At 39.5% G+C, this 72,089-nt stretch overlaps 3 protein-coding genes across 5 annotated transcripts; all 3 read right to left on the bottom strand.

Annotated features, from left to right (window-relative positions):
* Nucleotides 1–318: 318 nt before the first annotated feature.
* Nucleotides 319–7,664, bottom strand: prlhr2a (prolactin releasing hormone receptor 2a). 2 transcript variants are annotated; one of them, XM_084945560.1, is made up of 4 exons: nucleotides 7,033–7,126; nucleotides 6,119–6,202; nucleotides 5,020–5,500; nucleotides 319–3,298 (listed from the first exon to the last, which is right to left on the bottom strand). In XM_084945560.1, exons 3-4 carry the CDS (start codon nucleotides 5,478–5,480, stop codon nucleotides 2,662–2,664), a joined length of 1,098 nt encoding a protein of 365 aa, XP_084801686.1. In that variant the 5' UTR covers nucleotides 5,481–5,500; nucleotides 6,119–6,202; nucleotides 7,033–7,126; the 3' UTR covers nucleotides 319–2,661. The 2 variants fall into 2 exon arrangements, with proteins under 2 accessions (XP_084801686.1, XP_084801685.1); XM_084945559.1 differs by lacking the exon at nucleotides 6,119–6,202 and having other exon boundaries at nucleotides 7,033–7,664.
* Nucleotides 7,665–15,661: 7,997 nt separating this feature from the next.
* Nucleotides 15,662–26,433, bottom strand: got1l1 (glutamic-oxaloacetic transaminase 1 like 1). 2 transcript variants are annotated; one of them, XM_084945558.1, is made up of 9 exons: nucleotides 23,702–26,433; nucleotides 21,796–21,977; nucleotides 21,451–21,574; nucleotides 20,249–20,293; nucleotides 20,076–20,146; nucleotides 19,810–19,960; nucleotides 18,473–18,638; nucleotides 18,147–18,289; nucleotides 15,662–17,642 (listed from the first exon to the last, which is right to left on the bottom strand). In XM_084945558.1, the coding sequence occupies exons 1-9, from the start codon at nucleotides 23,874–23,876 to the stop codon at nucleotides 17,503–17,505; spliced, it is 1,197 nt and encodes a 398-aa protein (XP_084801684.1). In that variant the 5' UTR covers nucleotides 23,877–26,433; the 3' UTR covers nucleotides 15,662–17,502. The 2 variants fall into 2 exon arrangements, with proteins under 2 accessions (XP_084801684.1, XP_084801683.1); XM_084945557.1 differs by having other exon boundaries at nucleotides 20,076–20,293.
* A 217-nt stretch (nucleotides 26,434–26,650) lies between these two features.
* On the bottom strand, nucleotides 26,651–37,415 carry adrb3a (adrenoceptor beta 3a). Its single transcript, XM_084946651.1, has 2 exons — nucleotides 35,550–37,415; nucleotides 26,651–27,686 (listed from the first exon to the last, which is right to left on the bottom strand). The coding sequence occupies exons 1-2, from the start codon at nucleotides 36,842–36,844 to the stop codon at nucleotides 27,659–27,661; spliced, it is 1,323 nt and encodes a 440-aa protein (XP_084802777.1). The 5' UTR covers nucleotides 36,845–37,415; the 3' UTR covers nucleotides 26,651–27,658.
* Between the last annotated feature and the right edge of the window lie 34,674 nt (nucleotides 37,416–72,089).

The raw sequence follows: 72,089 nt of genomic DNA on the forward strand, positions 1-72,089 counted from the left end.
CTGCATGTACAGCCTGATCTATCCAGTGTTTGTAATATTACAGCTGATGTAAATGTCTGAAACCGCTGTGTTTATTTTCAAATAAAGACACTAATTATGCCTCTGGACTGTGCATGTGGTCGTTTACCACCATTGTGTGTTTGCAAGTAATATACAACACAACTAAATGAAATATTTACATAATAATTATTTAGCTTTCGGCGAATGTTCTAATTGCACTAACAATTCCAGATGTTCGGTGTCTTCCAACTTCTGGCAGGTTTATTTTATGCTTCTTATCTCCATACCCACGAGGATGAAAAAGCAATGTAGCCATGGTAACATACATAGCATGTTTTATTGTACACGCTGCCTGACTTTTATCCAGAACAATAACATTGCATTTGAGCGTGTTTACTTTTTCACAATATTCTCAGTCTTTTGCGTTGTTCTCGGCAGTTAAAGCATTGTAAATGAGTCTGCAGCCATAGCTGCGCTGCAAAGCTGATCGGGAAAGGAAGTGTACATATATTTCGAGGCTTTACAGTTTAAATGGCAGAAAATCACCTCAAGCTGTAGCGATCAGAGTTCAGGCATATGGTAGCACTCAAACAATCAGCAGCTGTTGATAAATAATAAGCACGTGAACACGTACGAATTGCTGTGAATATGTCAAGTAAGAGTTGGGCACGTGGGGATTCAAAACTGAGACGGAGAAAGCTGGGATGCCACGAAAGCTGAGGGCAAAGCCATCACGCGCAAAACTGGAGAATATATATATATATATATATATATATATATATATATATATATATATATGTATATATATATATATATATATATGTATGAAATATCTTCAAATGTATTTGCATGCCATTGCAAACAATCATACTCACTTTTTAGGAACTGACTGTTATGACCCTAGATCACACAAACTGCAGCCAATTGAACTTTTCACATATGTGGCGCCCTCTAGAGGTGAAGCACTCTTATTAAGCATTAAGCACTCTTAAATATGTTTCAAATCCTTCATAACTTATTGGAAACGTGATCTATTTGACATTATTTCATTAAAGACTGTAGATGTTCCTCACCCAGTACCAAGTCTAGTAACTTTACGTTTCATACTTTCCAGGTGTCATAATTTATTTTATTTTATTTACATATAATGCTGAACAACAATAATCTTATGCTTACAGCCTCTTCTCTTGCATGGATGATAAATAAATGAGTTGGGACTGAGCTCCTTAAAATTCAAATTTATAATATTTGCATTTTACTGTATTTTTGTGAAGAGGACATGTTTGGGATTCTATTTTTATATTATTTTCATAAAATCCTAGATTTTAAAAAGATGCTAAAAGTAAATCTTTCTCTTCTTCTTTTGGATGCTCCCTTTAGGGTCGCCACAGCAGATCTCCCTCCATCTCATCCCCAGCATCCTCTGCCACACTACTTTTCTCTTGTCTCTTTCCTCCTGTCTTACAGCTCCATCTTTAATATCCTTTGTCCAATATATCCACCAACCCTTTTTTGCACATGTCAAACCCTCTCAAGCCCTCTCGAGCTTGTCTCTCTCTAACTCTGTCTCCAAACTGCTCAACCTGAGCTGTCCCTCTAGCATGCTCATTTCTAATCCTGTCCCTCTTGGTAATTCTTTTCTTAGCATCTTCAATTCTACCACCAGCTCAGCCTCCTGTCTTTTTGTCACCAGCACGTCTTCAAACCACACATCATAGCAGGTCTCACTGCCATCTTGCAAACTTTCCTTTTCACTCTTGCTGTTATCCTTCTGTCACGAATCTTCCACCTGCTCCTTACTCTCACTACATATCACAATATCATCTGCAAGCATCACAGACACCACAGAGACTCCTCTGACCTGACCTCCTCTGCCAGACTGCCCATCACCAGTACAAACAAGAAGGGGCTCACACTTGATCCCTTATGTAATCTCACCCCCAAACTTGGAACCATTACTCCTATCTCACACCTCACCACTGTCTTGCTGTTCTCTTACATGTCCTGCACCACCCTCACATGCTTCTCTGCCACTCCTCATTCCATCATGCAGTACCACACCGCCTCTCTTGGCACCTTTTCATATGCTTTCTTTAGATCCACAAAGACACAGTGCAACTCTATCTGACCCTCTCTACACTTCTCCAACAACACAAAGAAAACATCACATCTGTAGTGCTCTTTCTCTACATGAAGTCATGTTGCTGCTCGCTTATCATCACCTTTTTTCTCAGCCTAGCTTCAACCAGTCTTTCCCATCTCTTCATGGTGTGGCTCATGAGCTTTATTCCTCTACAGCTCTGCACATCACCCTTGTTCTTGAAAATCAGTACCAGTAAACTTATTTCCTGTTCCTAAAGCATCGTATTGTGTTAAACAATCCTGGAGAGTTTGAAAAGAGGAGTGATGGAGCATATCTCTGGATTGTAATGCTATATCTCTGTCTGATCAACAACACAGGGACATGTTTGACAGTATCCTACTAATTTAGTTTGTATATCATATGGATGCCGGGTAAGAGCTGGATCATCATACATTAGACTCCTACCCTATCCCATCTATGCCTAGGCTGCTCTAATTCTGACTGCCTTAAATGTTATCACTGCTTTACCAAAATGAGATGAGTGTGGGTACCCAGTTTCAGCTTAAAACACAAAAGCTTCACAATACCACACTGGCTGTGGCGCAGTTGTTGGCCGAGATGCCAATGCGACGGCGGCACGTGAACATTTTGCGAAGCTCAGCTCGAAAGCGGTCGTGCAGCCAGGCGTAGAGGAAAGGGTTACAGCAGGATGAGCTCATTGCGCACAGATGGCAAAGCAGCTGAATGAGTAGAAAGTACTGTTTGTCGATCAGATCGATGTCAATGTCACGCAGGACATTGAACACGCTGATGGGCATCCAGCAGATGCCAAATGCCGCCACCACCAGGGACACCAGACGGAAGGTCTTGCGTTTGCGAACGCGTTGAGCCTCTGCCTGGCTCTCTGTGTGGTGGCCGGGTATGACGCAGTTCCGCAGTTTGACGGAGATGCACAGGTAAGAGATGCAGAGGGCCGACAGAGGCAGGACATAGGTGATGAAGAGAGTGCTGTAGGCGTAGGCCAACCGCTCCCTCTCCTGGCCCATCCAGAACTCCTCGCAGATGGTGAAGCCTTCGTTTTTAAATTCCACGTGGTAGGTATGAGCCACAGCCGGGGCCACCAGACAACAGGACAACAGCCAGATCCCAGACAGGAGGTAGGTGCACGCCAAGACCGAGATCCGCTTTTTCAAAGGGTGCACCGTGGCATAGTATCTGCGGAGTCCATGAGTAAAAAGGAGCAAAGGAAAGGTGGATAGAAAATGATGGAATCAGTAATTGGCAGGGGTAAAGACGAACAACATTTACCAGTCAATATGAGCGACAGCAATCAGCGCACAAATTACCATATGCCGTTAAGGACAACGGATAATACAGGCTGAAAAATGGCAGCAGCACAACATCATTACTAAATTGTCTGTTACCAGGAAAGTAACATCATGTTTTAAGCTTCACAAATAATAAATCTAATTCAGCTCTGCCACTGCAACCAAGGTGAATGGATAAGACTAGATGTGTGCTGGGTTACTGAAACAGACACACGAGTCCGACAGAGCTTCACTTAACAATAATGTCCTCATTCAGACAGACTTACATTTAGATAGCACTAAACTGATTGAATTAGTGCAGAATATTTAGACTAGTAGAGTAGCTTCAAATGTCTTTCCTTATTTTCTGTCATATGGGCAACAACAGCAGATGTTGATAATAAATAAACAAGCTCAAAGCTCAAGCTTGGATCCCTCAGTTTTACACAGAGTTATATTCAGTTTTTCTACTCGTGCTCTGTAAGACATTAGTGAAAGTACAGTCATCGTAGGCAGACAGCTCTGTCTGTGAGCGCAGAAGCCCCGCCCACCTGCCTTTCAAATCTGGTGTTTAAGAGCCAGATCAGAAGTTCCACAGTTGCACCTCAATGTAGTCGTTTTTTGTGTTAGCTGTAAAATCAATAAAGATTGTTTTTCTCCTTGATTGTGAATACGACCCAGTTTTGAGGGCAGATGACTCAAAATGAATACAGGTTGAAACAAGGTGTGGTATAGGTCAATTAAGGATTATTTTGAACTGTGAATCATGCAGAGCTGCTTAAGAGCATGATAGGTCGACTTTACAAAGCAGTGAAGTTGTACATCAATAGTAGGTGATGCGCACTTTAGCTAAAACCAAATAATTTAATACTGTATTGCATTTAGGGAGATACCACTGTGTTCTTTGTAAGTTCTTGTCATGAATGACCTTCACCTGTTTTAAATTTGAGGGTCTGCCTTTTTGTCGCAGTGACCACCTGCTTGATTTAAAGTCTCAGGTTTTGGACTTTCACCCTTTTCTGGTGTTTCTGGTCCTCTGTCTTTTGAGCCATTATGCACATTCATGTCATGTTTGCACTTAAGAAAAAAAACAATCTTTGTTGGTTTTACAGATGACATAAAAACTCACGACATCAAGGTGAATTTGCATCTGAAGCTGGAAACTTGTTCACTAGGTCCTTCACACAGCAGCTAGACTGATGCGTGGCGTAGCATGGCAAGGTAGACACAGGTGTTATTGATAACAATCAGTTAGTGCGCTATGCTATTTAGTGTTTCACAGTCATTCAAGCAAGCAAGCAAGCAAGTAGCAGGGGGTCCTGGACCATCAAAATGGCAATTACAATTACCGTTTATCCTGCCACTGCATGTCAAAACAGCGGCTGCTGAAAGTGTCTATTTTCTTTGAGTTAGTGAGTCATTGTTAGGTGTTGTGTGCAAAATGAATGCTATATTTAGCTTTGTTTTTGAGGGATAACTAGAGCTTGTTTACAAACGCTTCATGATGAAAAGTTTTTTGTCCTTGTTTGTACATTGTTTCTCACAGACACACAGCATGCTGCATGCCAGCGAGATGCTGGAGGTTTACTTACAGTTTTTCACACTGCATTCTGACTCATTGTGACTTACCTGTCTACACCAATGGCAGTGAGGGTGAACACTGACACGTACACCGTCACCGGCTGTATGAGGTACACCAGGTAGCACATGAAGCGACCAAACACCCAACCGTGTGGGTTGAAGGCGTAGGCCAGCGTGAAGGGGACACACGTAGCACACATCAGCATGTCAGAGAAAGCCAGGTTTCCAATGAAAAAGTTGGTGACGTTGTGCATCTTGCGAGTGCGGCAGATGACGTAGAGGAGCAGGTAGTTGCCAAAGACGCCCACCAGAGCCACGAGGGTGTAGCAGGGAATGATAAGCAGCTTGAAGGACTGCAGCAGCTCCACGCCCGCAAACTGGGGGCTGCGCTTGGAGGAGCTGTTCTGCAGCGCCACCTCAAACACCTGACCAGAGTCGTTTCCATTTGCAGCTTGTGTCACACACGGAGGGGTGAGCTCAGCTGCCCACCCACTGCCCGAAACCTCCATCCTGAAAGGATGGTGTGAACCTACAGAGATGACATCATAAACAGAGTCAAGTACAGTTCAACATGCACAGTGAAATGTCAAATTTGGCCAAGGGAGACATGTGCAAACAAGAACAGGCAAAGTGATTGAGAACGCTTTTCCTTTTATTACAGGCCTGCAGACAGGCTGAGCAGCTTCATGAGCCTTTGTCCAATTATTTTTCTTGTCCTTGAAGTAAATGATTTTTTTCCTCCTGTGTAGCTACAAAAAACAAAAAACCCACTATGCTGAAAGCGAATTCCTTTTATTAGACTACGGTGACAATTCACTGACTAACTACATGCAGAAACCAAAATGAACTGGGGTTATTACTTCAGTGTAACTCAGACGAGTAGGCTCTCGTGGAGCCACATGCCTTTCAGTCATTTCCACAAAACTTCCATGCAAACACTCAATATCAAAGCAAATGCTGCCGGATGACTCATGCCATTATCGCCCCATGCACCATGTATGTGCAGTGTTTATGTGGTCAGCACAGGAGGTGTTGGTCCCTGTTAAATCAGTTCAGCATAGATATTAATCAAGTGAGGAAATTTAAATGATTCATGCCAAAAAAAAAACAACAACGCAGGATAATATAAGCACTATAATAAACTCACCCAGCAAGGACACATTTGGCCAAGACTGTGTAAGAATTTTATGTTGATGAAGAAAAAACCAGCAGTGGAGGCTGAATATTTGAACTGCCAGGAAATATTACAGGGGAAAAAATGGCCAGAAGGTGCAGTGTAAGGACAGCAGTCAATCACAATATCTCAACTGTTGTGTCTCTAAGAAAGATTAAAAATTTGGGTTGGTCTTTCTCGATTTTAGAGAATTTGCCCGATATTTTTGCCTTTGTGCTTGCTTTTGTGATCCTTAGTTAATTGTTTATATATCTGAACACCGTAGATTGCAGCAATTTATGTGCTGAAGTCACGCCACACTGTGAACAGTGGACAGAGAAAACTCACATATGAGTCGAACAGTGAATCACGCTGTTCATCAATGGACGAGAGTGAGAGTAAATGAATGTAACACGTTTGTCCACAGGAAAAATGTTACAGGAAAAATAGGTCAGAGATTTTTGGCACACACCCGATATTTCTTTTTTATTAGTTTGTTTTAACACTCCCATATTCCTTATGGCAAGAAAAAAGGAGAGAAAACAATAATAACGCACGCTGGTACCAGTAGCGTGATCTCATACATTTTAAAGAACATATCACCATTTAAAGGCATTGGAAATATTTACAGTTTCTGCAGACTCGCGGACAGGGTCAGCTCTGGAATACCTCGACGCAGATAAAGCGAGTGGACTGACAGCTATAAAACTGTCGGACATACCGATGACAAAACGCAAGTAATTAAAAATCCTCTAAATAACTTTTAAATGTCTCCAAGGAGAAAAAGCACGTTGCATCCTGCCTGCATCATTTCCGCTCTTCTCACACTCGACGTGCTGACTTTAGGTGCAGTTAGACTTTGTCAATTTAAATTTGCACAACATTACAAGCCAAAGCAGCACACCTACCGTCTACAGATGTCTCAGTGTTCCAGCGCACGGAATATCCAGCTCGGAGCTTCTGTGCGTCTGTGGAGAGATGCGCGCTTCTCACACAAATCCACGCTTATAGGTTTACGGACACCAAACACAGCCATGCATTCCGAACCCTTCATTAACGTGCACTGTAACAACTTCAATATTTTTAATTAATCAAGTGTGTGTGTGAGTGTGGGTGTGTGTGGCGATCAGCAGGTGCAGTCCGGCTGACTGGGGAAGGAAGTCTCGCTTATATATCTGCCCCAAACTTGAGTGACAGCCGTGATGACTGGACGGCGTTTCCGACGCGTCTCCTCGGAAGATGGTGTGGCCTGAAAAGCCCGAATAAAACCCTGCAGACTGTACACCTGATTTCAAAAGCAAGGACAGAGTAGGTGGTTAAAGAGACTTTGCAGCTCCATTCGTGCATGTTCTCCTGCTCCTGTAGTTTCAGGTTGCTGTGGCAGATTCTATAGCAAACATTCTCCACGGTATTTGTTGATCATTTCTATTAATGGATAATTAAAAAAATGAATAACGGTTTTATTTCCATACAATCTGTAGCATTCAGTCAAGAATGATTTATGCCCACGCCAAGACGGCTCAATATTCTGTGGAATAAGAGAAGGTTACTGCTATTATGGCGCTTGTGCTTGAACTATCCTCCTTTGTTATAAATATTTGTAAAAGGAACAGAGGGGCAGACTGATAAAGAGGTGACGTAATGTGATGTCTCAGTTTTTCGTGGCCTTTGTGTGGAGAACAGTCAGAGGTGGAGGTTCTGCAAGCACGACGTTTGATTTGTGCAAACTCACTCTCAGGGGCAGAGGCGAAACGATCCGAGCTTTTTTGTTGTCATTAGCAAATTGATTGGGAATCAACAACCTGAAGCCAGCTGATCAGGGGGATCCTGGTGTGACGTCCACGGCAGATGCTGTGCTCAGTGTGTCTGGGGTTTCAAACCGTCCATTTAAAGCTAGAGAGTTTCGAGTGAGTGCGATCAATTCAGGTTAACTCTCCTCACTTTTCATTCTGCATGGAAAAATCACCATGCAGTTCCCACTCAGCCACCTGTGAGTAGTATCTGCAAAGTTAGCGTTAAGCTAGGATTTATCCTTGAGGGTCCTCAAAGTAGTCAAAACACAGCACTGAGCACCGGTATCAGAGGAATTGTGGCACTAAAGTGGAATCATCGGCAACTTCAGTTTTGGCTTCAGCACTGCTTCAATTCTTGGTGGCATGGATTTAACAAGATGCTGGAAACATTCTTCACAGATTTGAAATAGTCAGCATCAGCACTCAGACAGGCTGTGGCATTTAAACAATCCTCATTTGCTACAAAAGGGGCCCAAAGTGTGCCAAGAAAGCAGCAGCCTGAACTGTTGTTGAAGTCATTAACTGGCAAAGCACCACTGCAGGAAAATAACAAGTTGTTTTTTGGCCTTTAAAACTAAATAGGGGGGACCGGGGATAGTTGTAACATTTTTGACATTTCTGTCTGTAAATTAGAGCTCTTTTAAGGTAGTGGATTCAAAATGTAATGCAAAGTATTTACATGTCTTTGCTATTAAATAGTGCAGCTATTTTCTCTGCAGCACAATTACCCATTGCATGGTATGGTCTCAAACACAAAGAGTGAAATGTTACAATTAACCCCGTAGTCTGGGTTAGTTGTAAATGTAACACAATGAAATAAGGGTACTGACAAAACATTAACATGTAATCTTTTTTATTCAACACATGAATACACTTAGAGCCATTTATGTAGCTATGTGTGTGTGTGACAGAATGCAGATATCTAGCTTTTGAACCTATTCCAACCCCCCAAAAAAGACAAATTATGGAATTTTCTGCAACTGAATATTTCATTAATTTTGGTTGGTCTTCCTTGAGTTTGGCCTCATTGGCTCAGTGGGAATTATAACCTACAACTCTTGCACCAACTTTTGAACATAACAATGAAGCTGAAAAAATGTAGTTGTGCACCAGCATTGCAATTCCATTACTTTTTATCATGGCTTACCTTGGTGTGGTTTGCAAAGTGCTTCAGAAAGATGAGGAAATCTGTTTCTTGCACCCATCCTGATTTATTTCCACTACCAATACTTCCTACTGGTCCATCTCTGACACAGTGGTCTGCATAATGTATGTGTGGGAACACAAACAGTGGAGGATATGTGTTGCCAATGGCATTAACCGCATATACAAAAGCAACCAGTGAACCTCTCTCTGCTGATGTCATATCCCCAACTTGTTTAATATAAGTTAAAGTAATAGTGCGGTAAGTTGTAACATCTGCATTATTGTTACAACTAACCCAGACTGTTGCTGTTACAACTGACCCAGACTCCTATAGCCATGAACTAGCTAACATTACAGCCAACGGCTAAAACATTAGCACTAAAGACCTACACAGAATATATCCCCATAGACATACAAATAACATAATTTAAGTTTGATGAGTTTAACTGCAAAGCAGATAATGCTATTAGAAATTGAAATAAAGTAGAAATACTTACTTTTTGGCATACAAATTACTTTTTTTCGTGTTAAATTGTCTGTGTTTGACAAAATGTGCTTATTTTTCACATGTGATAGCAGAACTGAATTGGGCATGTACAGGATGAATCACATCATTTGAAACTTAGCCCTGATTGGAGAAATTGGAAGTGTTACAACTGACCCACGTTACAACTATCCCCGGTCTCCCCTACCTCTTTAGGAAACTATAGGGCAGCCTTTTTTTTTGGTTCGGGATAGGAAAATACTATAAGCTAAAGGAGAATATTGCAGCCGCCTTTGCCATCATTTAACAATAACTGAGACTTTCAGAGCTGTTCAGACTGAACACTGCTTTAGTTTGATCATGTCAGATTCTAACACTTGCTTGGATTTATTAAAAGGCTTTACTGTGTCTTTTCATTTAATCAAAAATGAACAGATGCTGTTTAGTCAAGCGCTATAGAGTGCACCATCCCAGAAGATTGTTTCTTGTGAGAGAAGAACAACTTAACATGCATGAATTTTTTTCTTTCTTTAATTTTTTTTCTGTCACATACTAAAACTTGCTGATGAGTGACAACCATGTGACCTTTTTTGCACTAGCAGGAATGAGCAGCATTCGAATCTGTCACTGTGTTCTGAGCTTCATGGGGACTGTGTAATTTTTAGACTACTTGTCTCCACGACCACTGCCGGTGTGAAGAAAACAAAACTTCAGACCCTGAGCAATGAATAAGAAGAAGGTATGATGAGTCACTGTGGTGTTTCACCTACCTGCAGAACTATCAAATACTTTAACCTTCAAGTTCTTTGAACTATTGCTAGGACATTTGAAATGCAAATGCAGTTAGCATGCACTCATCATGGGCACAAATGTGATGGTAATTTGGGGCTTTTACGGATTTCTGTTCATTTTCCAGGTTGGAATGATTGTTTAGTAGACATCTTTAATTAATTTATTTTGGATTTTTACTTTTGAACCTTGCGGGTCAAAAGTTTACATACAGGCTCAAATTTATACAGACATCCCCACTAACATGTAGTTAAATGTCTTTTGGCAAGTTGCACTTCGCCCAGGCATTTTTGGAAGTCAACAAAATTCTAGTATAATTCTGGCTTGTTGGCAGAATTAATAGAGTCCATGTAAACTGGCTGGCTTCCTGGCACAGACCTGGCTTTTAAGTATAGTCCACAAATCTTCAGTAGAGTTGAGGTTGGGGCTTTGGAGATGCAATTCCAGACACTAAATGGTCTTAATGGGTTTTATAAACAACTGCAGCTTCCCAGATCCTCGGTTTAAACAATTGCACTTAACTGCAGTTTATTCAGATTTGACATCATTTGGCCAAAGTTTGGAAAAAACAAAACAAATTGTCACCCTGAAATAAGAAATTGGTTAGGATGTTCAGGAACACCCGGGAACCACCAAGGCGCAAGCCAGCCACTAACTGGAAACTGCTGGAACACCGATGTCACTGTCCACAGTGAAGTGAGATAAAGCACGCACAAAAATAACGTTTCTGGAATAGCTCAACCCTTTTGAGAATTTGTGGACTATGCTTAAAGGCTTATATTAAACAATACAATTTCACAAATACCAGCTTGAAACTTAATTAATAATAAACTTTGAAAGAAAATGATAGCATCTGGCACCTGGCAGCTTTCATCTTAGATGAATCTAGTTCATAGGCAGTGGTTTTTGTCTGTGAATTAAGGTGATCTGACCTCATTGAGTTTCAGTTGTCTTATGCAAGCAGGCTGCATGATGAGTGTTTTTTACTGATAGACTCACTGATGCAGACACAATGAGGCTTTTACAGATCAGGTCACAACTAAACAGTAACACATGAGTCGGTGCTCAGTGATGATGTTTTTTAATTTACTCCAGCCCATTGAGTGTTTTAGAGCGACACTGTTAAAATATTTCTGATAACATGCTAAAAACCTCCAGTTCACCTTTACAAATATCATCGGCTGAAATTTCCTGATTTTAAAAAGCACCCAAATTAGATAATAATAAATATATAATGAACTGAAGAATACCAAAATTGAAAAGAAGCAAAAAGAGCAGGAAGGAAAACTAGAACAAGATGCATGACAAAACTAAACTTTAAAAAAACAACAACAAAGTAGCAAACTACCGTACATGAAAGCAGAGACAGAGGAACACGAGCACAGAAGGCACAAGAAAATGAAGATGCTGAAAGCACTAAGAACACAACAAAACGAGCAAAACAACAGGACCATGACCAAAGTCCTCGGTTAAATACTATTATTTGGACACTGGAGGTGTTAACAAATGCTTTTTCAGATAAACGATGAGGCTGTATTAGTAGTTACGCACTAATATGCATTAGTATGCACAGCAATTGAGTTTCAAACAACTCAGGAGACTGGTCTGTGATCTTTGTTTTTATCACCAACTTTTTTGACTCTTTGGAGTCACCTGTCTTTAAACAGGCCATACCCCCAACATTACCTTTAAAAAATGATGTCAACTAATGCCAAGATTTTAAATGCTCACAATCTGTAGTTCATGGCTGTATTCACAATTTTTACTGTCAGGGACAATCACACATTTCAGATAATTTCTGTGTGATTCATTCGCCACTTGAAATTCTTATTATTACTGCTTGACAGTTTGACAGTAACTGTCAGGCATTTGTGTTTCAATTGTGTTTTGCTCTGGTTTTGTTTGATTTTGTTCATATTTGTTCAGTGTTCATGGGTCATAACTGATCAGTGATCATCCATATGTACACATTCAAGTGGACCTGAAGACCAGGTCAGCTAAACACCTGAAATTATTTAACCTGGAGGTCATGAAAGACTCTCCTGGGTCTGCTCAGTGATGACTTAAAGTTACTACCAAAACAAAAGTCCAAGACTTCTATTTGACATGATTATCTTCACTAGATAATGGCAATTTTCTCTGTTTTATGTCTCACCCAGAGAAACCCACAAGGATAATAACCAGCGTGATGTGGACAGCTCAGTAATCAGGCTTATCCTGGTGCAACAATATTGTTTGATGATACATATCAGGCCCATAATGAGTTCCTTGTGTAATACAAATGAACTGCACGCGTCTATAAAACAAAGCACAAACAGTGTAAGAGGGATTTACAGATGAATTTTTATATATAAATCTCCACCGTGACTCTGAATTGGATAAGGAAAAGATGGATGGTTGGATGAATCTGCATTCATAAATCAGCCTTTCATAAAGGTTGTCTTTCTATAAAGAAGCACCAATTAATGTTTTTTACTCTCTTAGACAAAAGGCAGGGCTGTCCAGACTTTGATCAGTTTTAGAACAAACAATTAATAAATCCTGAAGTTCCACCTGTTATAAACCTGAGTGATTTCTATTAAAAATTAGATGGAAGGAAAAAATACCTTCTTCTGTTTACTCTGTGCAACTGTCAGATTTACAGTAATGCTCTTTATTCAGGATTGTCTGGATAACTGCAAGCATACTATAACGATGCCTGTAACCTATTACTGACAAAAACCTGAAACCCCTGATAGGAGTAAATATCTGCAACACTGTGTACATGCAAAAATGGTCAGATACAAATCAAAGAGGTCTAGATAGGATTTAATGGCTCAGACTTTGTGATGGTGGTGCATGTTGATTATCCTCGCTGTTCTCTCAGGGTCACCGAAATGAAAAGAGCTAGCACACTGCCTCCATTAAATACCTTTTTGTAACCTGTTACTCAGAACTGAACAACACGCACAATAATGGCATATCTCACAAATGTAAATGGGCCGCTGAGGATCTAAAGTTAGTTGGATAAAAGCCATGTGTTTTCCTAAAAAAAGACAAAAGAAAGAAAGAAAAGGACATGTTTTTCATAACCAAAGAAGAAAATAACACTAATTTCTGAGTGGAAATGTTTCTTAATTGAAGAAAAAGGAGATGCTTAAAAAAAATCGAACCATGCCAGGTAGAGGACCCGAATGATCCAACATAAACACAGACACAATACAGAAAAATTCTCTTACCTGTAGCATTGAGAAAAGTAGTTTGATATTTTACATTTCAATTTCACAAATGACAACAGCGCTTCTCAGAACACGATGTTAGTAGGATAAAAGCTCCTCATTTGTCTAATCTTATCTTTCTTGTTGGCAGTCGGATATCAATTCAGTTCTTAATCGTGCAGTCGTGTCCTGAGAGCAGTGGCAAAACATCCTTCAAGGTTGTTTATGGAAATATGGTGCACAATGGTACATCAGAACCTATTGAGTGAAGTGCAGATGTTTGTCACAGCAGTCAGGGTTGTTCAGCCTTGGTGAATAATAAAGGAAGCTTAAATCTGCTGAGTCTACAGCATGTTTATCAGCACAATTCAGAGTATTTTGTCTGAATGATGTTCACAGTAGCTGCAGTGAATTCACGAAGCAGGAGTGCTTTCAGTAAATATGAAAGGTTAACCGTTAATCCACAAGCTCTCAATTAAGCCCTGCTGAGTGACTGGTGATCATATTATAAAACATAATGTTGTTACTTACAGCATAAATTAAGCCACAGTAAAACATTGTACCATGTATGTTATAAAATCTAGAGTTTATAGATAAGTTAAAAGACCTTAAAATAGATCTTAATTGTCCTTGATGAAAAAAAGTAACCAAAAATGTATGTTTGGGTGAAAAAAAGTGTTACAACAATTCAACTGTAAGTCACATATGATACCAAAATTATGGTCTTACAGCATAAGAATTACTTAATTGATTAGAATTATAGAGGCACTTTAATGTTATGGGGAAAAAACTTCTGTGCTAACACAATAATAATTTCATTTTTAAGGATATGATAACATAATGAATGCCCATCTTGAAAATTTAGGTCTAAAGATGTGACATTATGACAGTTCGGGGATTTAGTGGGATATAGACACGCAGCACTACACATGCTTGAAGTTCATAAATAGATAAATATTCATAATTACCATTATGTTTAGTACCACTGTTGATACTGACAACTATATTTCCCTAATTTCCTTCGGGATTAATAAAGTATTCTGATAATGTAGCGAATGTTGCCAGACCATCTAGAATTTATTGTCTATGGACTAAGTCTACATTGGAATTTGGGATCCTGGACAGATAAAAGTACAATCTCCAGTTATTTGTGAATAAAAAATGCCCTGGGGGAGAAGAAAAAAGGAAGAAGGAAAAAACAAAGTTGGTAAAACTGGGGGGGGTGTCAGGAAAGTTGAAGAAGCTGACTTAATTATTCACAAGGGGTCAAGCCTGCAGGTTGTTGCATGTTGCTGCGTGTTTGATTTGGCAGATTTACTTTATATCAGATGCTCTTCCTGACACAGACCTGAAGGGATTTATGTGTCACCCAAGGCTTCAACTGGAGATCTTTCACTTGTGATTTTAAACCCTAGCTCCAGCTCCCATGTTGCAGTATGATAAATATTTGTAAAATATCCTACCTTTTTATGCAGATGACAAGGACATAGTCCAAAAAGTCTGCAAAAGTAAATTTGTTCATACTTACTATTCCTTCATCTGAAAACAGTGAATAAGGCAGGAAACCTGGTATTTTGTTTGGCAAATTAATAAAGTCAACAAGCAAAGTAATCCTGTCCTTAGACAGCACAGCTTCTCATCTGCAATGAATATATGTATCCATCCTTCACATTATTGTGGCCATGCTGTCGCTGAAAGCTGTGCTTGTTTCAATCTCACAGAAAACTGCAGCTATTTTGAGGGCGTGGCCATGTCCTGTTAACTAGTGGTGTGCGATACTGCATATATTGGTATCGATCCGATACCAAGTAAATACGGGTCAGTATCGCTGATACCGATACTTTTCAATAAATAAGCTGGATGCGTCATTGAACTGCTCAATCTCAATTCGTTTTCATGACCATAAGTGTTTTTTGTGATGTTTCCTTTTTCAATATTAGCATTATTATTACTACGGCTGGCAGCGGGAGAGCTGCAGCCGTTGAATGTGGTGTTACAGCAACTGTGTGATTATTGTAAGAATAAATGATGCTGCGAAGCATGAAAATGCCATCGGGTCTGCCGTGGTGGTCTACAGTTATCAATTTTTTATTTATTTATTTTTTAGAAAAATCTTTTTTTAAAAAAAAAAAAAAAAAAAAGTAAACTAATTAAAACAAACAAGTACTGTTGAGAAACCATAATACAAAAATTATAATTAAAATTCTCAACAGCAAAAACAACTGGGGAAAATATAATTAATATGTAAACAACTTAACAACCCCCAAAGTGTCTAAATCATGTCACGTGACAGCACAACAAACAACAAAGTGTGCCTAAACTGCAAGTCTATGAATGTAATCTAATGGGAGACCAGCATGTGAGGCAAGCTGCTGCCGGTCTGCTTTCACTGCTCTGAGATCAGTTAGAGTCTACGCTTCATACAGAAACACAGCTAGCATTAGCAAGTAAAACATCTTCAGTGATTCAGCATTGTTAGCTCTTGCTAAACACCTTGGCCAACAACAACTAACAACTTCTTTAGTACATTAGCACAGAAACCATGATGGGGAGGACAGCTCGGATCCTTTTCAGTCTAATAAAACAAGCAAGTTTGAACTTTTTCAGAATACCAGAGTCACTTCATTGCCCCCCCCCCAGTACATCTGTAACTTGCTCAGTGTCTATAATCCAATTAGACCTCTCAGGTCATCAGATGCACATCTTTTAACTATCTCAGAATTAGATCTCAGTGTGCTGAGGATGCTTAAAGTTGCTGTGTTCCTGTTCTTTGGAACGAGCTGTCTGCTGATCTGAGGTCAATGACAACCGTCTCACAGGTCTGTGTGAGCATTGATTTGTATTTCTCTGTAACATTTTATTTTTATTGCCTTTACGTCATTGTAGACCTACGCAGGTTTTTAAGTGTACATGTAAAAACCTTTTAAACATACATAAATAAAAGTGACACTGACATTGACGCTACACTATGGAGCCACTAATAAACAATGATGACAAAAATGATCACCAGATTTTGTGTGATCTATTCTGTGGATTCACCCATTCAAGCACAGAAACATACAAAACCTGCTCAAACTAACGATACCTACACTGTATAATGGGGTTGTGTAAATTTTACCTCTTGGCCACATGTGATATGTACGCCTCAAATGGTGATGATGAGTTTCTGAGTGACTTAATTTATCAAAGAGTGCATTTTATCAAAAGTAAATCGATATATTTCATATTACCACTGTTAAGTAAGTAAGTAAGGCAATATTAGCCAAACTGTACGAGCTTGAGCTCCTAATATGTGTGAGAACATTTTTTAAAAGCCAAAAATCACAAATTATGATGGGGCACCATTAGGGTCCGAGGTTAGCAGTACATTGACTTTGAGGGTTAACAAAAATTTTATTTATCAATAACATTAGGTAAACACTTCATATCCAGACACTTTCATAATCACGTTCAGTTGAGAAGGCTATAAATCTAATATTTTTTCATTAAAGATGAACTGCTGCCAGCTGTCAGCCAGTAATTATGATTGAACTAAAGGCAAAAAGCTACCCTAGAAGTCCAAAACACACAAAGTCTGTCTAGCAGCTCTCGGTGACTAACTCTTTTTTATTTTTTACGAATCTATTTTTTACTGAGGTGTAGAAACAATTTCTGCAAACATCTTCCATAAAGTAATTTGTTTTCTACACTACCTTCTGTTCACATTCCACATATGTAAAGTGAGAATATATAAATATACACCTCAATCAATTCTTAATGTAAACAGACTGAACAGGAAAATCACTCCACAGCTTCCAGCAGATCTCCTGATATGGCTGACCCAACAGAGCACTGGAAACATAAACATCCCTTTTTTAAGTAACATCATAATTACACTTAACTTAAAAAGGAACATTTTAATGAAACACTTGAAAGGTCCAAACTCATTGTGAAGCCCACAGATTTTGGATGCTGATAAAAGCTGCGTGGTCAGAGTGAAGAGGTCAGAGCCAAATGGATGGACTCGGCTATATAGTCCAGGTTGCGGCAGTTGATTGTGCTCACGTTTAGACATCCGCCGGGAAGCAGGTACACCCGTCTCCTGTTTGACAGAAATTCTACTTGCTCACCTAAAAAGGCCAAAAAACAGTCACAAAAAAGCAAATTCATGAAAGCTCATCAGCGTATCAACCTATGTTATCGTCATGTGAAGAAAAGCTCTGTTTAAAACATGAATGCTACATAAAATATATCTTCAGCAGTTAAGTTTTCAAGTTATAAACTAAAATCACAAACAGCAATTCAATGTACACTGATCAGGGTTATGGCCTTCGTATAAGCCATATGTGTGCATAATGTGTGCAATATGTGCGATTGAATAAGCGCATCAGACACTGATAAACTTTATGAATACATTAAAAAATTGTGTTGCAAATGCCAATTAGCTGTTTCAAAGGATCTTCCAGAGAATCGCGGCAAAGCAAGAGCTGAGAAAACTAATTATAAACATCAGACAGCATTTATGTTGTCCTTGTTCGAGGCTGATGCAGTGAATCATTTGTCCTTCTAGATTGTGAGAAACATAATTCTAAAAAAAAGAGAGGGGGGCTGAAACAGTGCTTTTCAGTTCTTACCATTTAACCCTGTGCAGCAAAAGAGTCCACCTTGTTGAGTCAGATGGTCCCAGCGACCAGGAGTTCCCAAAAGCCTCAGCTTTTCTCTTAAAATGGCTCTGATCAGCATACACCTTTCAACAATGTGCTTAACCTCTCCCTGCCTGGGGAACACAGTGAGAAAAATATATATATAATTCAATATCTGCACACTATGAAAAATGAGGGTGGAAAGGGGCGTGTATCCATAACATCAAGAGACATACGACACATGTACTGATAAAACAGCAACAGCTAATGTCCGGGCCAAATTCTTCAAATGCCAGATCATTTGCAGCATGTCTCACCACTCAACAAGATGGGCTGAGTTACTGAGCACTGTGGTGACAACATGCGCTCCTCCTACGGATGGCCTGGCCCACAGTGATCTCACTATTTTGTCAGCCTGAGACCGCACAGGCAGCAGGACGGAGTTCTGCTTTAAGACGCACAGGAGGTGTCCAACAGCTTCACCTGGTGAAGGAAACAATATGAGTTCAGCGTGAAGAAATCTACAGAATGTCCCAGCAGCAGTGAAGTAACGTTATACTCTGCTGAAAAGAAATGCTTTGCATCAGTATACACTGCAAGCCTGTCAGGTTTTTCCATTTTTTCTGGTAAATATTCACTGGGTCACAAATGAAAGATTGCAAAGATGCTTTTAGATGCACATGAAGCAGGTTTAGTTGCCACTTTTTTGATTCTTTCTAACTTGTGTTTAAAAGATGAGCGTAGAAAAACAGCACATTTCATTTTCGACATTTCATCCCAGAGCCAATTACGAGGATCAGAGGAGCCCTTTCTAAAAACATGAGCTCCCCTGGAAACACGATTTGCAAAAGACTCTAATGAGGACATATGCATTTTTATTTTTCACAGGTACTTTCAGCTGCTCCCTTATTTCCCAAGGGGTCGCCGCAGCAGATGGATCCGCAAGTTTGATTTAGCACAGATTTGAAACCGGATGCAACCCTCCCATTTATCTGAGCGTGGGACCGGCACAAGGAGTACACTAGCTTGTGACCCCCTGAGGCTGTTTTGTTTTTCTCCTCCCTCCTTCACATGTAAGCAAATGTGTTAACCTCTGCAACACAGAGCTGCATTTTTATGTTTTAGTCAAATTATATTAAAACCAGAAATAAAGTTTAATGTTGCAAACAAGCGCCAACTCTCTCCAAGTGTGAAGGCTGCAAGTGCAACAACAGCAATTTTTTCCCTTTTTTTGTTTCTTATTTATTCATATTCTTACTCACTTCTTCAACTCACACAACACAGAGAGGGTGCTCTTCTGACAGGTTAGGTGAAGAAAAAGTCAGGGAATGCAGCAACAATCTACAGTCCCTGGAGCACACTGGATAAATTTGATCTCATGCACTCAGCATAGTAAAGCTTGGCCTTTAAATATTTTTCCTCTCTATGGCTACTGAAGTCTGCCTTTTTCTGATGGCGATTATGGTTCAAAGATAAGTAAAGAGCTGCTCTTGTCAATTACCTTGAGTCGGTTCATTCAGAAAAGAAAGAGTTCAAACTGACTTGTATCAGCTCCAGGCAGCGCAGTTGTTTTCTCACCGCAGAGTGCAGTGTTCGTTTGTGCAATAAGCACATTTTGATAGGTGTGGCCCCTTCAGTGCACATACGTTCTCACCATATAGTCCAAAGCAATGGGAAAATGACTGAGCGCAGAGAAGCTCCATTCCCAGCGATGCACAGTGCTGCACAGGCCAAGCATCACGCTCCATGTCTCCACAGCAGAGTGCCTGTGTAGGCAGCAAGAGGAAGGGGAAAAGTCTACGCCTCTGTTGAAAAACAGTGCCAGGAGAGCAAATTAAATTAAGTATGAGTGAAAAGCTGATTGTCTGATAAAAATAATTTCAGCTTCTGTCGGAGAGCATAAATGCACAAGTTAGTTACCGTAATGAGCCGTGTAATCACAGCCCATTGACTCTGAGAGAGGTCTGCTCCGGTCGGGTAGTGGGCAGACGCTGACAGAACAACAACACTATGCTCAGGAGCACTCTCCAAATCCTCCAGAAGCCTCTCCAAACAAATGCCCCGCTGCTTGTCATCCCAGTAATAATACTCACGGATCTCTTGGATCCCTGCTGCCTGGAAGATACCAGCCAATGAGTCTGCAGGGAGGATCAAGATAAAACATTATATTGGCTTATTAGATATATTAAAGCAGTACCAACCCCTAAAGATCAATGACACTTTTGTCCGCAGCATGTACACTCAAAGAAAAGTATGTGAACCAGGATTTATGAATTAATTACTCAAAAAATGTGGTCTGATCTTCATCTAAGTAATAACTAGTGACCGATGGAGCCTAACTTAATCAGTGTAATACAAGGCAAGCAGTTTCATATCTTTATTAAACACAGTGAGTAATCGCTCACAGCTCAGACTGAAAAAAGTAAGGCTCGGTTCAGTAACTCGTGGACTCACTTATGGCAGCAAAAGTCGGGGGATTGCTGTAGAGGAATTTGGAACCAATTATCCTTACAAAAAGGTTTCAGGCCATGACACAGCCATTGGGTTGAATGAATTTTATGTCCTTTATTTATGCGTCTGCTTTCAATCATTCTCCTGTAAAATTTGACCAGATTCCATTAAAGCTTACATTTTCAATTCTACTTCTGTAACAAAATTACATGGAAAATAATCAAATAACTTAAAAGTCAGCATTTTGGGAAGAAGTGTTTTATGAGTCTATGCTTAACGGCTGGGATGAGGTTTTGGTGTTGGAGTGTTCCTCCAAAGACAGCATATTTTGGCTCATCTGTCCATTGAACATTGTCGCAAGTGTTGTGGATCATCTTAGATGACTGTGGTTTTATGTTACCACCATTATTATTCACTATTTTTCTTATTTTTCACAATTAAATAAAGATATAAGTCACAGAGCTCCATGCGGGCATTTTCTGTGACAAATATTTATCTAATGATGTGGAATCCTTGATATTTTGTCTCCTTTATGTATTCATTTTCAAAATCTTGTGTTGCTATGGACACAGCGCTGATTGTTTACAAATCATACTCTTTTGTAATTATTGGTGTGCATATGACTCAATAGTAATGCAGAACTACATAAATACAACGTATATATACATTTATATATATAATAAAGCCCTACACCCCAGCCCAGAAGAAGATACATAAGATTTGTTTTGAACTGTGTATTATGCAAGGCAACTTTAGAAGAGTCCAAAAATACAATTATGTAACTGGAAATGAGCATAATTGTTCCACTTTAAATGTTGTTCAGTGGAAGCTGTTTTTTATTTACCATCACAGGGGGAAGAGAGGTAAACCGGGCCACACCAGTCAGCACTGAGATCGTACCAGCACCTCAAGAGTTCAGCTCCAAGACGAACAGCAGCAGTAAAACCAGGAGTTTGGACACCTAACACCTGCAACGAAAGCCAGGAAACACCAGCAGCAGAGTTTTTGATATAAATGATGTTTGCTTGCTGATCTTCTATTGATTTATTCTGCAGTTACTTATAGTTACTGCAAATAACGTCTTTCCGAGTAATGACGGTGCTGACTGACTGCATGATCAGCCCTAGTTTTTGTTTTGTGCAAAATGACGTTCAAATGAGTTGAGCTGTCTGTGTGTAGCTGACACTACCTGGTTCTCCACTATAGCCCTAGAATGCTTCCCAAGGGTAACTTCTGTGGCTTTCCTGGTGAATTCTCTCAGTCCAAGAGAAGAGGGATACTCAGGATGAAGAGTGGGATCAGTGCTCAACTGCTGCTTTATTTTTCCAACCAGACGCAATTCAAAGGGTTTTCCCTCCTCGCTGTAATACTCTGCAAAAACAATGTATTGCAAAGAACAGAATATATTTAATCTGACACAAAAATACAACGCACCCTCAGAGCCGAAAAACTGAAATTAAAATCCCTTTAATAATTGTGTTGCCTTCTAACAAGTGGCAACAAAGAGTTAAAATGTTTAAACAAGTGCAGTAGTATCTTAAGGTACAGATCATTTACTTGCAACATGCTCACGTAATTGTGGCCTTAGCAGCTATTGCACTGTATGTGTCAGCAAAGGCTGAGAAAATGAGGTACAAAGTGAGGCAAGGACTGAGTTTCTAGCAGCTATTTCAAGAAGGCTCATGCAGAGCTTCAGCTGCTCTCTATTAGGCTCAAAGTAGCTGATTAAAGTGGGAGCAAATGCAACCTCCAGGCTTTAAAAAGCCCCTTCAAACACCCACTGGTACAATCTCATGAATGCTTCCTGTTTTTAGCATGGACACAAAATATAAATGTCCATGACTGGCAATTAATGATTTTACTGAAAATCTTAATGTAGTGCTCACCGGGCTATTAATATAAAGACATGAGTATACAGTGTCTGATGCACTGAATATCTTCTTCGGTGTATCTTATTACATTGAATAAGATACTGACTGGTGACTGGCGAACCAGTCCTCTGCTCAGATTAGAATCTGAGGAGGCTACACACTGTATATAGCAGTCTTTTTCTTTCTGCTCACATATTGCCTGCCATAATGCGGCTCACGTATTTCCAGCTACATTGCAGAACTGTAGAGGCACATTACATTATATGTGCAATAAAGCAAGCCTGTAACAAAAAACAAAACAAAAACAACAACAATAATAATAATAATCTTAAAAGCACCTATATTAGCATATGTTGTCTGTGTTAAATTATAACAGATGCATTTCACTAAATTCACTGCACTGCACTTTGTGGATAAAAGTTATATATCTAAGTTTATTTTATTAAAAAGTAAGTATAAGTAAGTAAATATGTCATACAATGTCTGCATCTTTGATCTTCACATCTGTCAATAGCTGTTGTCTATATTAATGTAAGTTTGGTAAGTTTTGAATTGAATTGAATTGATATACCTTTATTAGTCCCACAAGGGGAAGTTTGGATCTGACTCATGAGATCATCAGTGCATTTGAGTAAAGTGTACGTTTGTAGTTAATGTAGTTACCACTAGAATAGTGGTTTAAAAAAACCTGCGGTATTTTTCGGGGGGAGGGGGGGGGGGGGGGGGGAGAGAGAGTAGAGATTACTAACTACATAGAGATGACATAAGCATTTTTTTTTTTATTAAATTAAAATGAAATTTGAAGTTGCACAACATTGTTTCTGTTTGAGTTATATATATATATATATATATATATATATATATATATATATATATATATATATATATGGTAAATGGTAAATGGCCTGCATTTGTATAGCGCTTTTCTAGTCCTTAAGGACCCCAAAGCGCTTTACACTACATTCAGTCATTCACCCATTCACACACTGGCGATAGCAAGCTACATTGTAGCCACAGCTGCCCTGGGGCGCACTGACAGAGGCGAGGCTGCCGGACACAGGCGCCACGGGGCCCTCTGACCACCACCAGTAGGCAAACATGGGGTTAGTATCTTGCCCAAGGATATTTGGGTGGATTATATATATATATATATATATATATATATATATATATATATATATATATATATATATATATATAAAGCCACAACGGGATAAGACTCACCTCTGCCTGCCAGATCAACTTTCCTGGCCTGGGTATCTCTGGCGAAGGCGGATAACAGTCTTGTTTCGGGACTCACTGGTGCGTTGAGCGTATTGGTAAACAGTGGGCGATGACCTCCTGGGTCTCCATTTTGGCTGACCCCTTTTTCATCAGGGCTGCTGCCTGGTCGGCTCATCTCAGAGGCGGTCAGACAAATCAGACCGGCGGGAGCTGCGAACCTTTTGTTTGGGCACTGTTGCCAAGCTACAGCACATATTTGGATTCTGTGGCCCAGGCAACGGGGATGGATGAGTTTTGTCGCTCCCTAATGTGTGGCTCCGGTGAGTTTACTTTTGCCCTGACGGTAAGCCATCAAAGCCACTGGAAAAAGAAAGGATGAGCTATTATCAGTGAAGACCCAGATGCATCTTTAGCTTCTAACACCGACAACACGCTAGTCTAAAGCTCAGCTTTGTGTCCTTATTAAGGCTTGTTCGGGAGCTTGGCCCGTAGCCACCATAAATTAGCCCTATTGCAATACACACAACAACAACAAAAAAAAACCCGAAGAAGAAAACAAGAGGCTTGCTCATTAATTGTACAAGAGTGTTCTGTGTCGGTCATATATATCTGCAGATGAGGCTATTTCCTGCATCCATGGCTTCCACTCATCCATTTCTTATATGTTTACTCAAATGCATTCATTTGATGACATTTATCCCACTATCATTTTCACAGATCAGACTAGTCTTTATGGTGGAGTTCATGTATAATCTGAATTCATGAGAAATTAAAGTTCCATGTACAATTTTCCTCCTTGGAAACCAACTGAAATCCAGCGTGCAGTGTAAAGCTCTTCAGGCTATTACTGTGCTCCTGCATAATACTGCTGGGAAATAGTGGTTTCCTTCCAGGCAGCGAACTAAGGAAAGAAAGCCATTTCCAGGGGATAAAGAGGTAGCAGCGAATATTGCATTAAATGAAATTGCAGAATCAAAGTAAACATCTGATGGAGGTGATAAATGAGCCTGGCTTTGTAGTTCACTTTATGAAGCTGGAAATCACAGATAACTGCACTAGATGGCAGTAGATGGCCAAATCAGCCATTAACTTGTCAACTGGTTGACTTGGAGTTAGAGATGCTCTTGTCCAGCCTGTCCAGTCCTTGTTCTTATAGATTACATGACAACAACTTTCGTTTTTTTCCAGGAAAGAAATAGAAAAAGATTCCAAAAATGTAAGCTTTAGGTGGGGAATTGGATTCTGCTCTTTTCACACGGCTGTTAAATATTTTTACCCTTGCCCCGTTTTTTAAAAAACGAATTTATCTTTGTGTGGTTCTCACACAAAACACATCGGTACAGTCATTTTATCCCAGGGAATGACAACAAAAATTCTACCTTTGACTTTGTCATTTGCTGGATATTTGAGCCTCCGGGTGTTATTGTTGAAGTTGGAATATTTCTGTGAAGTCAAATTGTTTCTGAATGCCGAGTTGGCCTCTGAAGCAAAAACGAACACACAGATAAAAGAAAGAAAATGTGACAGAGAAAGACATTTAGAAAGAAAGAAAACCCGACAACACTGTTGACTCTGACTCTGGGAAAAATATCTGGATTCTTAAATCTACTCCCGTCAAGAGGCTGTTAGTGAGAAAGGAAACGACACGTTAGAAGAAGCTCGGTTTGTGCCTTGGTCACGCTCCCACGTTGTCAGGAAAAGTTCACGATAGTTTATTAAGTTAAAGATGCAGCTGACACAATTAGATTTAAGAAACCTTATCCGGTGACTGTTTATGTCCAAGTTTAGTGTCAAAGGTTTTTATTTTGTTTTGTTTTTTCATTTATCTGAAGCAGGTTCTAAAAATATCCTGAAGAAAACTGAGCTACACGTCTCAGACACTGGCTGTGGACTTGCATGTGTAATTGAGAGTGAAAGTCATTTAAACTTCCAAGCAGATCCAAGAGTGCCTCAGTCACATTTAATAGTAAAAGCAGAAGAAATTTAGAAGATTTTACTGAATTCATTTTCTTATGTAGAATATTTTCCTAATCAGATGTTCCGCCTCTGTTTTTATAGTCTTTTTTTGTTTCCTGTACTTGTATCTTATCAAACCCTCCCAGTCGTACTTTAAGTGGTGGCTTTTCCCTGAAAACTTTAGGATTGATTTCGGTCTGATACCACTCATGGAAAACATTGGAACAGGAATCAGCTGATAGGAATGTGGCTTCAGACAGGGCCATTATTTCCATTCTGAGTTGTTGTGTGGCTTTTTTTTTTTCTCTCTCCGAATGATATTTTTGGTAGTCACACTGGCCGTCTGGCAGCGCTAATGTCAGTTTCAGCTTATTTTCAAATGTCTTACATTCTGCTCTTGGTTTATTTTTAAAGTCCCAAATCTTGTAAATTCCTCTCATAACACGGAGATGTTGCCCGCTCAAACAGTAGCCAAAGCCAGAGATGACAGTGGTTTAGATAGTGGGAGGATTACTTAAAATAACATTTCCATAATGCATTGTTTAGATTTGTGTCTTGAGCTCATATCAACAGTAGTTTTACTTGCTCAGTGTTGTGGAACATGGACTTGTAGAGTGAAGGTCGGGACCCTCAGGGCCTCTCAAGATAAATCCGAGGGGCCATAAGTAGATCAAAGGGTTAGGAAAAGGGGAACAAATATTCCTGTTCACAAAACTGTTTATTTTTTCTGACTTTTTTCCCTTTTTTTTCTTGTGAAAGTACTTAAAGTACTACACTTTCGCATCTACAGCACCCCCCCCCAAAAAAAAAAAAAACCCACTTCAAATGAAGCCACCTATGAAGGACAAAAAGAATTAAATCCCTCTTAAGTCATTGTCTGTGACGGTTACATACAGCAAAAGTTAATAATAATTATTATTATTATATTGTTACAGTCATTTGTTGTTTGCTTCTGGAATGGTGAGTTTGCACACAGAGCACGCATGACCAATGTTACACAGTTTTAAAATACTTTATTTTTCAATGCAACAGATGATGTTATGTAAAATCACACCACAAGGTGCCTTATGACAATGAAGTAATACATAATGTGGGCAGAAGGTTTTCTGTGCGTGTGGACATTTCAGGGGACGGTGTTGGGCTTATACTGTGGCCACAAGCCAAAGAAAATAAACTAGCAGCATGGCATGTTGCAAATGCTGCTGTGTTTACCTGCAGTTCGTAATACTATACCTTGTACAAGGACATACCCACAAAAAGATTCTAGACGGCGTGATGTTTGAGGCATCCAGACGTAAGGTTCTGTCATCCATTATTCGTAGCCATGGCACAACTTAACGTAGACATGGGCTTTTAAATCCCAGTTTCACTGTTGTGTGCATACAGACTCAAAACAGAAACATTAAGACTTTAAACCGACACAAAAATGGAGTATTTCTATTCATAGTTCTTTGGTTAAGCTGATATTAAACTGAAAGGTTTTTGTGAAGAAAATGTTCCTACAGTGGAGACAGGCTTGCCAGAATGATCGCTTAGTCGAGTTTGCTACAGATTCAGTGTATCGTCATTACATAACTTACCAGATAATATACTGTACAAAAATTAGTTTATACTGACATTTTTGAAACCACAAGCCACGTGACACTGTGTCCATGTACTGGAATGCATTTCAGTGTTGATGTCAAACACTGTCAGTCTGGAGCAGAGAGCCTTTTTCCAAACAACACGTAGAGGACTCTGGGAGGTTCATCCGTGATGCCACCTAATCTCGGCTGTACGCCAACAAAAAAACAAAAACAACAAAAAAAAAAAACAGTCACAGTGTTCCCATTCAGACCGAATCATCTGTTTCTCCACAGTCAATCCAGTCATGTCTTTGGGGCTAGCTTCATTCTGCTGTGCTTTTCAGTAGCTTTTCTTTGCTGTTTGGTCTCAGACTTTGCAGAAATCACAGTAACAGCTGGAAACGCAGTTCGCTTCAGTAGGTTGACATTTCACTCTTCATCTGTCCTGTTCCTGCAACGTGAATCTGAAAACAGATGGATATATTAGCATCCAGCGTTTCCGTGACAAAATCCGTACCTATTGGTAAAATAGCATCGCATGGTATTTTGTTGTTTTAGGCTGTCTCTTAGTAATGAGAACAAAATGTCTAAATATGCCACACCTGGGATTATGTCACTTGCATATTTTCGATTTTCATTTTGTTTGCTTTAAATAGAAGCCTTATCTGTATTGAAAAGTAACTGATATTCGAGACCAGATTACTATCGTGTCGTGAATCGCCTCATATTTTTGACTTGGTGTGCCGCCATGTGTTATGTGACCGTGCAAACTGAGCTTTTCTCTGTGTGTTTCTGTATGACTTGTTGGTTTGTGCTGATCACGCCCTGCACACCATTTTAGTTTTGATCAGATAAAGAAGGACTCGGAGACAGCAGCCGCTGTTTGTTGTCTTACAGGTTATTTGTAAGTATCTCGGTGTTTTCGTGTTCATTGATATCATCGCTGCACCTCTTCCCTTTTATTTATTTTTTCTTCCTAATTACAGAAAGTTACTGCATAGTTGCCCTCATCATTCTGTCCTTTGTGAAACTTCTTTTCCCTTAAACAAGACAGGAATTCTGATGCTATCACTTCTGCTGTACATGTCTCTACAGGAAGACATAATCTACCTTCCACTGGAAGCTGCACAGAAATTCGAATGCTTATAGGGAAAAAAGCAGCTACCATACAGTTTACAATGTGGTTTCATCAGAACTCCTTTCTTACATTATGTACTGCTGGAAAGTGAAATCACTGTTGTCTACTTGGTGTCTTGTGGCTTCAGTGTGCGGTATTTGGATGGTTTAACCCCTTGAGCCTCAGTTGATTATTTGACACTTCTACATTTAAAAAAACATCTGCACTGTAGTCGGCAACAGCTGCAAAACCGTAAAGCCAAGATAAGCAGTCTTGCGCTTTATGGATAAGAGACGCTTAGAAGAATTTTGAATGCAATAGGTCTCCTTTTTCCTTATCACCAGTCCAGAGTGAACTTGAGAAACCTTCATGGTTTTTAAGCTTTTTTTTTTTTTTTTGGTCTTTATGCATCTTTCCACCTGGAACCTGGTACAGGGGACTCTGGGGTCAAAAGGAGTTAATGGGAAAAAACTCCAAGAATAATAGAGCCAAAGAGCTATACTTAAGTCAGTTATTTTGAATTTCAAAACCACAGATATGTGTGCAGATATTGTGTAGCCTCCATTAAAGCTAAAGTAGCCTCTGCTCATCATTAGTTAGGAAAAATCCATTCATCATATCTGACGTGTGTGTTTGCCGAATCTGAAGCTGCCTTTATATAGCAGGATGCGATTCACTGTTAAATGTAAATAGAAAGTCCTTAGTTAGTTGTGCAGTTTATGACTTTCAGTTTCTACTAAATGTAACAATGACAGTTTTGTTACAGACTATTTTGTCTTGTTAAAATATTTTTCAAAGCAGCCAAAGCAAAGAAAAGAAAATCCCTCCATCCATTCTCTCCTGCTTATCCACTTTTAGGGTCGCAGGGGACCAGAGCCTATCCCAGCTACCATAAGGCAAGAGGTGGGGTACAGTCTGGACAGGTCGCCAGCCTTTCACAGGGCAAACACACAGAGACAGACAACTGTTCACACCTATGGGCGATTTGCAATCACCAGTTAACCTCACTAATTCCACGTCATCGGACTGTGGGGGGGAAACCAGAGTTCTCAGAGAGAGGCACACAAACACAGGGGGAACATGCAAACTCCGCACAGAAAGGCCCCAGCCAGATGGTGGATTCAAACCACCATGCTGCCCACAAGAAATCACATTTACAGTAACTATCTTTTAAAAAAAAAAAACAACGTATATGTATCTATCCTGTTTTTTTTTGTTTGTTTGTTTTAAATAGATAAATACAAAGACTGAATCATGTAGTAAAATTAAATACAGCTAACACAAGTTTCAACTGGTCACACTGGGATTCATTCTGACAAAGAGATACACAAGCACGCATTAAAGACGCAATAATGTATTTAAAATATAGATCTATCTGTGCAGCCATTATAGTACATGTCAGCCAAGCAGTTTCACTAACCTTGGGCACAATAAGCAGAAATACATATACAGTGGAGATACATATATATATATATATATATATATATATATATATATATATATATATATATATAAATATATATATATAAATATATATATGTATATGTGTGTGTGTGTGTATATATATATATGTATATATATATATATATATATATATATATATATATATATATATATATATATATATATATATATATAGATATATATATATATATATATATATATATATAGATATATATATATATATATATAGATATATATATATATATATATAGATATATATATATATATATATATATATATATAGATATATATAGATATGTTGTCAAGTATCCCAGATGCCTCCATTTAAAGATCATATTGATATTGCAGTGTTATTGTTTGTGATATCAGCCAGGGTTAAAAGGGAGTATTGGAGGTTTCCCACAGGTCAATACCACCATGTTTTGTGTTTCCCTGCTCCATGCTTCATGCTCTCTTAGGCCTGAGCTTGCTCTAAGCTATCTAAGTGCATATTATGGAACAGACCCAATTAGCAAAGCGCAGGGAGGGCTTTGCATTACAGGGTTCACGGCATCGAAAAAAAAAAAACAAGCATTTGTGCATGTTGCTTCCGAAGCACCTTCAAAACCCTAAGTGGCTTCAACACGTTCCACTGCAGTCTGTCAATGTGCAACACCATTTTTAGGCCGTTGTAATGTCACATGACACTTGAGTCACCACACATTGGCTGCTCAGAGAGGTAAAAAGCTTGTTTCTAACAGGCTGCAGAGTATGTTGCATTAAACCTCACACTTCGACACACTTAACTACTTAACACAACACAGACGAAATATGTGTTTACACAGTTTTTAAATTGTCTACAATTACCGCGTACTATATTTTACACTAACAACACGTCCATTAATAAAAATCGGGCGCTCTTGGAGAATACAGCAGACATGTGTGGGTAATTATATGTACATTTTTAGCTGGCATAACGATACAGTTTGTTCTAGTAAGACACACTCAGTCACTTATAGTAGGTACCTGAAACGTCAGACGTATATACAAAATGTCCTTTTAGATTTACTAAACTCTAAGTTGTTAACTTTTATATGTCAGAGATATTTACAAGATCCTGTGGAGCTTCTTGTATGGACTTCAGTAAGTTGGCGTTAGTACTGGAAATGGAATTCGTCATCTATGTTCGTCATTGTTGTTCTTTTGAAGGTTCACAAGTTAAAAATATGAACATATATTCAAATATGCACAGCATAGGTGTAAGCACTGCCGGTACTTAAATACTGCCATTAAACTCAGTACAGTCATCTTTTTAGTTGACTTGCTCTACTCCCCATGTTGCCTGCATGCTTGTTTCGTTTAATATGCACTTGAGTTTGCTGATTGTGGATAGTTCCTCTCAGCTTAGTGCAAAGGCTTGTGGGACTGTTAATCTTTAATTTCACATCACTCAGCTGTGTTATGACTGTTAGGACTTTGATTGCTGTGTATGTTTGATGTGGTTTCTGATGTTTGCATACCCACTCAGAACATTGTTAAGCTTTAGCTAGGAGATGGGCCGTCGTGACCTAGACTCTTAGTGATTAATGACTTCCACTCGGCGTTCATGTTGAGGGGCAGTTACTATCAAAGCAACACTCCACTACCTCTGCGGAGAATATGGATTTTGAAATGTGACAAAAAATGAAATTATATACAATCAGCTTTCTCTGCTATACTACAAAAGTTCATGTTGGATATCTGTTTACATAAGATCAGGTGTTACATCAGGTGTACTACTTGATTTAAGTGTTGACACTTGTAATATTATCCTAACTTGTGATTAAGTTTACTTATTCCTACAGAAATGAGTTTGAACACTTTCAGTTTCCTACATTTTAAGTGTACTATATTTTTAATGTTATGAAATTTGTGTATTAATTTTACTTTTCTTGCATCACTTTATTTCATATTTAACCTGATGCAGTTTTATTAAATCCAATACATTTGAGACTTTAATAAAGTGGTGTCAAATATATGGCCTGGGGGGCCAGAATCGGCCCACCAAATGCTCCAATCTAGCCCACAGGACACCTTTTTTAAAAAAGTAAAGGGTGTGTTTATAAACGTTTAAATAACACAAAGTTTCAGGTTTTTTTTTTTACCATCTACAACAGAAATGACTATTTATGTTCTGGTGGGTAAACAGTAAAAAGCTAAATAAATAAGATTTAAAAAATGAGGAAAATATTTGTTTTATTATCACAGAAGAGTCTCGAGAGTGAGCCCCCAGAATCTTTTCTGTAATTTTGCACATTTATTTCTTACACCTTAAACCCAAAGAGTCATACTGACAGATTATTTCTATTGACGACGACAGTATTTATCATGCAGGAAAAAGTGAAACGTGCTGTTTAAATACACTTGATTTTTTCTTATGCCAAGACATCTTAATGATGCAATGTGTAGTTAAACTTTTTTACTCGTTCCACCCAGTTAAGGTCAAAGTGCCCCACAGTGTAAAATGAGTTCCACATCCCTCCTTTAGTATATCTCTTGAAACTTCATCTGTGTTGCCCGAGCAGCGTGGACTTTTTTAGATGGCAGCACATGGTTGTGTGGCTTTTGTAAACCTCGGGTATATTAGACCTGCACAGCAGAGCTCTATGTTTCTGAATCAGTCTATCAGTCATCTAACAGACGCCGTAATTTCTGCTCCACATACGGTATGTATTTTAGTCCACAACCTAGTTGGCTGCTGCTCTTTGAAATCAAATGTTCCACTCTCTGTTAACTTAATTTTAATGTTCTCAGTGATGGATAAACTGTGCTAACAAACTCGCTCTGCTTGTAATACACAGCATTGCCTTTCAGATACACGAAGACTCACCTCTCGTATGCATATTAGGGCTAATGTTAAGAGAAACAAGGCAGATAAAAACAAAGGGAGACAGAAAAACTAAACCCTTAACCCTTAGTCATGTAGCAAAAGAAAGGGGGTGAAAGCGCGTCTCTGACATTAAGGAGAGATGTTTTGAAGAGAATCCTTGCAGAAGTGGTCTTGTCATACGCCACAGCATTACGTGACAGAAGCTGATGGTTGGTCTGGATGTTGATGAGGGCATCACTGATATGCCAGCATGTATTTCTATGAAAACAAAGTAACTATTGATAATCTCTGTTCTGTGAAGTACAGCCTAGTAACCATTCATGTCAGTGGTTGGGCTTTGCTTTTTTTCCGCTCTGGGTTACATCAGCTCCTGACTTAACTAACTTTGTTGTCCCAGGGTGAAAAGGAAACATGCTCTTTTGTATTCTTTGAAATAGATGGAGAAACTGACAGGGATTACTGTGTGGAGGTCCACAGTCGCTTATGATGGTGACTGAAGCAACAAATTCGGCAGTGAACAGACTGTATCTGAAACGGTTTGTCATATTCCTTCATTAAAGCGGTCTTTGAGCATTGGACCTGTCGAAGTCATTCTTGAACGGCTGGTCTCACTTACATTTGTAATCCTGCTGAAAGCGTGCGGTGAGTCTGCTGAGCCTTCCCCTTGGGGTGATTTACTACAGAACACACCAGGCTCCTTTTATGGATGGCTTTTATATGCTGCTAAATGTCTCCTGTTTTGTAGCCCCATTGATTATGTCTGTAAAATTCCACTGAGGGGATGCCATTAAAGGGGAAGAGAAAAATAATTTATAGTGTTCAGGGTAAATATTTAAAATCAGAAGCACGGCCCTTCCTTAAAAGTGGATCAGTCATGGGAATTCATATGCGGCATAGAGTTGTGCAACTTACTAAATAAAATTTATCAACATTAAGACATTTCTTTTCACTGTTTGATCCAATTTCAAGTCATATAAATGCACTGTAACCTGAAACACTGCCTTTGTAAAAATAAATGTACATGCAAAAGTTAATTCCATTCATGCAAGAGCTCGCAATAAAATTTAGTAATCATAAATATTGGCGACAGCAACTAAACACAGCGATGAGATATTTAACGGTCATTGTAGTGCAGGTGTAATTGTAAGTGAGTTACGGCCTTTGTCTTGTCTGCCTTTAAGACGGTACAGCACTGAAAATAACTTTATTTCAGCTGTAAATTCACTAAGAAATATTCTGAATATTCAAGTGTTTTTTAAAAAAATATTTTGTTAAAATGATAATTGATCAGTTATTTCATTATTCAAATTGATTAAAAAATGTAATTAAATTATGTGAGAGGTATAATTCTTGCATAAACACTACATAGATGATGCTATAACTTATAATTTCGCCTACTATTTTTATCCGTGAAAGACCTGGTTTCATCTCGGGGTTGTGCATTAGGGTAGTAATGAATTGAATATTGGGCTGTCCGCCTACAGTTAGAGTGTGTTAAGGAGAGCGTTCTCATTGGCTGTCACTCTTGTAAACAGTCTCTCGAGTTTTGAGGGAAGTCTTGTGCATAAGTGATAAAGATTTATCTGCTGCAGGGGTTGTTGGGCTGGGCACACTGAGGCCCACTGACAGGCACACACACTAATATGTGGAAATGTTCTCAAATGTACCATGCAGTTCTCCGAATCAGACTTTTGCACAACGCCCACTGGGTTTCTTTACACACATTTTTGGCGTTACCCAAGTATTTTTAGATGACATTTTATAAAATAAAAATTTACAATTATGACACTTTCTAGAAAATACTATTTTAATTAATTCAATAATTGCATTGTTTTTTAATCTCTATGACCTACAAACCTAGTAGCCACACGCGCATACTACCAGGAACTGTACTGTGCACATCTGTTAGTTATTTAACATCACATTATTGACATCAGCTGAGTTGAAAGATTGATTATAGGTAGCATGGCGCAATAAGCAATACAGGTACAGTCCTCAAAGGTTTATTTAATCATGCATGAAAAACAAATATAAAGTTTCACTTGAATGTTTGAACTCTTACAGTAACACTTTAAGAGCCTAACAGCTGCCAATACTTCTGAACTTGTTTATTATTCTGCACTGTTATTCTCAATATATTTTACTCCTGGACTATAGCACAACGGTGTAGTAGAACATGTCTAAATATGGATTCTGCTTTTATTACATTTCTTTCATTGTCAAACTGCAAAGAAAAAAATCAAAAAGAATTTTGTTTGTGGTCCTGGGATTATTTTAAATGGCTTTAAACTGGGCGTATCAACCATAATACAAAAAGAAGAAAAGCGAGAAAGGATTTTTAATTACAATATTGTAATTAATGTCATGAAACACAGCCTACAGGGGAGTTTGGTAGCAAGTGATGAGTGTTTCAAACATTAAGGTATATTTTTAAAATGTCATATTTCATTAATTCTAACACTGTTTTTAATGTATGTAACTGTCACAGTTCCCAATTTGCCTTTTCATTCAAATTAGTATGATTTTGACTTTCAAATATATATTAATTGAATCTCTGGTTTACCTCACTGTCCTTTAAATGCAACAGAGTACCATAAGTGTCCTCACATAAACTAAACTGGAGTTTTATGAATAAGAGAACCTAATTCTATATTGAGGTGACTGCCCCTGTACATGACAGCATTAAATATTGCTAGGTGTTATTGTTCTTTAACTCTGACTTGAGGAGGTAGAATTCTATAAGTATTAGTATATACTTATTACTTAGTATTATATTTAAGTATTATAATATAAGTATTAGTAGTAAACTATATGCCTTTAAGTTCACATATGTGAGCTTTTACCATTGTTTTAAGAAATGACTGCTTTGTGAAATCATAAAAAGATAAATGAACTTACAGCGTGGTTTCTGGCTCCGAACAGTCACTGTACTGTGTGCAGCCGTTGGACTGTGGAGGACCGGGGGAAGTCTCTTCACTTCTGCTGCTTGCCTGTGTACTGGCCAGGCTGTCACTACCCTCAGTCCTACTGGTTGAAGTCTTCTGAAAAGGGCTAGCTGTGCCTGACTCAGCTTCCCATAGAAAGCAGGGGCAGCGAGTCCGCAGTTCTTTATAAAAAGAATTGATCCACAGAGTGGACATCCATGGGCAGCCCATCAAGTTCTTGAACGCAGTGCGAAACTCTGGAGTCCTGCAGTAGATGATGGGATTGAGGCCAGAGTTGATATAACCAAGCCAGTTTAATAGTCGAAAGAGTTTTTTATCAGGAACTTCTTTGTTAAAAGAATTAATGATATTGGCGACAAAGAAAGGCAGCCAGCAAACAGTGAAGACCCCCATGATGATGCCCAAAGTCTTGAGGGCCTTGTGCTCTTTGACAAGTATTAGCCGTGACGGCCTGCGTTTGGTACTCTTGCTCCTCGCTGCACTGTTGCAGTTGCTGAACGATGACGGCGTATTGTTGAGCTGGGGGCCAACTTGTGTCTGTGATGTTGGATATTCATTTTGGAAGCGCATCCGACTCTTATCTATTTGCTGGACCTGCCGGGATGCTATTAAATAGACTTTTGCGTAAACAAATATCATTATGAGCAGTGGAATGTAAAAAGAGATTATAGAGGATATTATAGCATAGGTCTTGTTGGTCACAAAGTCACAGCATGCGGGATCTTCATAGCACTCCCTCGCCAAATCATCATTTTCGTCTCTCCATAACAAAGTCATTATTGGTACAAAGGAAATCAGGGCTGACACAACCCACACTATACAAACTATTATTCTGGCACGCCACTTACTGAGCAGAACTTTGTGCCGTAGCGGTCTGGTAATGGCTATATACCGATCCACTGCTATGACACAAAGTGTCTCACAGCTCGCCGTCACACAGAGGACATCAATAGAAGTCCAAAGGTCACATAATGTTTCAGTAAGTTGCCACTTATCTGTCACCACAACAGTGGCCCCAGGAGGCACGACGAGGACCCCCATGATGAGGTCCGCACATGCTAGGGACATAATGAAGATGTTTGTCGTCGTTTGAAGCTGCGGAGTTCGTGCTATTGCAATGATGACCAGCAGGTTTCCCACCACTATGATGAGTATGATGAAGACCAGAATAACGATGATCTCTTTTCCCATGGGTGCATATATGGCGCCTGTCACGTTCAGTGAGGATGATGTGTTCAAATTGTTCATCTTTGCTTAGTCAGGGAACTTAGTCACAAGAGGTGGAAAGTGTTAGATTTTCACATCAAAGTCAGCACAACTGAGGGACTGTAGAAGCCTCTTGCAAGCATCATACATACGATTTTACAAAAATCTGAGGTAGTTTGTCTCACTGAACAGTGTCTTTTCTGTGCGGTTAGTGATCACATTTCACACCTTGCGAGTCTTGTTTGGCAGTGCTCAGAAGGGAGTAGCAGTGGCTCGTCTGTTGTTTCTGGAAGTTTGTGCAGGCAACAAAAACACGTTCTCCAGAGAAAAGATGAATCCAAACTGTCCGCAAAGCCAAAACAATACTGGTTCACACAGTTCAAGCCCTTTCATGAATCCAAGGAAAATGTCAAAATATCAAGTAAAAAAATAAAAAGTTTGGGAGAAGAAAGGCCAGCCTTTTCCATTTAAATACGTCCACTGGAATTAGTTTTGTCGCAGGATCATGCATGAGCCTCAGTGCCACACTTGGACTGTTTGGAGATCAAGCAAACAGTGACGCTGTTACAAGAACCACCAGAGTGCACCAGAGCGGCTGGCCGATCTTTCTTTTGCTCTGTCTCTCTCTCTCTCTCTCTCTCTCTCTCTCTCTCTCTCTCTCTCTCTCTCTCTCTCTCTCTCTCTCTCAGTGCAGGTTGCCCAAGATTGTATTGGCTGTAATCACACCCTGGCTGAAGGCAGAGGGGAGGAGTTAAAAAGTGTGCCTGTGTGTCAAAGCCATACAGGGATCTGTACCCTGATAGAGCCACACACATGTGAACAATCACACACGCAGACATAAAAACAGGAGTGACAAATTAAAGGAAAAACCAGCATAGAGCATCTTAAGGTGTTGAGGCGAACCTCATGCAGCTTAAAGGCTTCTTGGAACCGATTCTCCAAATATCTGAAGCTCTGCTGGAGAGATGCACTCCATTCACATAAAGATATTTCCCCTCATTTGGTATTTTTAGGTTTTGGAAAGAGCTTTCTAACTAGTCACATTTTCACTTAGTTTTAGATTATGCTATTCAGTGAGCCTTGGTGCCCTGTGAATTGAGGGATCATCATGCTAAAAGAGATGACATAACTAACTTGAGGATAGAAGTGTTTCATCACAGCATAAAGAACAACTCTGAACAACTTTTTTGGTTTGTCAATGTAACCTAGACGAGAGTAGGACCAAACTACTCAGAGAGCCACCAGATTCTCTCACTTAGGCGGTCAAAGGTTCAGGTTTTCCTTTTATGTGTCATGCATCTGTATAAGCCGGAGCAACAAAGTACTCCTGTGTGACAGCAGGTAAAATGTGTAACAACACATCAGGTTAATGCTACAAAGTTGTAGGGTTAAAGGTGAACGATGACGAATGGCTCTTTAATGCCACTTTTGTTGTGTTGAATGTAACAGCTATGCTAAGCTTGTTAACACATTAATATCTGTCACCTGACTGTGTCAACAATGTAACAGCTGCCGCTGGCTCCTGTTCTGATTGTCACATGCTGGGTTATGTCAAACACACACCTCCGGGCAGTCGAACACCAGCTTTGCACTAAACATCAAAATATATGTAGCTCACAGGTTTAGCCGCTTTCTAATTACGATCGTCCCCTCATTATCTCAGTTTTAACAGTACGGCTCTAATGGGCTCCAAAGATTTATTTGTAATGCAGTTTGTGGTCAGCTTCTCAGACCACAAGGCACGAGACATTACCAGCTGCAGAGAACAGGAAACAAGTGCCCTCTCTTTGACTCGGAGCAGTAAAGAAAATAATAGATTGCTATCTCGCTGTTGCTCAAGCCGGTGCACTGAAGAAGAACAATCAGGCAAATGCCTTTCATGCGATTCACTTCAGATATCCAGCGCTCTACTGCAGTGTCTTGTCGCCGAGCAGCTCCTTCTTTGGTCTGATTGACGCTTCGGGTGCAACTGTGATTGTTCTCTGATTATTCCCGCCTTGTGTTTTACTTCTGCTTAATGAGGATAAACAGGAAAGTACTCACATTCAAACTGACACTTTTTAGCACTTTGGTAATTCCAGAGAGTTTTGATTCATTCATATTTTGCAGTTTCTTCTCCAAAGATGTTAATAATTATTATTTTTCTAACAACAGCTGTATTAAACTGAATGCACACTGAAAAGCTCATTTTTTAGCTAGCTCACAACAGTTCCCTGTTTTAGTTTATTCTCATTGCTGTAAGCTTGTTTGTCTTTGTATTTGTGCACATTAAAGAAATGGAGCATAATATTAAAACTGAATTGTATTTCTTAATGACAGAGCCAAGCAAGCTGGTTCCCATCTTTCCAGTCTTCATATTAAACTTGAGCTTGGCAGATCAACTTACCTGGCTGCTTTTTTTGTTACCATCATACACTTTTTATCCACTATTAGGCACTGTTTACTGGTTGAACTACTTAAATTTTTTTGTGGCATATCTTCAGTGAGATGCTGGAAACATTCCTCAGACACTTGAAATAGTCAGCAACAGTACTCAGCTAGGGTGTGGCATTTAAACAATGGTCATTTGCTAATAAGGAGTCCAAGGCATGACAAGAACATTATTTTTATATATGGTGAGTCCTGTGTACACTTTTGTGTAGAATCTGTGTATTGCAGCTCATTACATTTCATATCAAATCTGTTGTCCAGCACACATCCGAGTGTACTTCATAATGTGATTTCTTGGCCTTCAATAAGTTTAAGGTGACAACCGCACAGATATATTTTTATGTGTAAAGCCATCTTTAGCTGCGTAAACTCTTAATACCTGCAAACAGTTACTATGATTGGCAACTTCAAGATTTTTTCTTATTTTGCAACTTGGTCATGGACTACTCTTCAGAGCAAGTTAAATGCTTCTGGGAGAACTCAGCACTCACATGGAGACTTACGCAACTGAAGAATGTAACTGCTATTCATAAGATGGACCTTGTGTTTTGATGTTTTATTAATTTTTTGACTCGTAACACTGTATTGTTGTACCTTCTTGGGCATTTTAGAAAGAGATATCAAGAGACTTCCTGCTTAAAAAAAGTTTGAATAGATAAATAGAATAAAGGAAATGACATCCAATGTGATCTTCTGCTTCTGTACCCCATCCTTTAAGGTTTAACGTGTTCAGAGATGCTCTTCTGCATACCTTAATTGCAACAAATGGTTATTTGAGTTTATGTTGCCTTCGTATTGCCCCTGTTACCTCTGGTGTCCCCCAGGGGTCTGTGCTGGGTCCCATGATGTTCTCTTTATACTTGTTACCCTTGGGCCGAATCTTTGATAAATACAACTTTTCTTTTCACTTCTATGCGGATGACATTCAAATCTATTTTGAACTAGCTGAGGATGTCACATCGTCATTGCAACACTTCTTTGATTGTATGAATGAAGTTAAAAACTGGCTACTGAGCAATTCTCTCATTTTAAATGATAAGAAGACAGAAATTGTAATCTTTGATACTCCCTTCTCTCGGGCTGAACTAACTGGTATTTTTGGGCCCTTTGCTGACTCCCTTTCTGACACTGTGAGGAACCTGGGTGTTGTCTTGGACAGTTCCTTCAAGTTGGACAAACATGTGTCTGCCGTAGTTAAATCAAGTTTCAATCAACTACGTCTCATCTCTAAGGCCAAGCCCTACATACCACGTAAGGACCTGGAGAAACTTATCCATGCCTTTGTTACATCAAGGTTAGATTATTGTAATTCCCTTCATACTGGTCTCCATTCTGCCCTTGTTCACAAACTGCAGCTCGTTCAAAATGCAGCTGCGCGTCTCTTAACTGGAACTGGCAGGTTTGAGTCTATTACTCCAGTTCTTTCCGACCTCCACTGGCTCCCTATTAAATTTCGTATTGATTTTAAAATCTTATTGCTCACTTTTAAAATCATAAATAACACCGCGCCCAGCTATCTTACGGATCTCCTCAGCTTTTATATCCCTGGGAGAGCGCTTAGATCAGCAGGCCAAATGCTCCTGGTACGACTTAGATCAAGACCAGAGGTGACCGCGCATTCGCCGCTGTTGCACCCTACCTCTGGAATAACCTCCCCCTAGCTATTCGGGCGTCTGATACAATTCAATCTTTTAAATCTCGATTAAAAACTTATTTGTTTAGCCTTGCTTTCCCCGCCTCCTAGAGCCCACATTTTTAGTGTACTGGAACTTACCTTTATCACTTTGTTAATGTTTATAATGTTTTAACCTTCAGCATTGTGTGTGGACTTCACTAGTGCCTACTATGCCTGGTGTATTATTGGTTAGTTATGTCACCCGCCTGTTAGTATATTTTATTTGTATTTTGTATTTTGTGCTTTATATTTGTATTTATTATTGCTCTTAACTCATTCTGTGAAGCACTTTGGCATACCTGTGGTTTTTTAAATGTGCTATATAAATAAAATTGTAATTGTAATTGTAATTGTGTTAGTTCAAAGCAGTCTGGCCAATCTCTTCCGATGCATTTTCTCACAGAAGACTGCCACTCGCTGGATGTTTTCTCTTTGTTTGGGCTGTTCTCTGTAGACTCTAGAGATGGTTGTGTGGGAAAGTCCCAGTAGATCAGCAGTTTCTGTAGTACTCAGACCAGCCTGTCTGGCACCAACAACCATGCCTCTTTCAAAATCAATTAAATCACCTCTTTTCCCCATTTTGATGCTCGGTTTGAACTTCAGCAGGTCATCTTGACCTTTTCTACATGCCTAAATGCACTGGATTAGTGCTATGGTATTAAATAAGCAGTAATACAAGTGCACTTAAGGAAATGGCCAGTGATAATAAAGTCTCTGCAGCAGCACTTTTGGCAAAATGCAAACAAAGAAAAAAAACCCACACATTTTCCAAACTGTCAGACTGTTCCTTTAAGGGTTTATTATAAATATAGCAGTGTCATTTAAAACAAGTTGTTATAAGAGGGATATAAGAGGGGCGTGCTTTGTTATTCGGTCATATACACGCCTGCTTTGCTGCCCAATTTAGGTTTAGATAGGCTGGGTCACTTTGTCACTCATCTGACAGGAAGCTAAGGAGTTGCAAGTGCATTCACAAAAGGAAACAGCGGGCAAAAGCAAAACACTGGTGCCTTTCTAAACTTGATGACCAAGAGGCCCCATCTGACAGCATTTCTGCAGATGAAGGTCATCACTGTGGAGCTGACAGCTTGACAGCTGCTCATTTGTCTTTGCGTGAGAAGATGCCATTGGTTGATCTGGAGCTGGTCCTAGTGTAGTCAAGCACAGCGGCTGGCACGAGCTCAGTTGTTGATAGTGGATTCAGCCGTGACAGCTTTCTCACCATTTATACAGACAGGCCTGTAGTTGAAGCATTAGGATGCTCTGCACACAGTCACTTATACTGCATAATTAATCGCTTGCAAGAAAAAAAATTGCATTTTCATTCACTTCACACAACTGACAAGGTTAATACGGTTTGTTGAGGATTCTGAGATGACAGCGATATGCATGCAGTGGTTTGACATTGTACAGCATGGAACACTTAAGGAGAAAAATATGCCACTAAAAACACTTTCACCTGTTGTCTGCTCTGGAATTAAATCTAACACACTTCCTAGAGAGAAAATAATTTACAGTGAGCGTAGCAGTCAAGGATTTGCTCAGCTCACAGTGGCAGTGTATAAATCATCAGAACTCTCATAAAGCTTTAGGAAGCCTGTTTATAGCACACTCACACCCCATATATACTATATCCTGGGAATGTTTCTCTCCTCACCATGGAAACCTCAAAAGCGATATGCTTCAGTCCTCTTACATTCAAAACACTGCTTTGTTAAAGCTTGCAGCATGTAGCACAGCAGGCCTGATCTATGGCAGCCGCCTGGACTTTACAAACTCACATTTCAATCCGCGGGTACCATCCATCTTCTCTTTGCCAACGCTGCCATTCTTGGAAACATCCGTGCAGTCACTCTCCTGCTCACTTTTAATAGCACAATCCCCAGGAAATGTAAAGTTATCGACGTCAGAGCTCGCTCACGTTCAGTAGGGCTCGTTTGTTGATCATTTGCTCAATACGAGATGTGACTCTTCAAGTTGTTTGGATGTGCTGGAAGTGTCGCCCATTGCTTTTCCATAAGTAGACAAGAGAGAAGTGTAATGTCTACATCTTGTCAAACAAAAGGGGAAGAGGAGCCAGCAGTACGAGGGAGTTCACATAAGGGTACATTTACCTCCACTTTTCATTTGATTTTTAATCCCTGTCACACTTGTCATCCTACAAATTCATGGACTGCGATGAGGAGTTTTGTATCGGGTAATGGTTTCAGTTTTTTATTTTCACACCACAGCTCCACAGTGCTTTGGATTGTTGTGACTTTTCTTTAAATCAGATATTTAGATTGCTGAAGGCTTCCTGCGAGTTTGTTTGGTTTGTGTCTGTGTGTGTGCGTCCATGCATGTGTGTGTGGAAGCACAGGAAACTCTCCATTAGCGTGAGAAGCTAATCAAGGCTAGAAGGAGTGGCTCCGAGAGCAAAACACAACTCGGGGAACTAATGATGGGTCGGCTGTATCTTGATTTAAAAAAAAAAAAAAGCAAAAAAGAACCTGATGTTTATATTAATGTCCATAAAACATATCATACACCAGGAATTAGAGGCAAGTGAATGACAGATATGTAACCAGGAACATTTGTTCCTTGTGTTTGCATCCTGTGGGGTACAAAGCCCCAGAGCAGTTCCTCTGCCAGCAGATATATAGTGTGAAACCATGTGTTGAGGTGAAGGGAGAGCGGTTTAGAGACCGACTTGTACAGCCTTCCGTAACTATCATGGTATGTTTAAATCACGCTCATTAAATTCTGAGTGGAACCACATGCTGAGGTTTTCTGGGGGATGCATACAGGGAATACTGAGGGCTTGAGACCTCTGTCCTCTCATACAAAGCACTGGGACGTCCAAGAACAATGTCAGGCTATTTTTTGAGTGTGCAGCTTTTTTGTTCTGGTCACCCCCCCGATGCAGACAGATGCTTTCAATCTCAAGCTTATGTTCATACAACAACAAAAAAACATGATTGTACGATCTACCTCCCAGTATCTGTCTTAGGCTTGTACGATTGCCCTATCAGTTTCTTTCACTCTTTAGATCCTGTACTACAAACCTGCATAGCCCACCGTGTGCGACTGGGTTAACTCTAAATACACCCTGTGTTTAATTAAAAGCCCTGATTGGCTATGACTCACTGCTTACATATATTAACATAATAAAAGAAATCTGCTTGTTTATTTTAAAGACACCACAAAATCTAGATTGCAATTGTTAATGCCTTCCAAGCATGAAATGCGAGAAGAAATATAACCCACATAAGCATCTGTAATCCAGAATTATTTTTAAGTGGTGTATGTTTTTTTTCCAGTGGCACAATCCAGGCTCCATGAAGCATGTCCATCTGTTTGTTTTTTAAACCACTCTTCCTGCTGAGGGTTGTAGGGGATCCCAGAGAAGTGATCTTGCTGATGTGTGGTTTATTTACTTTACTTGGCCACGGCGGTTGCTTAGTTAATTTACCCTTTGGTTTTTCTGTTGTGTTTTATAGGTTTTGTCTTGCGTGTGTGCGTACAATATGCAGAGGAGATTAATTACTCGCTGTCCACTCGTCCACCAACAGAAATCCTCCTGTAAGCAGCCTGTCACTACTTTATCATTTGTTCGTCAACATGGAGGAAGCTCTGCTTGTTTTCTTTGAGAGTACCCATACAGGACACCGCTTCCAAGTACAAAACAGGATACAGGCTGCAGACAACAGGCAGCATAATTGAGTGTCTTGTTTGGCTAGTTTTGAAAGCAAGGCACTGTCACGACACATTATGAGTAAAAACCATGCCGGTGTTTCCATTTAGCAAACACTGAAGCAAAAATAAATGTGACCTCCTGTGTTCTGCTGCTTGTGATCAAACCACCAAAACCTTTGTCAGCAGGAGCGGGTCAATACGAGGTTGTAAATCTGCAAAGACTGTTGGCGATGGTCATTACAACATGCTGTAAAAAAATACAGCTACAAGGTCTGCCATTACTGCTGAAAGGCAAACAATAAATTAGAGGCCAAGGTTGACAGCAGCTCTGCATCTTAATAAAAGGAGTGGTTTGCTTCTGATCATCATCTGAATCAGTGTCAGAGTGGGGAAGGCAGGGTGCTGGCGCCACAGATAAAGACACGCAGACACAGAAAGGGAAGAGCTCTGTTTCAGCTATCATCTGGGCCTGTGGGGATCAGCGACTGCAGCCGGTGTCAGCAGCATGTTAACCCCGTGCACCGAGCTTCAGTTTAGTTGACATTAATCACCATAAAATCCCATTCATGCCTGTGATCTCACTGGATTAGTGATGGAGGTCCAGGTGAGATCCTCCGCTGGGTGAAATCTTTTAGGTAAATATGTCAGATGCAGATTATCCACTTTGGAAATTTGATGTCTTGTGCGATGACAGTCTTGTCAGTACAAAAGAAGAATGTGAGCCAAAACAACAGACAAGTAATTGAGCATAAAAAAGTGAAATAGGGGCACAAGAATAGAAGTGCAGATATATGCGGGAGCATACATGAGGAATAAAGAGGACACACAAAGTGCATTATGTCAGCCTGCATTATGTGACTTACATGTAATTGTGTAGCAATTTTTTGTAAATTTGATATGCGTTCATTTAAGTAAGATGATTTGAAGATTTGAGCAAAACCTTTATTCGAGGTAAACTGAGCAAGCTGAGCAACACAGATAATAAGATGAGAACTTAGACATAGAATTGAGCCTTCATTTTCTTCACTTAAGTCCTACATTGGCACGATCACAGTGTGTGTTTGACCATTGAGATTTGACGACAGAACTCTTCTTTTTGTTATTTATCACTTGGGACGTATTTGCAAAAAACAACAACAACAAAAACGAGACAGGTTTCAACAGATTGCAGTTCATGAATGTGTTCAAGATTGTAAGATACGAGTGGTTCTTGGAATCGACTTGTCAGTCAGTCGTCCTTACCCACCAAATCATCGCTTCACCTTGAGAGGTGAGAGACTTCATGTTGCTGCACCCCTCATAAACCTAGATGTTTTCTCAGTTGCGCTTCTTCTATTTATGGCACATTCGTGTCTAGTGTTTAATTACAAGCCGAAGCTTTTGTGTCTCTCTGTCTGGCTCCAGTTCTCTACACGTTAATGAAAAATTAGACATCGCAGATGTCAATTCCACTGATGTTTTGACCTGCTCCAGTGTGCAATAGGTACAGCCACAGTGAAAGAGAGGGAGATATGCCCTCATTTTCCAAGCTAATGTCAAAGCCCTGCCCAGTCTGAGTGAGCACTCTGGGCCTTACTTATAAACAAGGTGCACCACCCATTTTCTGTGGCTGCATGAAGCCCAGTGTGTAATGCTTAAGATATGAGCATCCCATCAATCAGCCTTATTTGGGGGGGTAATAGAGAAATAAACAGTCCTTATTTGGGCCCACAGAGCCTCTTTTCACCAGCCTGCATCCTCTGGAGTGGTACTTCAGTAAATACATACAAATAAAGTAAATGTTTCCACCAACTTGTCATGTACACATGCGAGAAAAGTGCTCTAGCCGCAGCAGATCAAGGCGAGTCATTGTATGCTGAATTACACTACACCGCCCACATGCAATGTTCTTAATACAGACCAAGTCGTTTATTGTACTGTGAGAGTCAAAAAAAGCTCCCTCATCACTTCTTCTGCTGTTTGCAGTCTTGCTGTGGTGCACTTGGTGAGACCGCAAATCATTTGCGCTGTAATCAGATCATTCTCTTTACAGTACAGTTTGTACATAGAGTCACCTGATAAAAAAGATGAAACAAACACACCCATGCTGCCATATTACACATACTTCCTTGTTCTGGTAAAATTGTGGGGACATTACACTGACTCCTATTCATCCTATAATCTCGGTCTATGAAACCTTAGTATGAACCGACTGCACTTAATACTTGCTCCAGAACAAACCCCTATGTGCTGCATTCCTCCATTTTTTAAAATCCCACAAACATGCACTTTAGTACATCCACACAAAAGCTATATGTATCGAGTAAACATCACTCCCAGCATGCGTGCTGGTCGACTGAGAATCTTAGAAACCTCGACACAAAGATGGCAGAAGATAATGTCCGGTGTGTGGGCAGAGAGCGGGTACTAAGGACAAACCTGCACAAATATTTTGGTCTTTAAATGTATCCAGCGTTTTACTGTGATAACTCATCATACTGTGAAACGTGTCTGACAGAAACAAGCTACAGTTTGCACAGAAATAAAACATGAATTCATCACTGCCAGGTATTTGCTGTCATTGTGTGACTCAAACCTGTAGACACCTACTCCACAACAAAGGGTCAGGTCAGAGCCAGCTGATAGGTGTCTTTCTGCCTGCCTGCAGAACTTGTCAGCGTGATAGCATCACAGCCATGGAGGATGCCGTCAGAAAACTGTCCGTGTGTGTATTTGACATCAAAACAAAGGCTTGGTTCAAAGGTGGACACTAGCCGACGCGTGATTACAGAAAACATGTAGGTCATGCACTGTGCAACAACACAAATGTATTCATTATTTGTTGATCGCAGTTACTTGTTTATTTATATTTAAATACATCCAGGAAATTGCTCGTCTTCATATTATTTGCTGACTTTCTGCGTCTCTGTTTATCTGGGTGTAAATGCAAAACTGTGTATAGATGCAAGAAATTATAAATTATTATCACATACTGTCGCTAAATTACGGTTTTACTGCCACTGAACAGAAGATATGTGATGCTTTTAATGAATACTTTATTTTATAAGGTCACATTTAAAAATGTCTTTTATCATAATTACCCTGCTATCATTACAAATTAATCATCCAGTACTTCTTATTAAAGCATCCTCGCGCGAGATACTGAACCTCGAGTTGCCCTTGATGCATCCACTGGAGTGTCAATGTTAGGCAAAGTGTCTGGGCACAGAACAAAGCACTTGTGTGGAGGAGGCTTGTAGTAAGAAAGCACTTTGAAAAGAAGAGTGAAGTCCATTTACTGTTTCAAATCTCAGCAATCAGATTTTTTTTTTTAACATACAGTCTACATGTCATTGTGAGTACAGTTTGTCTTAAGTGCGTTTTCCTGTTTAAACAAATGAATGAAAATAGCACTTAAACACAACATGTTTTTTAGAGACATACGTAAATGGCCACCACACCTTACACATAACTTCATAATGAAAAATGATCATGTTGTCATTTTTTTGATAATTATGAACACTAACATATACATACACTAACATACTTGCTATAAGCCAAGTGCTTTAGAGACAAGCTTCCTAATGTTCAAATGAGAAACTCGACGTCTTATCTAACTCCATTATGCCTATAGGAACAATAAATCTAAAGTCAAATAGCAGCGATAAGGGAGCGGAGGTGAAACGATATTTCACAATGCAAAGTGTCCAAGTAAAGGAGAGTTGTTGGTCAGCTCATTCAGCCCCAGTTCCTGAAGGTTTATCGAGACTCTATTTTAAAAAGTGTCCTTTCATTTTCAGGACCAAAACACTAAGTTCAAGCAAATCATATTCCTTCCAGTCAAAGGGTGTTTTGTAAATAGAGTGCTAGATGTGCTCTTTTAACCTCCTAGGACCTGGCGTCCACATATGTGGACATCACATTTTGGGTTATTTAGACCAAAATACTCAGTTTTGGCCTGATATCCACTTACGAGGACATTATACTGCTACTGTTCTATCAAAATTTTAAACGAATATCCTCATATGTGGCTCTCATTTTTCTTAAAAACAAAAATAAGGTTAAAAAAAAAAATCTGGTAATTCTTTGTTTTTACTTTCATCAGGCCCCAATGTGACCAAATATCAAAGAGAAATTAAAAATGCATGCCGTGGAAGAGTTCGGGTCTTGGGAGGTTAATGGAAAATTAAAACTGAGTAAACCAAAAATATGAAGTCTGCAAGCCGTCACATCACATTTTTAACAGCTTACAGGTGACAGCGTACTGGGGTATAACAAACAACGCTGTGCAAAGATTTTGACAGGTTCAGCTAAGCAGTGTATGCACGCTACTGCCAACTCGCCTTGATGCCAGTGTAAATGTGCCAAGTTTAGTTTGAACTACACTACCAGCCTTGTCTTCATACACACCAACAATGTGATCAGTTACTTTGACATAAGAAAAAAAAAAAAAAAATATATATATATATATATATATATATATATATTTAAAATCAAGATAGCGATTGAGAAAACAAGCCAACAGAAGTGGTTTTGGCAGTCATACAACACTGTGCCATGCTGATTGTTTTGCAAATATAGCTACTAGACTGATAAAGTCATAAGAGTTGTGCCAAAAGCTTTTTTAACCCAAGTGGAAAAACTAAGAAGAACACGGCAAACTTTGACGAACATTTTCTGCCGCCTGTGTCCCAAATATTGTAGACATGCAAGACATGTCAATCAATTCAAATTAAAACTAATTGCTCTTAGCACAAGGTTTTATTGGCAAATGTAACCTCTGTTGTGAAATTATTATCATATATGATTTTTTTTATGAATTAAAAACCAAGGCTGTCACAGTCTGGCTGGGGCAGACTGTATGTGTTTGCAAAAGAGGACTCAAACGCAGACCAAAAACTGAACGTGGCGTGGATTTAACAAAAAACAAGCCGTTTATTGAGGCTAGCAAAGAGGGTACAAACAAAAGGGCATTGGTGAAACTAAACAATAACCTAAACTGGGTGAACTAAAACTAAACATGAAAAAACCTTAAACATGGTGAACTGACATAGATACCTGAAGTTGTGACATGGATGAGCAGACGACCTGACAAAGAATGACTGAGAGCACACGGACTAAATATACACAGGAGGATAATGAGGGAACAAGACACAGAAGGAGAGCACAGCTGGGAGTAATCAAGCTGGACGAGACAAGGGAAGCAAAGCTAGAAACACTGACATGAGACACGGACCTTCAAAGTAAAACAGGAAACACACTGACTGAACTCTAGACATGTAAACTTAACAGCAACTGGGGAGACAGAACATAGGAACCTGAAACATGGATACAAAAACGTCACAGTAGACACAACATGGAACACAGGGAAGCCATATTACAAAGCCAAAGAACTAAACCTATGATAAACATAACTGAGACCTAGGGAAACAAGAAACAGTACAACAAAGGACTCAAAACATAAACCATAATATAAAAACACAAGATCTCTTCAAAATAAAATAGGAAACATAATGAGACGCAGACATGACAACCAGAACTTGACAACGTAAGACACAGACATGAAACACATGAAGAGCAGGGGAGCCTTAACATGGGTTGGAAACACAAGGGGGAACCAATAAGCAAACGAACATAGGAGACCTAATGAGCTTAAACATTCTATAAACATCAAAATGAACTAAAACTCAAAACACTGGGTCATAAGACCCAGGATCGTGACAAGGCAAGGATGCCCCAAACGTTCTCACTGTAGGCTGTCATCATATGTGAATTAAGATTACCAAAGAACTTATTTACTTTAATCATTCTCTACTTTTACCTTATTTATTTACCTTATTACCTTAAGTTTATATGCAGATGTCTGAGGCAATAACTATAAAAATACATTACAGTCACTTTTAATTGCATCATTCACAGTGCAGGTAGTAGAAGGATCATAAAAATTAATTATTCTTTTTAGCTTGAAATATTGCAATTTCAGATCTAGAGTAATTTTCAAACAGTACAAATTCTGTTCAGAGAAAAAAAAATCAACTACCAGGCATTTTGTTTGAAAGAAGGTATTTATTATTTAAGCATTTTTTTTTCTAGCTTTAAAACTGTGAATGTGCATACTGTTAGGAAATGTTTTTGTGTTGTTTGTGTTTATTGTTATTACATTTTGCCAGGGAAAGTTTCTGCAGTCAGTCTGGTTTGAATAATTTTCACATTGACTACTGGAAAAACTAAAGTGCAACCTTTCTCCTGGTTATGATTAACATAATAATAAAATGTTCCTGTAAGATGATGCTTCTTGATGCTTCTTGTACCATCAACGTGTCTTTTAGACCCCATTCCTACAAAACTGCTCAAAGAAGTCCTGCCATTGATTAATTCTTCGATCTTAAATATGATCAACCTATCTCTAATGGTCGGCTATGTACCACAGGCCTTCAAGCTGGCTGTGGTTAAACCTTTACTCAAAAAGCCATCTCTAGACCCAGCAGTCTTAGCTAATTATAGGCCAATCTCCAACCTTCCTTTCATATCAAAAATCCTTGAAAGAGTAGTTGTCAAACAGCTAACAGATCATCTGCAGAGGAATGGTTTATTTGAAGAGTTTCAGTCAGGTTTCAGAGCTCATCACAGCACAGAAACAGCTTTAGTGAAGGTTACAAATGATCTTCTTATGGCCTCTGACAGTGGACTCATCTCTGTGCTTGTCCTGCTAGACCTCAGTGCAGCGTTCGATACTGTTGACCATAATATCCTATTAGAGCGATTAGAACATGCTGTAGGTATTACAGGTACTGCACTGCAGTGGTTTGTATCATATCTATCTAATAGACTCCAATTTGTGCATGTAAATGGAGAGTCCTCTTCACACACTGAGGTTAATTATGGAGTTCCACAGGGTTCAGTGCTAGGACCAATTCTGTTTACATTATACATGCTTCCCTTAGGCAGCATCATTAGAAGACATAGCATAAATTTTCACTGCTATGCAGATGACACCCAGCTCTATCTGTCCATGAAGCCAGGTAACACACACCAATTAGTTAAACTGCAGGAATGTCTTAAAGACATAAAGACCTGGATGGCCGCTAACTTTCTGCTTCTTAATTCAGATAAAACTGAGGTTATTGTACTCGGCCCTGAAAATCTTAGAAATATGGTATCTAACCAGATTCTTACTCTGGATGGCATTACCTTGGCCTCCAGTAACGCTGTGAGGAACCTTGGAGTCATTTTTGACCAGGACATGTCCTTCAACGCACATATTAAACAAATATGTAAGACTGCTTTCTTCCATTTGCGCAACATCTCTAAAATTAGAAATATCCTGTCTCAGAGTGACGCTGAAAAACTAGTTCATGCATTTATTACTTCCAGGCTGGACTACTGTAATTCATTATTATCAGGATGTCCAAAAAACTCACTGAAAAGCCTTCAGCTAATCCAAAATGCTGCAGCAAGAGTACTGACAGGGACTAGAAGGAGAGAGCATATTTCTCCTGTTTTGGCTTCCCTTCATTGGCTTCCTGTTAAGTCCAGAATTGAATTCAAAATCCTGCTCCTCACATACAAGGTCTTAAATAATCAGGCCCCATCTTATCTTAATGACCTTGTAGTACCATATCACCCTATTAGAGCACTTCGCTCTCGCTCTGCAGGCCTACTTGTTGTTCCTAGAGTATTTAAAAGTAGAATGGGAGGCAGAGCCTTCAGTTTTCAGGCCCCTCTTCTGTGGAACCAGCTTCCAGTTTGGATTCGGGAGACAGAAACTATCTCTACTTTTAAGATTAGGCTTAAAACTTTCCTTTTTGCTAAAGCATATAGTTAGGGCTGGACCAGGTGACCCTGAATCCTCCCTTAGTTATGCTGCAATAGACGTAGGCTGCCGGGGGATTCCCATGATGCATTGAGTTTTTCCTTTCCAGTCACCTTTCTCACTCACTATGTATTAATAGACCTCTCTGCATTGAATCATATCTGTTATTAACCTCTGTCTCTCTTCCACAGCATGTCTTTTATCCTGTCTTCCTTCTCTCACCCCAACCGGTCGCAGCAGATGGCCGCCCCTCCCTGAGCCTGGTTCTGCCGGAGGTTTCTTCCTGTTAAAAGGGAGTTTTTCCTTCCCACTGTCGCCAAAGTGCTTGCTCATAGGGGGTCATATGATTGTTGGGTTTTTCTCTGTATCTATGAAGCGCCTTGAGGTGACTTTTGTTGTGATTTGGCGCTATATAAATAAAATTGTATTGAATTGAATTGAATTCTTGTCTGTTTAAACAATTTAAAACAGTGTTTTATTTCTGAACACTCAATTAGTTCTGTCTTCCAGCATCTTCACTGGCTCCTTGGTACAGAATCAATTTCGAAGCACGGCTCAACAATTTCTGCCCAAAACATATATGAAATCTCTTTAAAGAATATAAACCCCAAAGAACTCTTTGATCTTTGGGAATAAGTAGGCTGGAGTCCAGTCCAAACAGGGTGAGGTTAAATTCAGCTCCAATGCTGCACACAGATGGAAAAAGCTTACAAATGCTCTCCACTCCTGCTCTGTCTCTGTAAAACATTTTGAAATGTTCAGTACATTGTGTTGCTTATATAGATCCAGCTGAGCTATCATGCAGAACAAAAGCTGGAAAGTAGTAAAAAAAATTGAATAGTAGATGAATGGCTCATTTGTGTTTTGTAAGGGGCTGTGAGAAAAGGATTATGGGAGTTTGGGGGGAACACTTCATGCTTTCTCTTTTGGTTAAAAGGAGAGACTTTTGTGCTTTTATCATTTTATTCTCATTTTGGATTTTTTTCTCCACCTTCTGTTTCACGATGAATGAATGTAAGAAAAGAATAAACAAATATGTTTTTTTTTTGTGGTAGGAAAAAGTCCAGTCTCTGTTTTGGGCTTAAATTCACACTGCAATTGCTTGGTGGGTCCTACAAAAAGCAGTGTCAGACATTGTTGTCACTATTTTGATAGCTAGGTAACATAAACCTGCACAGAAATCAAAGTAAAAGTGTTTGCATACCAAAAAATATTCAGTAATACCAATGCCTGGTATACATGTCCAATGCAGTGAAGTGTTTCCTTAGCTGCGGTCACTTAGAGGTCACTTACTAGAGCTGCTCACTGTTAGCTTCGTATCGTAGCATCGTCTAAGAATGTAAAGACTCAGCGTCTTCCTGAGACACAAGAAGGACCTACAGAGTTTCTCTTTGCTCCTTCAAGAGAAAGACCTTACATAGTTAACATGCCTTTTCCTCTTTTAAGGCCTGCTACATACGTAATGTCTTGTTTGCGGTGAGTGACGTATGGGGAGGAAGTCACAGGACACGCTGTTATCAGAGTGGATGTAGGATTTACATGTGTTAACCTGTACTGCTGCTGCTCTCTGTTCTCCTCAGCGCTCGCTGTAATAACTGTTTCTGCACAAGACAGCTGAGTGTCCTTCATGTAATCCAGCACATGAAAACATTTTTTTATTCTTCTCCTAAATGAAACCTGCTTGGGAGCTGTTTGGGAGTACTTTAACTACAGTTTGTAGTAGGACTCTGGTAATTCACATTCAGTGTTGGGAAGGTTACTTTTAAAATGTATTCCACTACATATTACAGATTACATGCCCCAAAATGTATTTTGTAACGTATTCCGTTACATTACTCAGTGAATTGGTCACCTGTATTTTCCTGTTTCATATGTTCGGCTATGCCCTCTCTATTTTTGGTAATTCCACGCCGGTGGAAACCCAAACAAAACACGCATTAAGACCTCAAATGCCTGTGTCTCGATCTCGCGTCTCATAATGATGTGAAGAAATATTTTTTTAAAATGATTTAATATGAAGGCAATAGGCAGACTGTTACAGGCATCGCCCTAAAGAATGTAGCCTCATGGGTAGTGTAGTCCGTGCTGCAGGGAGAATGGACTGCCATACCCGTTACGTGTCTGTGAGCCAGTCATTGGTTTGCGTTTTTGTAGCTAAATGACATTTGTCATGACATTGACTACTAAAAGTACAAAAAGAGGATATTTTGGGACATCATTTAATCATTTTTATTTTGCTGTTTCTTCTCTACAATAATAGAACCTTCTTTTGACAAACTCTCCTTTTTCTGCCATCATCCTCGCCGCTGTGAAGGCATATTCGGTGTACTCATCAGGCAGTCACCACCACTCAGCGTGGAGATGGAAGTGTTTTACTCAGTGTTCACACATCAACAGCATGGATAAAACCAAAGCTGACATTCCTGCACTTTTTCGTGCACACAGTTTTTTTACATGTGACTTTTTTTGTTTTTTATAATTCTACAATTATAACATTGTTTTGTTTTAATTAATATTCAGGCAGAGGTTGCATGCACAGCATCACTTACACAGCATCTTATTACATAGTTGTCAGTAGTTATGTATATGTTTGAATAGAAATGTCACACATGTGTATTACTACACTGTATGATGATACTTTAAGAGTGTAAATCTCATATTTCCATTGTACCTTTGAACACTTATCTCTCAGCTTCTGTTTTACTTTTACTGCAACACCACAGCAAGAGTTGAGGTGAAGATTTTGTAAGTGGCCTGCTCCTTTGGTCTATCTCTATTTGTCATTATTATTCAGACTGTAATTTGAGGATTCAATTTTGGAAGCAGGATTATAGAGCAAGAAAAGTCCAATTTCATGAAACTTCCTGGAGTGGTGAAACATTGGCAAAGGAAGAACCTATTACATTTTGGTCCTGTATCACTCGACACAGGGTGTGATAAAGTGCGAGCTCTCCAAAATGCCCCAGAGTGCAACTGTGCCCAAGCTGGTGAGCATATTTTTGTGTGAGTCCCTGCAGGAATGACTGTGGCTCTCAGGGCTCTTATCTCATATCATGTAACGGCTAATTTTTCAGGACTGTTGGACTCCAATTTTATCAGCATTGAAAATTTCTGCTCTGGTCACAATACAGTGCCACCTAAAGTGTGGATAGCCTTGCAAACAGTAGTTATACATTATACACAGGCAACAGAGTAGTTACGGAGAGTGTAATAAAATCTAGATTCAGGATTTGTTTTTCTTTTCTATTTTTTTCTTTTGGTATTCTCACAGAAATGAATCAATATGATAAATTTGTTTAGCCTTTTACCTGGAGCCAGTTTTGTTTATTTCCTCACTTTTTTAAATATAATTACAAAGAACTACATTTCCTTTTAAGGCATTTTTTTTTCTTTAACTCTTAACTGAACTCTTAACCTCTCTTACCCTATGCCTATCACCACCCCATCAAACAACACAAGAATACTGCAAAAGCGTGATATTTATCAGCAACGCTGAGAACCCACTGGCATGTTTGCACAATCAGGTCCAAGAGTATTTTGTTCAGGAGACAAAGGTAGCTGAAAGTGGGAACGCTGCGCTTTCCTGTTTATTGTAAAATTCTTCATTTTTTTAAATAAGATTTTGCCTTTTTTCCCGCCACAAAGTTCTTCTTTAAAACACAAAATAGAAAAAAAACATAATTAATGGTTGACCTGTTTTAAAAGCCCTAGATGAGACTTGCCCTTTGCATTAGGGTCCCTTGTTTCTGCTCTAATGCTGTAACTCAAAGGGTGGCCACAGCAGGTTATGTCCACTTTGCTATTTTTAAATATCACTGAAAACAACAAACCCATTTTGTACGAGGCAGTGAACTGGACAAGTTGTAGTAATGTACCCAGAGAGAACAGAGAAATGTCTTTTAGTTCATTATTTGTTTTTTCTAGCTTGCATCATTAGTGCTTCTGCACTCAGCACTTCAGCTCATGTCTGACAAGCACAGTAGATGCTGCTGAATCATATTCTAACAAGTTGTTTGAAAAGATTAATGCTGTAATTACAATCACCATAAGCTCACTTAATAATGTGCTTGTATGATAAATACGGGATATTTATCCATTAAGCCGATTATTTGTCACTGTTGTGTTTACAGAACGTCTCAGCTTCCAACAAGAGGCCAAAAACAAAAATTCCTGTAAGTTAAATAATGTGTAACAGCCATTTCTGTGTATCTATCTGGCATATAGCATCTCATAGTTTGCTGATGCGAGCAAAACAATCATGCTTATGGCATTTCATTTTTTCTTAGGAGGCTGTTGTATCGTTGTGTCACCGTCGTCAGTGACTGGCTTTGTAAATTTAAAGATACTCACATGAGCTCTGCCAGAACAGAGTGGAAGAAAAATACTTTGCAGGTTTTGCAGAATATTTCATTTAAATGTTAAGGTAATGAGAAGTGAAGTGAATATTCATTGGTTCCCAGCATAAGTGCACCTTTGAGACTTTGTCAGAGGGCTCAGCCCCTGGCGCCATGTGAAGCATATTGTAATAAGGCTTAACGTGCTGATTGAAGATAAAGCTGAGAAAAGGAAATGTAGAGGAAGGGGAACTGGGTTGTGTAATCTACTACTGAGTGATCCCTCATTGAAAAGTACAACGTGCTAGAGCATTATAAGTCTATTTTTTGAATTATGCTTCACGAAATAAACTCGTAGACTGTGATATTACCTAAGCTTCATTCTCTGATTGCTCTGGTGGTGATCCCAAGGGACTTTAGAGATGAACTGACAAGCGAGCAGGAGGGGAAGGCGGCATCTGCCTTCCTTTGTTCTGAAATTCCTGTGCTGCACGCAAACCCCTTGACATGCTCACCTCCTCACTGCCAGTTAGATTAAGATTTTGAAAGGCACACCTCAACATTGCTTTCTGGTGCAACAACAGTGCCAGTTTACCGATACATTTGCAAGAATCTCGACCAGCCAGTTTATGCTTGAATTGTACCGGGGAGACAGAGTGACAGAGAGCGGGCAAAATGATAGATGTGAATGTCAGAATGTGTGGGTGGAGGAGGGATAAGCATGAAGTAGAAGATAGGTAGGAGAGGTTTAAGGCTTCAGATTGAGACAGCTGAGGGACATGAATGGCATGAAAACATGACTGTGTGCCCAGCGATAGCATCTCTTCAGCCAGCTTCCTTTTGCTTTGGAACATTACTCAAATAGCTAATGGTATATGTAGGCACTCGACAAGCTTAAACCTGTTCCTCTGACTTTTAAATAGAACAGCCAGCCCCTGTGTTTGGTTCTTCCTTTGCGACAAGGGCAGCTTAGTACCAGCCCAAAAATGCAAACAGGACATCTCATTGCTCAGGGGAAACTAATCCTCATTATGTGGGGGAAAAAAAAACAACATAGTTTGAGAAACATTCCTTGTTATCCCGAAGTCATTAGAGGTAGTGCCTTACTGCCGAACCAGAATAATAGGCAGCAAATGCTGCCTTTTACAGACAAACAGGCATAAAATGCTCAACCTTTGCTTTCTAAACTACACGGACCAGCAGACGATGCATTAGACACCACAATAAAACCATGAATTGAATGTCAGGCAGGCTATATTGTTGTCCACCTTCTCTTATAAATGTCTTGCAAAGATTTATAAGTGTTTGTGGAGCTCATTTTCTTATCTTATTTCCAGTTTGTCAAGATGGGTTTCAAGCAGTGTCAGTGAGGTCAGCCAAAGGGTAGAGAAGTGGGAAAGAAAACCAAAATTACACGGTGCTGATAACAGTTTACGGCAGCAAGACAGATTTCTAATGGAATTACATGATACTGAGACTTTTATTGCTCCTATAATTACAGCTTGTCAGCCACAGATAAATGAGAATGCAATCAGGTGGGAAGGACTACCACTCTGCCCACAGTGTTTCTACGTAGGTCATTAGGAACCGATCAGATATTAATTGATGAGACTGGGCGGGCCAGAGAGAGAAATATGATCCCTCCGAATTGTCAGATATCAACATCAGCTTTCACTGGAGCATATTTTCCTCCTGCCTAATGGATTTAAATCACAGATTCACTCTTTATTGCATCCCTGATTCAGTTGGCACCAAATAACTTATCCTACAGTCACTTTAAATAAAAATAAATACCACTACAAAATGTCCCTTTCTCGTCTCATGAACTGTGCTTTTATGATAGGTGGGGCAGTTTTGGACCAAAAAGATAAAATTAGCATAGACAGAAACATAGAACCAAGTCAGTTTATGTTGGTTTACATACACACATAGTCATTTCATGTATATGGTAAATATATTCATTTTAAAGATACGATGACTTATAACTTATGGCTGTTTTATTATTTTTTCCAGCTGACTTAAAAGCAATGAGTGTGCGAGGTTTCCAAAATCTGATATTCAAGTTAGATGTTGAAACAGTGATGTTGAAATTTGAATTTTGAGGTTTGTGTTGTGATAGAGAACACAGCCTTCAGCGGCTTCGTGGCTGTGTTTCTCTGACTGTAACTCTGCTTTCTAAAGCAGGCTGGTAGATTAAAGCGTGATTTTCTAGAAGAACTGTGTTCTTATAAACTTTACTTCAACTTGAAAATTAAATTCTGTTCAGCAAAATCACATTTTTTAAGCTTTTGCGTTCGTGACATACATTTTAGTTATGACTTTTCCTTTGTTAGTATGCACAGATCTATAAATGTGTTATGAATGCAATTACTCCCCCTTCTGTGGCCTGGCCCACTCTACTGTTGTAAGCTTGGAGGAGATGCAGCACTGGTCCACACTGCTGAAGCACTTTCAAGCAAGAGAGTGCCAGTTTTGTAAATAAAGATGTTCTTGCTTTCTTGTGATTCACGAGAATCACAAGAAAGCAACATGGGGTTAGTATCTTGCCGAAGGATATTTGGCTTGTAGCCTGAAGCAGAGGAGGATCAAACCACCAACTTCTGGTGAGTAGGTGACCCAGCACATAAGCTACAGCCACCCCATGTATGATGTCTGTTAGTGGTATCATATTTGAATCATCTCTGAAGAATCTTTCAAAGATGTATTGGAGCTTCACCATTGCACTGTTGTTCTTTTGTGTAATAAAAATAAAAATAATATCTGTATAGCCAGTCCTCACAAGTTATAGACTGCTCCATCATTTTCCTCCTCTTTGCACATAAACTTAAATCAGCTGATTGTTGTTCAAGTGCACAGAAAGTCTCTGCACTTCAAAAACTCGTGCAAATATTGTGCAAATAACTAAACCTTACAAGTAATGAGAAAATTGTAACTGTGATTGTGCTACTGAATTTAGTACATTAATGCAATACATTATTGCTTTATGTAATGTGATTACAGTAACGCGTTACACTCAGTGTGATAATAACGAATTAACATGGGCAGTTTTACTGTTGTTCTTGCTCTTTTTTTTTCCTGACTCTAAGTCTTGAGCAGGCACTTTCTGGTCAAATATTAAGCTGAACAGCAGACCATGATTCCATCCGCATCCATGCACAGAAGTTTTGTCCATTACTTCATGCGCTGTGTGTGTGTGTGCCTCAAATTCTAAGTGTGTGTACGTGTCTAATGTTCAAAAAGCCAACTGCATAAACCATTTTGTAATGATTGGCCTCTCCCCACATCCCAACGCACACGCACCACCACCACCCCAACAGTGTGCCAAGTGAGACATGTCTGCGGGGGCAGCAAAATGAAGGATGCAAGCCGCTAAAGTGAAAACAAATATTTGTTCATAGACTATTTTTCCATGCTATGTTGAAATGATGGCCAGTTTTCCAAGTGAGGAACCAGAAACGTGGACACACAGGAGGTTAAGCTCACTGACTAATCTTGAGATTGTGTGTGATTTTAAACAGAGGCCCTTCCCACCAAGAGAGAGATGTGCTATACTGCCAAGAGTATGTAGTGGTTAAAATCAAATAAAGTGATCTGATTATCCTGTCTATTGTCATGACCCACTTAGCCTTAATAGAAGGGATGATGAAGTCTGTGCGCACTAATGTTTTCATAGGACTGCACTGGAAAAGATGAGTTCAGTTGGAGTTAACGCCACAAATAAAAAGTCAATTAAATATGCTTCAGTGATTTCTCATGCGTTTTTTCGAACGCCTACTTTTCCTGTAGCATGGAAAGAGTTAATGCTGTTACCTACAGCGAGCCATGGGAAACCAAGACAGTTGGTCTTTGATGCAGCACAGTGTCTGGATTGGAGTGGATTGGATTAGTGTTGGTCTATTTTCGACTGTTGAATCAGCAGTTTAACTGTTAGTTTATAGCCATATTGTACTCAGAGTAGTTTGTGTGTGTTGACAGTTTTATACTGTATATAAAGGTAGAGTTGACATAGCAAATGTCCAGTATTTCTTGTCTTTCTTCATCTGTCTCTCTCTACTGTTTTTTTTCCTTCCTTACTATTTTCTGATGCCTCACAGATGTCTTCTAATTGAATTCCTCATTTATCTGACAGTAAAATCATGCTTCCTTCTTGAGTTAGAGCTTCCTGGGTTGCTGCCTGGTTGGTTGACTCCAGCATTCCCCTGTCCTCCTCCACTGTGATGGATCCCTGATGCCAGGGGGACAGGACCAAGCTTAGGCCAAAGACTATTTGCTCCTTGAGAGGTAGGCTGACTGTCACCTAGGGATGGGTATCGTTTAGGTTTTATCCGATACCAGTACCAAACCGGTACTTTTGAAACGGTGCCGGTGCTTAAAGAATGAATAACACAAACTTTGTCCAAAAACCTCTCATGTTTAGCTGGGGTTTTTTTGTAAAAAGATAACAATGTTAGCCTTTTCTGCAGCTATAGGGGATTTATGCCATCACTCTTGGCTGGAAGCAGTGCTTAATCAACGAGGGAAAAAAAACACCTACTTTGTCCAAAAACCTCTCATGTTTAGCTGTTTCCCACTTTTTCTTTGGTCATTTTAGCCTTTTTGGCCAGGGTGAAGGGAGTATCTGCCATCAAACAAGAAGACAGCTGCATGTAACTACGACGGTGTTTGCTAGTTCACCTTACTGCATTAATGTAATAACGTGGTTAGCCTACTCAGCGTAAATTACACACGAACAACATTAAGCTACTCGCCCAGAGAAGAACGGCTGCTGCTGCCATCATCATCCGTCATCATTTCTGCTACACTGACAGGGCTAGGGGCCAGGACCGTACTCTTCGGGTTCTTGGGGGATGTTGCTAACTCCGGGACCGATAACAGGCACCACACCCGCAGTAGATGTGCTCGGTGTGAGGTCTCGCAGCAAGCTATCAAATACGGTGCATTTCTCGGCTTTTAAAAAAACGCTATGCGTCGCCATGTGTTTCATCAGATTCGAGGTGTTACCTCCTTTGCACAGTATCACCTTAAAGCACTTGTTGCAGGCTGCTGAGTTTGCATCTTTTGCTGTGAAGTACAGCCAGACTTTTGACCGCTTCGCCTTGGGCATTTTTAACCTGTAGCTCTGCTCTAAAAGAACGTACGTACCTGGGCCCGCCTACTACGCTTGCAAAGGTAAAATGATTGCCTGGAATCCAAAGTGTATGACATCTCAGGAAAAAAAAGCACCGAAATAAAGCACCGAAATGTGCGCTTCTTTTCGGTCTGGTTACTACCGTTTATGATGGCACCGGATACCGGTACCCATCCCTATTGTCACCTTGTACAACAATGCCAGCACGTTCCAGTTTTCTTAATATCACTGCTAAAAATTTATAATTTTGACTGCTTGTGTATCAGTTGTGCAACAATATGATGTCTATCTGTAGTGCAGGTTGAGGCTGAGCTCTTATATTTACTGAGTGTCAGGAATCAGGTGACCTCATACTTTCCTAAGCTGATGACGATGATGGGGGAGTTCACTGCTTAATGACACCTACATTTTTCACATTCTTCGGCAAGTTTGGGACAAATTTTATCTCTCTCTCAATGACTCACTCCCTCGACCTTTAATCGCATATCGTAATGCACAAAAACCGAGTCAATGAACTTTCCTAAATGTTGTCTGTAAGGGAGTCAAATGACATTAGAGTTGTGGTCAGAACTTTACATCCACTCATCATTGGCGCAAATGTCGTGGTCATTTTGGGGCTTTTAATGATTTCTTCTTCTTTCTTCTCTGTGACTTTAAAAACAAGAAATAGAAACAAAAGTTCACATTTATTTAGGATTTTCTTTAATCCACACAGAATAAAAAGTATACAGGCTCAAACATATGCATATACCCCCACTAATATTTGGTTAAATGTACCTTTTTTGGTAGCCATCAACAAGCTTCTGGCACAATTATGACGGGATTTTCTAAACACAATCAGTAGAGTTTGTTTAAATTAGATGATTTCCTGGCACGGACTGAGCTTTTTAACTTTTTAGCCTGTTGTATCCATTTCAAAACCACTATTGTTCTGCTGGAACACCCAGTTGTTTTCAGAGTTTCAACCGCCCAGCTGTTGATTTGAGGCTTTCTTACTTGGTCGGAGCCTTTCAGTCCACGTGGATGTAAAACTCACTTCACTGGACAGTGACACTTTGTTCTAGCAGTTTCCACTTCATGGCAGACTTGAGCCTTGGGGGTTCCTGGTTTGTTCCCGAACATCTTAAAGAATTTCCTCTCATCTGAGTGTGACAGTTTGGTTCTTCTTCCAGACCCCAGCAAAGTGATGATACAACTTGTACAGTTCTTTGAACTGACAATATATATGCAGTTCAAAGAACTGTACATACTGGTACTAGAAATGGTTCAAAGCAACCGCTCCAACTTGTGTAAATTCTCCTTCTTAGACCTTCACTGAAGTCCTTGGGCTGTCCCATTGTCTTGAGTATTGGTCAATACAATGAGTGCTGTCAAACAAATCTTTTTTATGCTGGCAAAGACAAACAGTTGTAGTCAATTATGATCACTAACAAGAAGTTAATTGGCCTTGGTCTTGTCAAGTTAAATGACATTGTAGAACTTCCAGCACCACTTGTTACCAAGTTTAAGAGTGTTTGTATGTATCTGAGCCTGTGTGTATATTGTGGTGATCATATGTGGAATAAAAAAATGATCGTAAACATTGTAAACTAGTAAACTGCACTGGAATGATTGTAAACTTCTGACCACCATTAACTAGTTTCAGAATTGTAACTATAGTACATGAATGTAACACTAATACATGAAAACACAGAGGGTAAAACTTATGTGTTAATTCACAACAGGTGTGTACTCTTTGGCATGTCATTGACAATTTCCATAACCACGGTGAATCAAGTTTCCTCACTGAGCTTTTTTTAACACTTGATGTGATCACAGTACAAAGGAAATTTCCAGTGCTGCATGTCGGTGTGTTGAATGAATGGCTTTGCTGTGTGTGCTGTGTAAACTCGACCTCCATCTGTGGTTCCTAAAACAGGTAGAGCGCAGATGGCAGTATTGCTTCTGACCGTGTTTTGACCCTGAAGATTAAAAAAACATAACAAAGAAACACACACACATAGCATCATAACTCCAGGAAATAAGAAAGCATTTCATTGTCCATGAAAGCCAAATTAATGAGCAGAGACTGATTTGTTTTGTGTTGCGCTTTTCTTGGCCATGCAGATAAGGAGGCAGATGAGTGATTAGGTTGGCAAGCTGTTCAGCAGCTGCCCTCCAACTATCAAATCTAACAGTACATCATTATACGAGGATTGCTTTTACAAGAGTGACTCAAAGCCTTACATCCATTTTAGATTAGATGATTAGATTATGCTTCTTAGATGGTTACAGACTCACTGATGGGATATTAATGTTAAGTTTAACTTCAGATCTGAATGACCTGTAATAGCATGTCTTTGATCAGGTGACACAGTACCTGCTTTAAAAAAAAAAACATTAAAAAAAACAGCTAAGTTTAAGTATATGGTCTAACCACGAGCCACAGAATGGCATGTCACTTCAGATAGGCGCCACTTGTAAGTCCAGACATATTACATCTGATAATTAGATCTCTTGTAGTTTCCACTTCAGATCAGATAAACCTGCATTTCACCTTTTACCTGGTGCCCTGAACCTGACGTCCGTCTGCAATGTGTTTGTTTAAAAGAGGAAAAAAACATTAAAACTAGTGATGTTGTGAACTCATTTAGACATCACAGCATCCCACGTTGACTGCTTATCAGTACATAAATTATGCAACACGGAATACACGATGAAACTTTGATGTTAATGATTAAGAAGGTCTAGTTTGAGCACGCAAGGAGCAGCCTCACCCTAGCTGGCCCAGATGGATGTCTTGGAGAACAGGTCTGTTTTTAGACTTGTGTAATAAGTTTAACTCCGATTGTGGCTGCAAAGTACAGACACTTTTTTTTCTAGTGCATTTAGTCCATAATGGCTGAACAAACAGTGTTGCATTTACAAGACTAGAATTATCAGCTATCCAGGAGATAACGCCGGGTGTTTTTACTGGAGGAGACAATGGGAAAGGAGGGCTCGGATAGAGAACCGAGGACTGAAGGGTGTGCCTATATGAGACCATTTTGAACTTGGAAATGTCTGGGTTTCTTTACACCAGTATGATTAATCTCGCACACACACATGCACACACACACATGCACACACACACATGCACACACACACATGGCCAATGGGAGTGTGTGGGAACATTTCTGAGACCAATAGGAACCTTCAGTTCAATTACATTCTTCAAAGGCTTGCTCCCTTGAGACACAAGGTATATGTTCTTAATAGCAAAAAAAGAGATAGCTGCATAAACCTATATATTTATTTAAAATACCCCCGGGGTTTGTTCCAGACCCAGTAATGCAGTTTACAGTTGCTTGTGAATTGGTACATTGACATTCCAGTTCTTGTTCTCAGGCCCTCACGCTGGTCTCCACATGGCCATCCCCTGGGTCAGCCCCCTGCCACAGCGCAGCCATTATTGAATCCAGTTCAAGTTTTTTTACTCGAGGGCTGAGAGAGGACTGAAACGTCCTAAACTCGTAATCTTATTTGGAACTGAGGAGATCTATACATAAAATCACAAAACATTACTTTAGGTTTGAGTTCAAAATCTGGTGAGAATGGTTTGGGGTGGGGTGGGGTTGGTGGGCGTTCGCTTTCACTGATTTAAGTTAAATTATTACAATGCAGTTACTAAAACAGAGAGAGTCACTGGGTTATTTTTTTGTTTTACACTAAATTACATTTATAAATAATATTTGTTTGGTTTCTTTGTGTGCAGTGAACAGTCCAGGCTGGGACATATTAGCTCATTGTTTAGCTGTTTGGCTTATGTTATCACTGGTATCGGCTGAGGGGTGATATGGGGGGGGGGGATTACTTTGAGGATTACTTTGCTGCATTCACTGGGGCTAACCCTGCGCTTACGGTCAGTGATGTGTAAATACCTACAAAAATGGCTGCTTGTTAATCTACAATGTCTCATTTATTCCTTCTACTTTTGCGTGTGAGTATTTTCCTATGAGTAGTAAGCAGTGGAGTAAGACTTTTCAGCAGTGGGTAACAATAAATAAAGTCAAACAACAAAAACAGAAGAGATTTTATCGTTTTTCTCAGCTGCCTTTGTTTATTTCTTGAATGGTCTGTCAAAGTTTTCAGAAGAACATTTAACATATAAATCTTTTGTTTCACTTTGTATATCAGACAGAACATCTCTCATTCTTTTTTATCATTTGCAACTGTTTTAGGGCATTATGGCAAATGACTCAGAACAGCCATCTGCAGTTGAACAACAATGTCTTTGTGATCAAAGTAGATTATGTCTGTACCAGCTGAATTGTTTTACTGTCCAAAATATGATAGAACTGCCTATCTAATTATCAAAATCTCTGGAACCCATAGATGTGAGTCATGAGTGTGAGTATTAAAAAAGATATTTTAGACCTAGAGAGCCAAAGAATTACAGTAGTCTGTGATTGCGTGGCAGTGCAGCAAGACAACAGAAGATAGTGCAGAGGATGGATGCAGTGTAGCAACGGTTTATTCCTGTTACAGGCAAGGCAAGGCATTAGGCTCAGATCGATGAGAATATATGGTCACAGGGACAGGAGCAACAGGTTGTCCAGTGATTTCCAGCATTGATGCACACAATATATTGTGCATGCATTCTTTGTTCCGTGGTGTACTGATGTGAAATTTAAGGCTGTTTTTCTGTTACTGCTGGTGTAGTTTGCTGTATTTTCTTTACCGGAGGACAAATATTAACGTATCATCCGAATTAGAATCGAAAACCTCATGCTCTTAAAATCATATCATATGTGTCTGTGGTAAGAAAAAGTGTAGCAAGACTTTTAGGTGATTGGAAGATGAGGAACACAATAATTTTCACTGTCATACTGACTAAATAGATAAACATTTTGAACAGCTGCGTTTAGACAATGCCAAAAGACTTTCTACTTTTAGTGTGAATGATTTATTTTAAAACATAATTAATTTTGACGCATGAAAAATTGAGTTGAGATCTTTTGAAAATATTGTGAGGTGTGTGACGAAGTAATTGAGGAAAACTATAATAACACCAACATATTTTCATCTCGGTCAAAACATCTGCAGTGGAAATATATCTTTAAATAACTGTGGAAATAGGGCTTCATGGAAGAAAGCATTATGGCTAATTAGCTGTTGTGGACCAAGTCATTAAATTAAATTAAAAATGTATTTATGTAGTGCCAACAACAGCCACTTCAAGGCACTTTAAACTGTAAGGTAAAGACCCTACAATAATACAGAGAAACCCTCTGTGAGAAAGCACTCCCTTCTAAGAGGAAAGAAGAAGCAGGCTCGGGGATGGTCAGTGGTGACCAGTTGGGGTGGTCTTATTTCAACATTGTCCTGCATTCTTATTGCAAGCAACAGCATGCATAAATGTGGAATCTACCAAAGTTGCCAGTAAGTCTGAGCATTTGTCACAGAGATTCAAGTTAATTGCTTGGTTTCCACTCAAGGTTTGTTTATTGGCCAGACTGTCATTAGGTTCTTTTATCTTTGGCCTGACCATGTTAGTCCACATTTTTTGGCAAATACCATGACAAAAGCTGGCTGCATGTGTTTATTTTTCACACAGACACAACAGAGTATAGGGGGTATTTTAATAAGCTAGCTGCTATGTTAGCAATGCTAAACGACAGTTCGCATTCAACTTTAGCCAAGAAAAAAAGGAAAAGGGTGTACTTACTGCAATTTTCAGTGCAGGGATTAGCACTCTAAAAGTCTGCAATTCTAAAACAGCTGATCCAAAAATATTGGTCCTTGGTTTTGTTGAGGAAAGCATATTTTTTAACTTTTCCAATTCTTTGCACATTCATTCATACATCCATTCCAGTAGTTTCAACCATCTCCTGCCAGAAATTTGCTGACATATATGACTCCTTACTATGGTTATTATTCCTTATATTGAGGTAACTATTATTACTCTCACACTTATAACTCACAAAACCACTGTGAAAATGTAGCCAGAAATGTTACTGAAACTGGCACTGAAAAAGCTAATCACAGTAGCTGTGGGCTACATCAAAATTTAGTTACATTTCCAGGCAGGTGCATGGCGGGTTACAGTGCAGATTATTTCATAGGGTTTCAGAGGGATTTGTAGTTATGATGTACCGTACTGTGGTTTAGATTTAACCTAGAAGTATAAATTATCTGTGTGAGTTCAATAATAGTACTATTATGACATTCATATAGTAAAAGTGACCAGAGCTGGGAAGAAACAAAGTACAAATACTTTGTTTTTGTACTTAAGAATACATTTTTAGGTATCTGTAATTTACTTGAGTAGTTTTTTTTCTGACAGTTTTTTAATTTTGCTCCCTAGATTTTTAAACAAATATCTGTAATTTCTACTCCTTACATTTTCAAAACAGGATCGCTACTTTAGGCTTAACGGTTAAGAGGGGAGGGAACATGAACATGTGTTTTATATATATAAAGGCTCATTTAAATCATGAAGCCCTGCTCTCAAAAACTGACAATGTTACTAGCTGTAACAATGTCAGTGAAGCTGGATTTGGAAAGTTTTAAAAACATATTAAGTACCATCTTCTGTCAATACACAAGGTGACATCATCTGCTTGATTGGCGAGTGGCGGGTAATGGACTTAGATTAGTTGAAGTTAGCTAACTACCGACAGAATCGAGAACTCAAAGGAAAATAAGAACACTAAAACAAAAAATAAGTTTAAGGGGAGCACTTGTGGCTGTCCCTGGCGGCAACAATGGGTTTGATGTTAAGGAACCAAAGATATATTGTCCACTTCCTCTGTCTCTTTAGCAGTAATTGGCTGTTCACTGTTTCACTAGCTGCACTCAAACGGGAAAATCCACCTGTTAGTCGTAATGTTCAGGTTTGTAAAGCACTAAATAAGAACAGTGTGGAGGAGAGCCTAGTTGAGTCAGGTGACAAGTTGTTCACCAGACCAACAAGCTGGAGTCAGATTTAAATATAAGGACTCTCAGTGGTATTTGATAAACTGGACATTTGAAGTTTACATGTAAGTCCTCGTGTTTTTAATTCAGATAGCCACCCCCAGACTACATGTCTGGGGGTGGCTGTAGCTCAGGAGGTAGAGCATACTGATCGGAAGGTTGGTGGTTCAATCTCTGGCTCCTCCAGTCTGCATGGCAAGATACTAACCCCAAGTTGCTCTCCGATGCATCCATCGGAGTATGAATGTGTTTGAATGTTGCTAGAAAAGCCTTCAGTTTAGAGTCAGTGTTTGAGAGAATAGGTGTGATTGGGTGAATGTGACATGTTGTATACAGTGCTTTGAGTACTCTGGGAGAGTAGAAAAGCGCTATATAAGAATCAGTCCATTTACCACATAACATTATGTTTTTTCATATTGCAAAACCTTCTGCAAAAAACAGACTGAGGTAGAGTAACTGAGTTATTTAAAGGTTGCATGAAAATACTCTACAGGTTAGTGCAGAATAAACGGGTTAGTATGCTGTACCATGATGGATTTAGATCAGCTGATCACAGCCTGTACATTAAGAAAATCTACTGAAGCTCTCAATGGAAATTATTGTGCATTATGATTCTTCTCCCCATGCTGAGCCATTTCATTTAGGCATCCCCCACGTGCTGAATCCCACTTTAACCTCTTCCCTACTCGTTTTCTGTTTAGAGACAAAGTCACCCTCTACAATGTAGGCAACTGGAAACAGAGCTCTTTTTTGTTTACTCTCCTTCTTTTTCTCTGCTCATGTTCTGGTTATCTGATTCAAGCTGAGAATATTTATTAGACGACATTCATTACTGTGTGTCTCCTTTTTGGGTATTTGTGTGAGTGTTTGTATATGTTATTGTGTAAGGTCAGGTCTTAGACTCCACCTCTCTCTTAGAACATCTCAGGCTCCCCCAGGTGTGGGGCCTATTTTCCATTGCCACACTCCCTCCCAGGTACTGATGCCCCACCCTCTGTCGGGCCCCTGCTTGGGGGTGGGGTGCTTCTGGGTCTCAGGTTTCTAGCCCCAGACCTCAGTCTGCTCTGGCGTAGCCAGCTGCTGGCGGAGCCTCCGGGCCGGTCGCCACAGCCCCCTGGGGCTTCTGCACTGTGGCTGCTGGATGACCTCCCCCAAGACTCTCTTCTGCTTTTCTCTATCGGGAGGCTGCAGTTGTCCCTGTAGTGATAATCCTGGGGCTCTCATGCTCTGGGGGGCCTAGGAATATCTGGGGCCCAGGTCTCCTCCATGCCTGCTTCAGGTCCTGTGGGGCTGTAGCCCCCCACACCCACTATTAGACACTTACATGGAGAAACCTACACAAGCGTGCTCACGCACACACAGGTGTGCACACAGGTACTCGCAGACACACACTATCTTGGGCAGCTGCTGCCTCTAAAAATGTCTTGTATTATTAGTACTGTGCGCTGTTCAGTAGTATTGTCATTGTTATTAATGTATATGATAGTTGTTGTTGTGGTCTGTCTGCTGGTGTTTTTTCCTCTCAGCAGGTGTTGAAGCCCACAGGTCACATTGTTTGTACTCTCTCTCCCCTTCTCTCTCTCTCTCTCTCTCTCTTCTTTTCTTCTATTTTTCTCTCCTTCTGTCAACTTTCTCCCCAACTTCACTTTCTTCTCTTTCTTTTCTGTTCAGTCTTGTCCATTGTGGTTCTCAAAATTTAAAAAAAAATCCTAATGCTGCACTTGTGAAAGCAATTTTGTTTAGCATTTTTTGGCCTTCAGACAACAATTTGATTGCTACACTGCCGGACAGGATGGGGGGAAAAAGAAAAAAATTTGAATTCAAATTTAGACTAAAATAAAGTTTTTATTTCCATCAACTAATATGATTTTATGATTACATTAACATAACAAGTTTCAGTTAGCTTTGCATAAAAATAGCTGGTAGAAACGACCTCCAAAGAGCGACTTTCTTACTTTGAGCACATTTCAGAGCCTGTACTTTTTCACTTTTACTTGAGTAAAGAAGTTGAATCAGTACTTAAGCTTTTACTGGAGTATTTTTTTTTAACACTAGTATCTTTACCTCTACTTAATTACAGAATGTCTGAACTTTCGCCACCTCTGACAGTGACCTTGCCTGAATTGTATATGAGGCAAAACGAATATTACAGTTAATCAGATGCACATTTTGTGTGTAGACTCCCAAAAGACAAAACGAAAGCTGGAATTGGACGACGGCACTGAGCAGAAGTGACTTTAAGCCAAATGATCTGTCTGCAGCTGACATTTTAGCTCAAACTTTGAAAGAACTGAACAGACAACAGTTTTAAACAAGGGAATTATCCTGCCAGTTTCACCTTTTACAGTCAGTTGATGCATTCAGCTGACTGTATGGTTTCTGCATGTTTAAACTGCAATTGAAAACAAATGTATATACTCATATTTTGTTTTGTAAATATGTAAAAATATAACCATTCCTACTAGAAATGCATTTACATCATGATACCCTTACCTAATTTGAAAGAATTTGCTCAAGAAAAGCAAACATTAAAAAAAGTACTTTCAGCCTGAGTCATATTATGAGAACTAATGACACTCTTGCACAAGTGTAGCTCTGAAAGCAGCTGTGTTGTCACAGATAATCAGTGTTTCACTTTCCCCAGATCAGTTATGACTCTCAAACCATAACACACATTTGAAGACTGCTGTGTTTGTGATTAAAACTACAGCTAAGTCAAACGCTTCCATCTGACAGTTTACTGGGTCTCAACTATCTCTCTATCTACTGTTAAAGGTGTGTATAACATGTGCGAAAGTAATAAATTATACCTTAGACAGTGTGCCTTGCACCTTTGGGTCTGTTATGGTTAGTTATTTAAGTATGATCACATCTCTGGAGAGAAGCTGATAGCTCCTCGGGATTACATCACGCTAATGGCTGTGATGACATTGACAGTGACATAGTGGCACACAGCCACAGTGCAGCTCACTCCGAGTCTCCTCAGTCATGATAATTAGAAGGATTACAGGACATATTAGATGTTCCTGATTAGATTTGTAAATGGTGTTTTGAGGATATTTAATTGACCTATATAGGAGCTATTGTCATAGCAGAGAAGCTTTGGAAGAAGTAATGCTGACTGTGTACTTAATGCTGTCAGCAACCGAAGGCCGACCATTTTTGGTTTTATGCTGGCAAATAACATTAATGAAGTGATGGTGTTCTTTTCTCCCTTAGGTCAGAGGCCAGCACATACAGTGGGCTAAATTATGTCTCTGAGGTGAAGTGAACTTTCTTTTGCTTCCACTTTTGCGGTGACTCTACTTCGTGCAGGG

The sequence above is a fragment of the Perissodus microlepis genome, chromosome 12 (genome assembly GCF_051167445.1).
Source record: "Perissodus microlepis isolate ML-2025 ecotype Zambia chromosome 12, ASM5116744v1, whole genome shotgun sequence".
Taxonomy (NCBI): Eukaryota; Metazoa; Chordata; class Actinopteri; order Cichliformes; family Cichlidae; genus Perissodus; species Perissodus microlepis.

What these genes read in the sequence shown, in the direction of transcription:
- prlhr2a (XM_084945559.1), bottom strand. Translation starts at nt 5,480, where the DNA reads ATGGAGGTTTCGGGCAGTGGGTGGGCAGCTGAGCTCACCCCTCCGTGT. An exon ending in ACTGCCATTGGTGTAGACAG is followed by an intron (nt 3,299 to 5,019) that starts GTAAGTCACAAT and finishes TGGACTCCGCAG; the next exon opens with ATACTATGCCACGGTGCACC.
- got1l1 (XM_084945557.1), bottom strand. Translation starts at nt 23,876, where the DNA reads ATGAGCCGACCAGGCAGCAGCCCTGATGAAAAAGGGGTCAGCCAAAAT. An exon ending in GGGCTATAGTGGAGAACCAG is followed by an intron (nt 21,575 to 21,795) that starts GTAGTGTCAGCT and finishes CTTTCGTTGCAG; the next exon opens with GTGTTAGGTGTCCAAACTCC. An exon ending in CCATTGCTTTGGACTATATG is followed by an intron (nt 18,639 to 19,809) that starts GTGAGAACGTAT and finishes TTCCTTCACCAG; the next exon opens with GTGAAGCTGTTGGACACCTC.
- adrb3a (XM_084946651.1), bottom strand. Translation starts at nt 36,844, where the DNA reads ATGAACAATTTGAACACATCATCCTCACTGAACGTGACAGGCGCCATA. An exon ending in TCGGAGCCAGAAACCACGCT is followed by an intron (nt 27,687 to 35,549) that starts GTAAGTTCATTT and finishes ATCTGTTTTCAG; the next exon opens with ATTCACGTTGCAGGAACAGG.